Source organism: Ciconia boyciana, chromosome 2 (assembly GCF_034638445.1).
Source record: "Ciconia boyciana chromosome 2, ASM3463844v1, whole genome shotgun sequence".
In the NCBI taxonomy this organism is placed as follows: Eukaryota; Metazoa; Chordata; class Aves; order Ciconiiformes; family Ciconiidae; genus Ciconia; species Ciconia boyciana.
The window spans coordinates 48,944,488-49,016,576 of NC_132935.1; the positions used below are offsets into that span (position 1 = coordinate 48,944,488).

Consider the following 72,089-nt stretch of genomic DNA (forward strand, 5'->3'; position numbering starts at 1 on the left):
TGCAAGAAAACAGCTTTAACTTACTGTGATTCTTGTAACTATTCACCTGACACTGGAACAAACTTTCAAACTAAGAAGATAGTATGTACAAGCGTGTAATTATAGAATGTAGCTTCTTATTAGCCAATAAAAAGCATAATTTTTCACATTAGATCTTTTACATAAAGTCTTCACTCCTGCCCCTCAACAATAAACCCACAGACTACTGAAGAAATCTCAGTTCTCCAAAACTTTAATGAACTTATTTTATAGTTTATCAGAAAAAAACCCCATCCTCTTATAAGATTTTTTTCACTCTATGAAGTCTTTCAGGACATAAATATTAGCTAAAAATGTCTTGCAATGATAGATTCACTATGTAAACCTAGTTACTGTGCCCATTTCTTTCAAAAAAGGAATATATTAGAAATAGGGCTTTTGCTGACTACAGGAAAGATTTTCTAAAACTCCTTTGCAATTTCAGTTTATTTACATGACAATTTAAAAACCCAAATAAATAGGAAGAAAGCAGCAATCGATCTTTGATCGCAGACCCACTTAAATCAAGTACAGTCCCAGGCTGTTAGATTAAAACATGAATTATTACACTACATTTTCACTTTGTTTATTAAAAAAAGTTTTAGCAATTTAGGATATGACTCTCATTCAAAGGCATCAACCTATCACAGATTTTAAAGTCAGAAGGGACCATTATCTCATGAAGGTCAAGCTCTGTAATCTGCATCAAGCCCACAACTAGTATTTTAAATATGTTAGTGTTAAATAATCCGTAAATTAAAAGCAGAGAAGGTGCTGGCTATTAGGATTAGGGCACTCTGAGTGCTTTAACCACTAAGCTCCTTCTTGATTCCTTACATTGCCCATTCCTGCCCAAGTAGGGCTCAGCCTCAATAGGAAAGGTGGATCCACCCCAATTAACCTGATATTTAGGGCAGTTGCAGAGGAAATAAAAAAAATGTGGCCTTAATTCTGCTAAGGCTGAGCAAGGCATTGACTTAGGATCCCCTACTACTATTTTAGTTAAGTACATGCCTGCTTGCTTTGGTCTTCTGCTGTGGGGCTGGCGTGTGGTCAGCCCTGCTCAGATCTTCTACAGAGCAGTTAATGTGCCTGCTCCCAGGTTCAGCTTGGCATGGTGGGCTTGGGCACCTCTGGAAAAGAACAAGCTCAATGTTCATCTACCAAATTCAGACTACCAAAAATTGGTATTTTTGAAGTCCTTTGTCTTTAGATATGTTATAGGTCAACATGAATGGTTCAAACACTCCATGGCAAATTCTTTTAATATCTTTGATACAAGATGGAAACATTGCCTTGTAAAAATTGAAGTTGTATATCACCTTTGAAAGCTAGAGTGTGACTTCAGAAGGTGTATACTTCTTGAAATTTATTACATAGTCAGCAACCTTAGCCATGGCTTGTTATGAATGTTTTGAACTGGTGACTGAGTGTCCAATAATAATAATAATTCATCATTTTGTTTTCAGAAAATACTGAATATAAGAAACAGTATTCTTTTTTTTTTAATTATTTTATTCTCTATAAATTGAAAGCTCTCCTAAAGGGATGCAAAAGTAATAATTTAGTACTCATATAAATCATATTCAAGACACAAACATTTTCAGAATATTAAAGGTAAGTAACTTAATTTACAGACATAAACAAAAGGTATTTGGAGAAAGCTGATATTAAATTACCTATTAAGGTGATAAAAAATAAATTAGAAGTTTGCATTATATGTTGAAATAATACGGAGAAACTCATGTACTTTTTGTCATCACCCCCTTAATCATGAAATATTATAACACACAGATTTCTGTGCAGGTATAGTCCTTAGTACCATATTTACAACATAAACAATTTTAAAATTATGTAGATATCAATATAGACAATAGCAAGAATAATAATATTGACTTTTCTTTTTTGGGAAAAGACTTACCAAATGTGTTTGATCTGCTTTTCTGCTTAATTACTCTATAAACAGTGTAAATACACTCTTTTAATATTGAACACTTCCAAATGACTACATTTTTCTCACAAATAGTTATACTTGTGTAGAGTTATTTTTGGGGGAAAGTAAAGTTTATATATTTTGTCCGTTAGGAGAAATTTTTTTGAAACTTTTGTTGCAATGGAAAGCTATTCAGTGATGAAGAGTTGACAGGAAGGAAGCTGATGAGATGGTGGTTGAAAGGCAAGTGGTTGTGGTATATCTGATGTGAATATGTAATCAGTATATTTTCTATTCAATGTCAGATTTAAACTATTCCCTTTCTATACATATGCTAACATGGATACATAATTTTTCCTTTCACTGAAAGGTAATTTATAATTTAATAGAAGAAGAAACTTTCTATGTTTTCTGCCAAGAAGGACTTGGGGGTACTGATGGACGAAAAGCTGACATGAGCCGACAATGTGCGCTCGCAGCCCAGAAGGCCAACTGCATCCTGCGCTGCATCAAAGAAACATGGCCAGCAGGTCGAGGGAGGTGGTTCTGCCCCTCTGCTCCGCTCTGGTGAGAGCCCACCTGCAGTACTGCGTCCAGCTCTGGAGTCCTCAGCACAGGAAAGACATGGACCTGTTGGAGTGGGTCCAGAGGAGGGCCACGAAAATGATCAGAGGGATGGAACACCTCTCCTGCGAAGAAAGGCTGAAAGAGTTGGGGTTGTTCAGCCTGGAAAAGAGAAGGCTGTGGGGAGACCTTATTGCAGCCTTTCAGTACTTAAAGGGGGCTTATAAGAAAGATGGGGACAAACTTTTTAGCAGGGCCTGCTATAGGACAAGGGGTAATGGTTTTAAACTGAAAGAGGGTAGATTTAGACTAGATATAAGGAAGAAAGTTTTTACAATGAGGGTGGTGAAACACTGGGACAGGCTGCCCAGAGAGGTGGTAGATGCCCCATCCCTGGAAACATTCAAGGTCAGGTTGGACGGGGCTCTGAGCAGCCTGATCCAGTTGAAGATGTCCCTGCTCATTGCAGGGAGGTTGGACTAGATGACTTGTAAAGGTCCCTTGCAACCCAAACTATTTTATGGTGCTATGATTCTATGATTCTGTATTTAAGCAAAAGTATCAAAAGTTGCATGAATACTATAATGATACCTAATGGAACATATATACACGCTAAACATAGAAGACTTAATCCAAAAATCTGTACTGGGAAGTCTAGCTTTTGCACTGAAGCATATTACTGCCAAGTAATACTGCATAACAGCAGCACTTTAAAATAATGGCACTGGTGGAAAAAAGAAAGAAATAATGAAACAAAAAATTAGTTGTTTTCAAATGGGGCTTTTGTTATAATTCTGATCTTTAAGTATTTGCACTCACCTTCTTCCTGCAACTAAAACCGTGGAAATAGTCTCTTATTTTGAAGTGACATTTGAGATTTTTATGTATAACTGGAGTCTACCAGTTGTGATTTTATCTCATTTGAGATAATACTATGATAGTTGATAGTGCTCATGTTAGTAAGGCATTGAAATGAACCTACACTGAGCAGTTCCTCATTTCATAGGAATTCAATTTACTTTAAGTCTTAATGAATGTTTCTTATTACAAATATACAGAGTTTATTTTCAGACACAGTTTTTGACACAGAAAAGAAGAAAGAAAAGATGATGACCCAAAGATGTGAAAGATGACCCCAAAGAAGTGAAAGTTAGGAGAGTTTTGTAAATGAAGTATGCATTGAGCCAGGTTTTTTAATTCTGTCCACTCTTCATAACTATAGAAGTCAAAATCATAACTACTTTGCTCTTATTTTTCTTATTACCATTACTTGATTACTTTGTTGATGCTGACCCTTAAACATTTCTCTTATGAACCTACATAATTGCCCTGGCAGAGAGCCAAGTATATTACAGGTGTTTGGGAATTTCCCACAAATATTCTAGCTGCACCTTGAAGGAAGGACTTAACTGGTCGTGGTAGGTAATCACTCAATTGAAATCATTAATCACTGGAAATGTGGCAGCCCTCAAAGATCTGCTTTTGTCACATTACTCTGCATTTGGAGGAAGTCTCTTCTAAACGTTACTTCTAAGTGCTGTAAACACCAGCACTGGAAGTTTAATCTTTTTTCTGGAGGACTGCTTTACCACTGGACCGCATCAGAGTCAGCCTTGAAAACAGGGAAACTTGGTGGCTCTGCCTTCTTACTGCTTTTGTAGAAGGCTAGCTCTTAAAACTGTTAGTGGTGCAGACTGTGTTTACATGCAAGCAGGATCTCTTGAAAGCAGTCGGTGCTGTTCTTGCACCACAGTTGTGTTTGCCTCCGTCGCCGCAGGTTGTGCCGGCCCTCTGCTGCCTCCCCAGGCAGGGACAGCCAGGGTGGCTCTGAAGTGGGAGAGCAACCTCCATCCCTTCTTGTACACTCGTGCAAAGACTGGGCATGTTTCACATACACAGCAATTACTTGCTTGGGAGGGAAGAAAACCCCTTCAATCACAACATGTAAGCTAACTTTACGTAGATTGTTTTTCTCCCATACCAAGTATTTTGCTGTTTTAGCTATAATCATTGCCCACATTCAAACATAATTGCTCATGATGCTTTGAGGTTCCAGTGAAAAATCTCACAGCTGGGTGAGGTTCAGCTTTCTCACCAAACTGGCATGACTGAGCTTGCCTTGCTGAACTCATCAGAAACTATATCACTTGCTGCAACTTTCTTAAATTGGTTCAAAACATCTCTTGACCTATCAAATGTATTGGCACACAATATATCCTGGAGTTTTAAAATTATGTATTTCAGAATTCATTTGAATAAATGATACTGTACACTTATAAAGTTTTGTCAAGGTGTTCCGCTGTTAAAGAGCGGAATATTCAGATGTGGTATAGTGCATTCAAAAAGAAGGTAAACTTATGGGAACCACCAATATATATTTGCCCAGTTCTAGTAAGTGTGAGACAACAGTTTCACTTGCATCCATATGCCTGAGGTGCGTGGGGAGTTTGGCACTGTCATGTGACTAAACATGTTCACATGAAGATCAAGCAAAAAACATAAGAAAACCCAGCTAGTATCATGTCGTCTTTTTTTGTGTGTGGTTTTTTGTTTTGTTTTTTACCTAGCCAAACTCATAAGAAGATCTGCATGTACCAGATCAGGGTACAGACCCTTGAATTTGCCTTCTGTAGACAAGCTAACAAGTCTAACCCAAACTTTGTTTTCCTCAGGGTCTACTTACCTGCTTACAGACTGGAAACTACTTAAATCTAAATCAGTCGGACTGCTGAATAATGCACAACCACTGTGTTGGCCTGATTCAGTGGTGCCCTGTTAGCCAACAGAGGACTTCAACTCACTTGTAATTAACAGTGAGGCAAAAAGGCAGTCGCTGCCATGAGGCCAGTAGTTTTATACCAGCTGAAAACAGCACAGCTGATGAAGAAAACTGGGCCTACCCATTCCAGTTATAACAAAGCTCCAGGAGCCTACATGAAACACACACAGGAGAGAAGTGCTGAGAGCTTTTTGAGCTGTACCACCAACACTAAGACACCTTTTCTCTTCTTGTTTGGAAGAGGAAAGGGGCATGAGTTTTGGTATGGAGTTATCCACCCCTTCTCCTTGCTGGACACGCACTGGGATTCTCCCGGAGCCTCTTTCCAGCCTGTGAATACCACTCCCAAAATGGGGAGAGGTGCTGGCTACTGGGTGAGGTGAGGCACTCCTGTCTGCCTCGGGGCTGAGACTCCATTAGCCAAACACTCCCTGCTCAGGGACTGACAGCTCATTAGTAAGGAAAGGAGGTGAGAACAAACAATAAAAAGGCCTAAGCTACTCCTCCTCTACCTTCCATTTTACTTTTTTTTTTTGGGGGGGGATACCCTTTGCAACTTTCCTCCTTGTTTTCATATCTCTGTTTTTGTGAATCATGCTCCTAGCTTATGCTGTGACATTTCTCAAAGTAGTATTTATTTCTTCTCCAGCATTGAAAAGAAAACAATTTTTTTAAAAGCTGGCTTTTCAATGTAGCTTTATTTTTCTTTGGTTCGTTTTTCCTGCTTCCTAATTATTTTTATATTTCCATATTCTTTGCTATATTCTTTTTTTATTTCATTATTTTCTTTTACTTCTTGCCCAGTCTTCTTACCTTATTTCCTCTACTCATTCATTCCTTCTCTCTCCTTTCTGAATTTCTTTCCCACCTGTCCATTCAGTTCTTCCCTCACGTTCCTCTTTTACTCTTGTTATCCCTCCTCTAATTCCTCCGTAGTTATTTTTTTCATAATTTTCAGGCAATGTCCTGTATGGCTTACTCAGCCTTTCAAGCCCTGGGGATGGGAAGGGAGAGGACTGGGAGGAGAGAAAATGAGGACGGAGGCTGACTTGAACACACTGTTGTCCTACAGGGAAAAAAATGCTATCTTTGCAAAGTCCATAAACACAGTTTGACTGACTCACTGTACGCCATACTGAGTAGCAACCTCCTTTCCTAGGATAATGAGAGCCTCGGAGGGATGGTGGTTCCCTGAAGAATGAAAACATGAAAGAGGACTTCCCTAAAGCCATTGGGTGGAGCACAAAGGATGTGGAAAGACTGGAGGGCCGGAGAGTAAAGATGATGATAGATAAAGGCGAGGAATTCAAGCACCATGAATATCAACAATTGAATAAGTTGACATTATAAATGTTTTGGCCTCCATTGACCATCAGCTGGTGAGGCTGGTGGAGTCCACTGTTTTGTTTCTGAGAGTCTGAATAAGTCCAATGCTATGAATTCTATAATGAATGCCAGTTTCAAGGTATTTAATGACATTTTATTCATTAATTAATGTAACTGAGAGGATAGAAAGAATTTCTACTCTTTTTAGAGGTACTGACAATGAGATTTCAATTTCAGTGTCAGTACAGGTGCCTCAGCAGATTTCATTGAGGCTGCTTTCATATAGAATACCTAAATCAGTATGCAACAGCCAATCAAAATGTGTATATTAGAAACACAGTTCATGTAAGCTTAATTGGAAAAAGGACTTTTTTATTCTTAAATGTCTGAGATATAAACTTCTTTACTGCACATACAGGCTTAGTTTTTACAGGTGGATAAGTGATGAATTGTATTTTCTATATTCTGTGTAAAATACCTTAGTAATGCTGGTAAGTTGCTTCAGGGATCTCTACTTGCATGTTTGAACGCCACCATCTATGCCAATAATGTCTGACTTCTGTATTTGTCATTTTTCTTTCTTTTTCCCTTTTCTAATACCAGTTGTTTGGCTGGTTTAATTGATCCAACTGGATATTATTGATTACTCACCTATATTTTCTTTCCTTTCTTCCTCCATATGATTAGCATATTTTCACTGCAGTTCCCTATAATCTAAAATTATGAAAAACGTGTCTCTCTGTAAGCCATTTTTCTCATTTTATCATGAGAAAGAAACATGTGTGACAGGACTGTGCTCTTCTGCAACTGTCTTTGTGTTTTTACTTAGTCTTCTAAAAAGTGAGCACAAAGTCATAAAACAAGATCAAAGTCTAATTTGCATTTACTTTGCAAAGATTTAAATTTCTTTAAAAAGCTCAAAGCAGCAGAGTCAGGCCCATAAGCAGGACTGTCATGAGCACATTTCTGGTTCTGAGTTGCACCAAAAATGGTGTTTTATGATATAGCTTGAAATCTGAAGGACCAACTCTTTGCTCTAATGTATAGTTTAATTCTTCACACAAGAACTCCTGAACAAGTTTCAAGGTGGAGGAAAACCCAGAAAGGTTTGTCCTGTCATGGACAGCTCATGCCATCTATACAGTTGTGCACCCTCATAATGCAGGTCTCTGCTGGATCTGCCTATGTCAATGAGAGGTATATATGCTGGTAATATTAGAGAGAGTATATGATATTCCGATATAATGTGAACTCAGATCTGCTTAATCTTCACATAATTAGTGAAAGCTCTGTTTTATTCTGTGGTAGTCAACAATGCAATAATGTACCGAAGATAAAAGCTTCTTAATGTCATTTGCTCATAGCAACACAATGAAGAAGGAAATTAAAACTGTTTTATTTTATTTTTTAAATAAGATGTTCATTCTTTTGAATATCAGACAAAAGTAGAGATCAAATGAAAGAAAGAAAAGAAAAGATACATAAACCAAACTGATTACAAGAAAGGGTATAAATTAATTAGACTGGAAAGTATTTTGGTTTTGCAGCCATCTTCCTTTATAATCTCAAAAAACATCTAAACTAATAAATGTTAAACGGGTGCTGAAACTAACGTACGTGTATCAACTTGTCTATGCTTACAAATGGAATAATTTAAACAGAACATGGCAAGGGAATTAGAAAAATAAAGAAACAACCACACCTATCCTTGTAAAGCATGTAATACTGAATAACATGAAAGAGCATGAGTGAGTGAAAGAAAATTGTATGTGCGTGTGTATAAGCTACTTAAGGTGGTGATATTAAATGAATGTATCACTAACGCAGGGTGGATGAGGTGGACCTGGTCAGCTTCCTCTTCCCATGACAGAATAAGATCTGATCAACGCAATAATTAAACAAGCATTTCATCTGTTAATTGCTCTGTTATTGTAAGAGTTTTAACATTTCTTGTGAATGCAAGCCATAATGCTGAGATTTTACAGGAAAAATCCTTATGGCATTAAACTGCTAAAATTTCAAGATTTTAATGCGGGGTGCATCAGGACAAACACATTCTAAATGAATACTTCTGGGATTATAATTTTATCCAAAATGTACTCTACACATTGTATAAATCACGAAGGGTCTTCTTTTGTGGTTTCTGTAGCCACCGAGCCAGAACATCATAACAAAATTCTACGGAACTTGAAATTGATCTCAGCAGAAATACTGTGTCTTCACCAATGTAAAAACATCAAGTAGGGACTGAGATATCTAATTCCAAATTCAAAGTTTTGCCCTAGTAATGCAATGCAATTTTTAATTTTTTTTTTCAAGCTGGGCACATAATTTGCAGATTTTTTTTTGAGCATTATAAAGTAAATGGACAAAAAAATGGCCAAATATAAGCAATCTGGAAGTAATATGTACAGTGAAATATGTGAGATTATTTAAAATATCCTGCTACTCTATCAGTAAGTAAATCCTTATTTTGTAATTTGAAAACAGTTTTCAGTAGTATAACAATTCTATGTATATTCTAGCACATATAGTGAGACTTGGGAGTGCTCCAACATCAAGCAGAGAACCCCAACCACGTCCTGACAGAAATCAAAATTATCTCACCTTCCCACCATCTCTTCTCCTCTGTGTCTTGATTCCCCCTGGATGGGAACTTGTGCATGCGGACAGCCCTTTGTATGTCAATATGCTGCTACATATTTCTCTGTTTGGGCAAGCACAGGGCCAAGACTGCAGGAAGCACTGCGGACACCCAAGCTCACCAGTTAAATGCAGCCATAAGTGTTATCAATGCCTGCAGAATTGCATGAGGAGTTTTATTCAGCAACACAGGGAATGTGCTGTTATATATTACTAAAATTATGCCAAGCATAAAAATGTTTCTTCTTTCTTCAATTGCCATTAAAAGTTTCAGTTGGGGTTAGTTTCTTTTGTGTCATATGATATACAGAAAGTAACGGTCAATCTCCATGCAATATTCCAAGAACTTAAACAGGAAGTACTGTTACAGTATCTGATATTTTGACCTTTTTTTACACCATAGGTCAACTCCTCTACCAGTAGGCTCAGTAATTTGTGCTTGATTAATACTTAAGCAGCCTTTTGATCTTAAGAAATAAATATTCTGAAAAGTCTCTGGTCTTGGTTTAAGATCTTCAGGAGCATGAGTCTCCAAGTCCCCCACCCCTTTTTGTTAACATGCTGAGCTTTTAAAATCTCTCACAGTGTAGAGTATCTACCAATTTTCAAATAATAATTGCAGCTTTTTATCTGTTGCGTTTAAATTCTACCATAAGAATCAGTACTTTGTTCTAGTACTGTTCTCACCAGTATTGGATACAGATGTAAATCTTCTGTTTTTTTCCCCAATCTTTGTATATCTGAGGGTCATATTAACTCTGCTTTGTTGACTCCTTGCATTGGAAACTTGTGTTCACTTGCTGCTTCTTTTATAATTCCTCCATTACAACATGAAAAAGGCCAAGGTACTCAACACCTTCTTTGCCATCATCTTTATTGGTAAGACCTGCCTTCAGCAATCCCACATCCCTGAGACAGGAGGGAAAGTCTGGAGCCAGGAAGGCTTACCCTCAGTGGAGGAGGATCAGGTCAGGGAACATTTAAACACACTGAATATACACAGATCCATGGGACCGAGTGCTGAGGGCACTAGCTGATGAGATTGCAAAGCCACTCTTGATTATCTTTGAAAAGTTGTGGCTGTTGCGGGAGGTTCCTGAGGCTTGGAAGAAAGCAAACATCACTCCTATCTTCAAGAAGGCCAGGAAGGAAGATCCAGGGAACTACAGGCTGGTCAGACTCACCTCAGTCCCAGGGAAGGTGATTGGCCATGTAATCCTGGAAGCCGTTTCCAAACATATTAAGGATAAGAAGGTGACTGGGAGTAGTCATCATGGATTTATGAGAGACATCCTGTCTGACCAACCTGATGAAGTGACTAGCTTGCTGGACAAGGGAAAAAAAACAGTGGACATTGTTTGCTTTGACTTCAGCAAGGCTTTTGACACTGTTTCCTGTAACATCCCCAGGCAAAACATTGAAGTATGGGCTAGGTAAGTGGACAGTGAGGTGGACTGAAAACTGGCTCAGCTGCTGGGCTCAAAGGGTTGCAACCAGATGCGCAGAGTCCAGCTGGAGGCCAGGCACTACTGGAGTACCTCAGGGGTCGACACTGAGTCTGATACTGCTAGGCATCTTCATTACTGACGGAGCAGCTGATACATGAGAGGGTCGTGCTGCCATCCAGAGGGACCTTGGCAGGCTGGAGAAACGGGTCAAGGGGCAAAGAGTCCAGCAAAGGGCCACAAAGATGATTAATGGCTGGGAACACCTGCAATGCAATCAGAGAGGGAGAGAGCTGTGCTTTTGAGCCTGGAGAAGTCTCAGGTGGGATCCTGTCAATGTGTATAAATACCTGACGGCAGGAAGAAAGAAAGTGGAGCCAGGCTGTTCTCAGTGCTACGACAAGAGGCAGGGAGAAACTGAAACACAGGAATTTTCACTTAAAGGAAAGAAAACACTTTTTTAGTATGAGAGTAGTCAAGCACTGACACAGATTGCCCAAAGAGTCTGTGGAGTCTCCATCCTTGGAGATATTAAAAATCCAGCTGGACACAGTCCTGAGCAACCTGCTCCAGCTGACCCTGCTCTGAATAGAGGGGTTGGATAAAATGGTCTCCAGAGGTGCCTTCCAGCCTCAGTCATTCTGTGATTTTGTGATTCTGTAAATCATCACTTGACAGGATATAGTGTTACATTGTGAGGTGCAGCTTAGGCATGTTCTTTCAACAAATAGGCATCTCTTATTTTAATGTAATTTATTTTCTTATAATCAAGATACGGTACAAGTTGAAGAAAACTTTAAAAGTCTCCAGGGGTAATTTCCCTAGCCATTATTAATTGTCAATTTCCTTCAGATATCACAACTCATTTTATAATGGTATTCCAGCCTTGGAAGAAACTGTTACAGAAATGCACGGAACAGTGCAAAAAGATCAGATTAGGGCCAGAACAAATAATAGGACAGAAATAAAGACAAAAGTAGAAGTTTGAAAGAGCTTTAAAGCTGGGTACAAGATGCTTCCATGTAAAGTGACAGGGAAAGTAAGAGTGGTAAGTTACGAAAAAGCAAAAATAGAAGTCAAAATATCATTTTATGTACTGTTTTTCCCCCAAATAAGCGAAGACAGAATTGCCTGGTTTTATACCATCCAATATAGGACAATAAGCTTAGACCACTAGGCAAGGCCAGTAGTGACTGAGAGCAGAGAGGAGCATCTCCCAAAGCTGAATCCCCTCACCACCAAACCTTTTTCCAGGGGGCCCATCTCACCCTACAGAGTAGTGAGGGAACTTGGGAGACTCTGTTCACAACTTAATGTGACTTCAGTATCTAAAGTGCAGAAGAAAGACTCTTGGCCAGTCTTTCAAACCAACATGCATCAGAGTTAAAAGCTTTTGGTAACTTCAGGTGACTGAGAACAAAATGAATGATTGATAGCTCTATGAATGTTGCTTTGAGATAATGATTTATCTGAATTATGGTAGGATAAAGACTGAGTAGTAACATGTTTCAGGGCACGTATATCTCAAAACTAATCTCAGAACTGGCGTGAGGCACCTCGACAACGTAGGCAAAACTAGGTGGTGGCAAAGGGCATTTAACATGTGAGTCGGTTAGGACAGGGGAAACGGGGAGTTTGGTTGGACACTGGAGATCTGGTGGGGTAGGAAGGCTCAGAGACACCTGTGTGTGATGAGGTAGGGTTGAGATACATGGATTACTTGGGGACCTGTGTTGGAGGGAACAGGAAAAGCCTGTGTGGATTCTGGGGGCTGGAAGAGCTCAGCAACTTTCCAGGCTATGAAGCTGGGGAGAGGCCTGGGACAGGACATGCAGGTTTCAGGAGGCTGTAGAAAGTGTCAGAGAGGTCCAGGAACTTCTTTTTCTCTTCCCACTTTTGTCCTTGAAAAATCCCTCATTTACCAGCTGATTGGATTTAAAAATCTAGAACACCTGTCTCACAGACAGCAGCCAACTCAACCTCCCATATTGACTTATATGGGAGGGTTATATGCATTATCCTCCTATGGTGGGTGCTGTGGTGTGCACAGGATGGGGCGGCTCCTGCCATGGGAAAGAGGAAAGGGTGAGGCTGGGCTGGGGGTCAGGGGCAGAATGGGGCTGCTGACCTCCGAGCAAAGCCTGAGAGATGAGCAGAGCAAGATGCAACTGCTGTTACAAGAAGGAACCAAAAACAGCTGCTGATCACTGATTTGGAGCAGTTCTTTGGCGGCAACTGTATGGCCACCAAGTTCAGTGTGGGCACACAGGACTGTACAGTCATCCATTTCCTCTGCCTCTTACAAAGGCTGTTTTACACTGTCCCAGAAGTTTGCCACCCTATGTACCTGCTTATTTTGCTCTTTCCTAAAGCCAGTGGTGCAATAAGCATTTGTAAAACTTATGAATAGATGCAGTTTAAAAAGAAAATCAGTTGAATAAGAAATATCCTACATCTATTCCTGTGTGTAGCAAAATTTGGTAGGAGATCCACATGCCCTAAACACCAGTGAAGTCACCCATACAATTGTATGTATGTCAGTTAAGCTATTACATGGCCTTCAATGTAAGCTACACAACATAATACATATTTACATACCTCTCTAAGAATGTATGCAGGTTTCAAGACCCTGTTTTATCGACTCTGAATACCTATGTCAGCATTGGCTTAGCTTCTGAATTATTTCTACATTTCCTTAAATAATGTTTCAGATATATGCTTGAGAATAAAGAATTTCACATTTCAATACAATTCAACTAAACAACTTTCATCTCCCCTGTCTTCCTATAGGATGATTCTTTAACGGTCTTGATCAAGGTCATAGCTGGCCTTGCAGAATGGATGGTATATAGAAAGACTCCATCTTATATTTTCAGACTGCACCCCTTTTTGGACTAGTGTTGATCACATATATATGACTAGTAGCAATTCAGGCAAACCTTACTTTGTAGTGCTGAAGCCAACTAAAGAGTCAGATAAACATATAGAGAAATAAACTTAAAGACTTGTACTAGTTCTAAAAGTACAGATTTTACTAGTTATAGCCAACATCAAACCATTCAAGTCAAGATTAAGAACCCCAAAAGGATATATTATCTGCTTGCTTTTCTTAAATCAACAATGCAAACAGTTTCTTTTGCTTGAAATGAAGTAATCTCTCTAAATACTTTAATCACTTTTACTCTTTACTGGCCACAGAAAACTGAGAAGACTCCAAATGTAAACAATCTAAGTAGGAAGTTTTCATTTAGAAACATCAGCTGGTCAGGTATACAATTTCTGTGTATGTTATGGATAGCGTACTAGCCCTAGTGAGATCACAGAGAATAGACTTTCTCTTAAAATGTTCATTTCAGAACACTGAATGAAACTTTACACAGTACAGATTAAAGAAAGTATTTGTTTTTAATTTCATGGAAGTAAATCTAGAAGGTATAAAAATAAAAACTTTCTGAAACACTTTCCTCTAAAAATTGTCACACTGATACATAAGAGTTTCTTGGATCACGAATGTGTACTTTTGAATGAAGATAAAGAGAGTGCTCATCTCAGTCATCATCTAATCAATACTCTAAGAAAGCCCTACTCATTTCATTCCATATTTACTGAAACAGCAGCTCTTTTGCAAACCTCTTCCATATTTTTTTGGTAGCAATTCTAGATGCATACAGAATAGTAATACTAAGACAGCCAAAGTATTGGCAGTATTTCAAGCTGCCACCTGCATTGGTACCATTGTGTCATTTAATTGTACTCAAAGAAGCTCCAGTTGCCATTTGATTAAAACAAATTGGCCATTGGCATTTCACCTACATTCCTATTTACACTAACTGAATTGGCCTGATGATAGTAACACTAACACATTTACAGGAAGTTCATACAAGGTAAAAGAAAAAATGGTTAGAAAGCAAGGAACATTTTATAAAATGTCAAAACTGTATTTGTTGTATTTGTTGTATCTACAACCTTATTTTGGATTTCAGTACCACAACGTTGGAATTTGGGTTTCAAAATTTTCTGTTCTCTCCTTTTTCTTCCCTTTGAGATCAACAGTTACCTGTTTCCCCACTCACAAGAAATACTACTGCCCTTTCACAATTCCCAGTCCCCTGCACAGAGACCTTTCCAAATGTTGCACTTCTCAGAAATCCTTCGTATCTGCATATTTATCTACTCTTTCGGGAAAAAAAAAAGAAGTAAGCCCTTGGGGTTTATGCTCCCAACAGAAAGACATATTCAAGCACACTTTGGAGACATGTCCTAGGAAACTGTTTTAAATGGAAATATTTATGTGAGAGGACAATGAAGAAGTATAGACTTGTACAGATTTCCAAGTACCAGTCAAGAGAAGCCACAGGAACTTTGGGACTTACTCCTTTTCTTCTAACAAAAGAGGAAATGCTGTAAAACAGTTCACTGCCAATATCTCCATTTGCTACCTTCACCTATAGATGAGAAAGCAAGACTCAACAATGAATGAAATAGAATGAAAATGTCTATGCACAGCTGCCAAAGGAAAGGCCTTTTTTGGTTACCAATGCAAATGACTATTTTTAGATTCTCAAGGCTAGTTTAATGCATGTCATTTCATTAGCTGAAGCGTTACACTTCCGTAACACATTTTTCATTTTCTTTATACTATTTTCATACCGCTCTCTAACACACCTATAGATACCCTTCCCTAGGATATTTGGATCCAGCAGAGCAAGGAAACAGACTAGATGTAGCAGTACAAGATGTAGTAATAGAATTACAAAACAATATAGCTACAAAACTAGTACCAGATGTAGTAATATTTTCAAAACCTGTTTAGTCATTCTACTTTCTTCCTTGTGTCTGTAATACTATTTTATTTTTCTGACATGTCACAGTATATACACTGACAAATGACTATTTTCTCTACAGTCTTAAATATTTTTTCTTCTTGATTATAAGAAAATTAAGGATTGAAGACATACCTGCATTTGTTAAATTCATACTTCCATTTGTTAAATTAACTCTGTGATTTTGTTTAAACAATCAGATGACCTAAATAATCAATTTGCACATAAAAAGAAAGGAGAGAAAAACATTCTTGGGCAATTCCGTGTTTTCACATAGAATTCCAAATGGTTGTGACTCATTGCTGTTCTGGCTTTCATTCTCATTGGCAATTGCAGAGTTTTTCATGGTATTACTGACATATCTAAAAATACTGAAATTTCTTAGAGACTTCCCCTTCCAGGAAGGTTCAACTTCCAGAAAAAGTTTTCATCTGATGCTGTAGGAAAGAGAACAGGGGAACATGTCTACAGTTCAATGATATGCACATAAATTATAGCTCTGTTTTCAACAGAAACCAGTCTGAATGATAGACTAATGTATTAGGAACTTAGCCAAATCTTTTACCAGAAAAATAATAACATGCGACTTTGAACTAGAGTCCCTCATTTGCCTGAACAAATTGTGTTTGACTCATTAATTGGAGTTAAACAATAGTTGTTCTGGCAAGCTTTCAATGTCAGACTGCCACTTTTGCCTTTTGCTGTGTTTCAGCAAGCTTCCTTCATTACTTTTATAATAGTTGTCTCGCATATTCTGATCAGAACTCTGTATCATTAAAATAGACATTTAGATTTAGGTCCTTGATATTAAATCCTCTTACCCTTTGTTCTACCCTGTCCACATCACAATATTGCTATTCCATTATCTTCCTTTTATCACTACTGCATCAGTTAACTACCTTGCTACATAGAATATAACCAAAGCAAAAGCATTATTAAAAAAGTTTGTTAGTGAATCAGTATTTTCTGTTTAAAATGATGGCCTAATATTTACTGTTATGCTTCAACTGGAAATTATTCTATGGTAATCCACATTCTAAAAGCATCCTTAACAGCACACTGTTAATTATATATTCTATGTCTAAATATTTGCCCAATATTTGCTAAGCTTAAAGGAAAATTTTAATGTTCATATACAGGTGTGCATATAGATTAACTCCTAAAAAGTATTATCAACTTTAATTTTGCAGAGCAGAGAAAGCTTATGTCAGATTCCCTTCTTAAATTTCCTGAGTTTTCACCAGTGCAAAAATTAAGGTCTAGGAAATTGCACCAGGCTAAATGACAGAAGAATGCAGTCCTTATTTTTTATGCTGGGAAATTTAATGAAGTTTTAAGCAAAGTCCAGAATACATATAGTGTCATGAATGCAAGACAAAAAGCAAATCATAGCTTATTAGTGAGTTGAGAGGATACACTGCCTGATGTGGTACCATCAGCAAATCAGCAAGAATATGAAGGCAAAAGGGAAGGGGAGGGAGTCAGAGGGAAGGAAAGAAGAGAAGGCAGGAGTAAGACTTAGTCAGTATACAGTATTTGTAAGGATAATCAGCAGTATCATTTCACAGAATAGCATAGCAATACTTCTATCACAGCAGTAGTATTACATTCACAGTGTTCCAGTCTCCTGCTTCTGTTGTCTTCTAAATCTGTCCTGTTAGATCTTGACTTTCTGTGGCTGTGGGAGCTAAGGAAACTCTCAGAGTTGCTCCATCATATCACCGTGTTTTACCAAACGCATGCTACAGTTAAAGTCTGGGAGTGAAATCCTGGGCTTTTGCCAATGACTTCAGTAGGGACAGGTTTTCATACCTGAAGCTATGCAGAGTCCTAACCATCAAGACCTGCACAGCCGGACTTCAAAGTGCGGTGAGCTTAGGGAACCATCCCCTTGCCTTGTGTCACTGGGCACCACTGAAAAGAGCCTGGCTCTGTCCTCTTTGCACCTTCCCTTTAGGTGTTTATATACATTGATGAGGTCCCCCCTGAACCTTCTCTTCTCCAGGCTAACCAGTTCCAGCTCTCTCAGCCTTTCCTCATATGTGAGGTGCTGCAGTCTCTTCATCATCCTCGTGGCCCTTCACTGGACTCTTTCCTTTATGTCCATATCTCTCTTGTACTGGGGAACCCAGAACTGGACCCACTACTCCAGGTGTGGCCTCAGCAGTGCTGAGGGAAGGGAAGGATCACCTCCCTCGACCTGCTGGCAACCGTCTTCCTAATGCAGCCCAGGATACCATTCATCTTCTTTGCAGCAAGGGCACATTGCTGGCCCATGTTCAACCTGGCGTCCACCAGGACCCCCAGGTCCTTTTCTGCCAAGCTGCTTTCCAGCTGGGTGGCCCCCAGCATGTATTGGTGCATGGGGTTGTTCTTCCCCAGGTGCAGGACTTTGCACTCCTCCTTGTTGAACTTCATGAGGTTCCTGTCATCCCATTTCTCCAGCCTATCCTGCTGGATGGCAGCATGACCCTCTGGCATATCAGCTACTCCTCCGTGTGGATGACGACATTTCCAAGACCCTGAAACTTCAACAATAAATAGAAACAGGTATCTACACATTAAAGTGGAAAAATATCAGTATCAGATGTTACATGGATAAAATATTGTTACAATTATCTGACACACATAATACATACTTGGTCCATGCAATATGAAAGTAATCAAAGTTACGCAAAATCTCTCTTTAGTGTCCAAAGCAAAGATGTATATTCTTCAAAGTTGTTTTGTTCTCTGTATGTAACCCTTCAGACATTATTCATTTGCTGCTTCATGGCTGAGAGAAGCAGTTGGTGTCAATGAAGTCCTTTATTTTAATAGCAAGCTGGCTTTCCTTGCTACCACTGTTCTCATGCCAAAAAATTTCCGTAACAGACACCAGCAAGGTCAACATTTGCTGTTTGCTGTTTTTTCCTCTGCCCAGATGTGTTGGTTTCTTTCTCGCTTGACTTTGTTTGAAAGTTGCAGCACATTTATTTTGATCTTCGTTCAGCTACCAAAGAGGAAATCAGGTTTTTTTTTCATTATGAATGAAAATGTAACTACATGTTCTTAGATGCTACCACAGCAAAAACTGCTTAGCAGGTGTCTGGGCATCCCAAAATTACTTCTGCTAAAGTTAACAGGACTTTTAAAAACAGTATTCATGAGGAGGTTGCAGTATAGCATTGCAGGGACTCATTGTGTTGTAAACTCTAGCTAGCTCTCCAGTGGAGAATGGTATTACAGTCTGTAATCAATGTTAATTTCAGAAGAATCCATTAGAAACTGTAGTTCATCTACCCTTCCTTGCACATCCACTGGAGGACATCACAGAGACTTCCTGACATTTGTTATAAAAAGTTTAGGTTTTTAGTAAAAAGCTATGTCTTGGGGCATGCTCTCTACCTGGAGAGAGAAGAAATGTTGCTTTGGCCTCTGATACAAGAAAGATTCAGAGTATGAAATATTCTTAAATGATCCGATCCATAGAAATAAAATATCAGGCATCCTAGAAAAAGATGCAAAAATAAAGGAGGAATTCCAAAACAAGGGCTTATGATACTGGGATCTGAGGGAAAATTATTTTCTGATTCTAAGTCTAATGATTGATGATATCTTATCCCTATTGCCAGTCTTTGATACCTTCCAAACTTCGAAGTAAGGGAATATAAATTCCCCTGGAGTCTAAGCTGTCCATCAAAACTTGTAAAAATTCCCTCCTGTATCATGTACAAATTAAGTGAATCCATGATCCATGGGATAAACTGAATTCAATAAAAGACACTGCAACAAATATTGCCAGCATATTAAAAGCAAGTATGAGTCTCTAAAACCCTACATAGACTTCACGAGCATCCTATTTAAACAATGAAGGTTTATTGCCTATTTTACTTCATTTGAAAAGCACCTTCAGTTTCACTCTTTTAATAGTTACAGACCTTACACAGCCAATGCCTTTTGTAAGATTATTATGCCTAAAAATCTCTCCAGTTCTGATGATTATCCAGATGAATTTTAAAGAATAATCATATCTCCTCTAAAACTTCCACTTTGATAGCTTAAATAGACTTTTTAACTTTCTAAAATACCTTCTCCTATCATTATATTAGCCTTTCTCTATCTCTGTTCAAATGTATATTATTTTATAAGCATGGATGCTAAAAACTTGAAGTGACATTTTAAAGAACATCTTGCTACTACTATGCACTGTAATGCTAAAATTCCTCAGTCTTTACTGAAAATTATTTTTGTGATCTTAAAATGATTCCCTGTTATTCTAGACAGGATAGTCCTCCTGTGATCTGCCAGTAAATCCAGTTCCCTCTCTTGAAGTGACAACTCCAGTTGATAAGCCTTCAATTTAGAGTAAAAATTCTGGATTTAGTCCCTATGTACATTACTTTCTACTATGCTATTTTATCCTACTTCTGTAATTCCAGTTCACAATGTGTGACCCACCTGTTCCTATCAACACTGGCAGGATTTTTCAAGTGTTACATCATCCATACCATGGATTATTAATGCAAACATTAATTTAAATTTTTTAAAGCAGTATCATGAGTAGCAATATTAAGCAGAACTTGTTCAAAGTCTGGTTCTTGGAAATTATAATTTCTAGCCTCTATCCATCTGGACAACTCTCTTATCAATGTATCTCAGCATAGTCTTCCCTTCAGCTATCACGTTAATCATTCCATAGTCCTTGTTTTAATTTCCACTTCCATTTAATTTCCTTTGATATTCATTTTAATTCCTTTGAATCAATGCTTTACTTAAATCTATATTATTAAATTGACTGCACTGATCCCATCTAAAGGATATCAGAGAAAGATATACTATAACATGACACAATCTACTTTTGCCAAAATCATATTGAATTTATCTTATTTAAACTCTACATTCTTGGTTACTCTTCCTTTCAAAATCTGCTATAGCATATTGTACTAAGGATAAATTAAGAATTCTTCTGAATATCCCACTTTTCCTTTTCAGATACATCTATCACACTTACTATTCTCTAATGGGAATAAATAAAGTACCACTCCAAAAATTGCAGGTTCTTTTAAAATCACTGTTACTGGACATTATCCAGGCCATTCAGATTTCACACAATATGTGCTTATTTTTGTATCCACCATGGATGTGATCATTTCCATTTCCTGTCCTTGTTGGATAATCTTTCCTTACTTGTATACATAATTTCTTCTATTAAAACTGGGGCAAAGTATTAAGATCTGTGACATTTATGTCCCTTAATCTCCATCTAATCCTCAGGATATGTCCCCACTTGTCCCCTTCATATTACCTCTATAGTACTGTGGTTAGAAAACTTCTTGTAATTTCCTTTAGTTTCTTTGAAGGATCTAGCTCAGATAGATATTTTTCCATTCTCACTGTATTTTTGTACTTTCTGACCTATAGATAGATAACCTTCTCATTTCAGTAAATTCACTGATTACCTACAATGTCCTGTGTTAGGTGTTTAGTGGTCCAGGCAGGTCCATAGTTCTTCCCTATCTACATACTTCTTCTGCTTGAAACTGAAGCCCAGACTATTGAAATTTTATCTTCATGTGATTCCATGTCTCTTTCACATTCTAGTCCATGGGTGCCTCTCAGTTGCTTTACAGCCTCAAAATTTGGTCTCCTGAAATCTGAAGCTTTAATTATTACCAACCTGTTTGTCTACCCTGCACTTGAACCTACTGTGGCAGTTTTGAATCTATCTGTGCTCACTCATTCCAAGATTACTCTCAAAGAACTTTTCTCACTGGTCAGTCCCCGCTCTTAAATTAAGATTCATGGCTTTTAAATTAAATGTAACATGAAAGTTACATTATTTTACTTAGTAAAGAAATCTGTCCAGTATTGTCTCCAAGAATACTTGAGCTGCTATCATGGTATGATTGATTACTACTGTAACCTGTTGGCATTTTTTTGTCAAAACTGTGTCTAGGGAATCTAAAATTTCCCATAACTCAGACTACTATGTATTTTTCTCATAGTTTCAAAGAGTTTTCTAACCCATATTCAACTCTGTTTTGCAGATTATAAAAACTCTCCAATGTGTTAGGGGGGTGCTCTTATTCTTTTTAAAATAAACTCTTTGAGTGATTTCTACCTAATTGTTCTCTTACATGCAAGGAATATGGATATAGAAAGCTTCAGTTTTGATACTTGATGTGAGTAAAAAGGAGTCATAGGATTAGTAAAGATAGTACATGAAAAAAATGTTTGATGAATAATACTCAAGCAACTACCATATCACCCCCTCCTATGCAATTTTATTATGCAACTTTGATGTAAGAAAAAATACAGCTGTGCAAAACAAATACTTCCTGTTTAAAAATATTCAACAAGCTATTTTCATTCTGTTATAATTTATTTTTTTTCCATTTAGATATACTACTTTCTTAAATAATTTTCTTCCTATAACTAGGAAAATAGGAAAGAAAGCCACAGAATCATAGAATCATAGAATGGTTTGGGTTGGAAGGGACATTAAAGATCGTCTAGTTCCAACCCCCCTGCCATGGTCAGAGACACCTTCCACTAAACCAGGTTGCTCAAAGCCCTGTCCAGCCTGGCCTTGAACACTTCCAGGGATGGGGCATCCACAGCTTCTCTGGGCAACCTGTTCCAGTGCATCATCACCCTCATAGTGAAGAATTTCTTCCTAATATCTAATCTAAATCTACCCTCTTTCAGTTTAAAATCATTACCCCTTGTCCTATCACTACATGCCCTTGTAAAAAGTCCCTCTCCAGCTTTCTTGTAGGGCCCCTTTAAATACTGGAAGGTTGGTATAAGGTCTCCCTGCAGCCTTCTCTTCTCCAGGCTGAACAACCCCAACTCTCTCAGCCTTTCTTCACAGGAGAGGTGCTCCAGCCCTCTGATCATCTTCGTGGCCCTCCTCTGGACCCGCTCCAACAGGTCCATGTCCTTCTTATGTCGGGGGCCCCAGAGCTGAACGCAGTACTCCAGGTGGGGTCTCACCAGAGCAGATAAAGAACTAAATCCAGACTTTAAATGTGCCCTATGAGCTTTTTAAAAAGCAAGAAATCACATTTGTCTCATATCACTGTCGTGGTTTAGCCCCAGCCAGGAACTAAGCACCACGCAGCTGCTCGCTCACTCCCCCCTGGTGGGATGGGGGAGAGAATTGGAAGAGCAAAAGTAAGAAAACTCGAGGGTTGAGATAAAGACAGTTTAATAGGTAAAGCAAAAGCCACGCACACAAGCAAAGCAAAGCAAGGAATTCCTTCACCACTTCCCATGGGCAGGCAGGTGTTCAGCCATCTCCAGGAAAGCAGGGCTCCATCACGCGTAATGGTTACTTGGGAAGACAAACGCCATCACTCCAAATGTCCCCCCTTCCTTCTTCTTCCCCAGCTTTATATACTGAGCATGACGTCATGTGATATGGAATAGCCCTTTGGTCAGTTTGGATCGACTATCCTGGCTGCGTCCCCTCCCAGCTTCTTCTGCACCTGGCAGAGCATGGGAAGCCGAAACGTCCTTGACTAGTGCAGCAACAACTAAAACATCTCTGTATTATCAACACTGTTTTCAGCACAAATCCAAAACATAGCCCCATACCAGTCACTATAAAGAAAATTAACTCTGTCTCAGCTGAAACCAGGACAATCACTTAACACCCTCACCTCTGCTAGATCTCTAGGAAAATTCAACAGACAGATTTATGAGAGGAGAATAAAAATAAACTGCTTTACCACATCCTATTGAAGGTCCATTAAATTCATCCTATCTCTCACAGCAGATAGTAACTGATGTTTAGGGGGAAAGTATAAGAAGCAAAGCATGTGTGGCATGGTCTTTTCCCTGCATACTCTCCAACTCTGCCAATCAGTATTTAGGGACTTCCAAAGCCAAGAGTTCAGACCTGTGTGTCTAGCAACCACTGATGAGCACACCCTGTGTTATTTTTTTCTTATCCTTTTTCTGACCTGTTTATGCTTCTGTCCTCCATAACATGACAGCACTCAGTGGCACCGTTTGATTATTTACTGTACAAATAAAAGTGCCTGCTTTTATTTCTTTTATCTCTATTGCCTGATCATTTCCTTTGATACCTTCTAAATTCTCAGCTTGGAAGAAACTGTGACTAAACATTCCCTGTTTTTCTCTATATGTCACTTGTTACATTGCAAATCTCTGTCATAGTCCTTTTCCTCACACATCTGACCTTCCACTCACTGTCTTCCATTGCTGATACTACATTTAGTTTCATTATATGAAAACCACTCATTTTTATTTCCATTCTTGGTAGCTTCTCTGCCTCCCATAGCTGTTTTCTGAGATGACTGACCATCACGCAGTATTCAAAGTGTAAATCTGTGGATTTACACAGTGGCATGATTGCATTTTCTATTTTGCATCTTCTCTTCAAAGGAGATAATAATAATTTTTAATTTTTAAGATTCCACTTTCTTTTCAAATGCCCCTGAGTAATGCCTTCAGATTTTCTGAGAAACAACAGTAACCTTTACTGTGAGGGGTTTCTGCGTTGAAAACTCTTGATGCTTTTTCCTGTAATTCAGGACTGAGTGTGTACACTTCTAGAAAACAAATACTTATACTTTGGTAATAGCGAAGACTAGTTGGTTATAAATACCATTAGTTCTTATCATAGCTACCACTTGACTGTCTAGATCATATCACCTACGGTAGATCTTTCTCTGTCATTTCTCGTATCAAAAGAAAAGAGGAAGCAGCAGCATCTAGAGGAACTTGTTGAACACACAAAAAAGCTGCACTGAATTTCTTATTTACAAGATATATTTTGACTCCTACTTCTGAATTTTCTGCATTAGGTTAGTTTATGACACTTCAACACCAACCACCTCCTTTCAAATTCTTTTGGTTTGGACCAAGGTTTTGATCTAATTTTGAAGATGCTACTTTTAACGTGAGCTCTTTGCTTCCTTTTGTTCTTGGTTTTGGCCTGAACATGGCAAGAAAAACTTTAATACTTCCTTCATTGTCACTTAGAGGTAGAATATTCTGGTTCCTCACTCCCAAATAAACTGACCAAATAAACTAACATGGCAGCCACTATTTTCCTGGCATTTCACCTGAAGAGACTTTTAAAATCCAAGTGTTAAATATACCCATGCAATATTAAATAAATTATTTCAATTTAATTTAAACATTCATTATCTGTATTTAAACTGATTTTATTAAAAAACCCCTATTTAATAAAATGTATCAATTTCTAAAAAGATCTTTTTATATAAAAACCTGGAGGTATATATATTTAAGTGGCAAAGAAAGAAATTATCTAGCATTTGTTTGAAATAGCACAATGAAATATCTGATTATTTCCCAGTTCCAAAAAAACACATGAAAATCAAGATCTGCTGTGACAACAGGTACACTCAGATCATGAAAAGCGTACCTTTTGCTAGGCAAATAGTGGTTTTCATATAAGAATAATAATAATAATTACTAAGTGCAAACAAGAAAAGCTAGCTTAAGTACAGAAGGTGCACTTTATTATTCTGTGATTTAAAACTGATATAAAATAAAATTCAGACAAACATTTAAATGAAAGCAATTTAAAAACCAGAGATTTCATGTTAAATTTCAGAGTATGCTTGCGTTTTATTATGAGAAAAAGAGAAGTGCAAAAGCATGAGGCTATAGGCTCCAGAGTCTTATTCAATCCAACCCTCATGTGGGAATGAGTAATGTGTAAAGCTTCAGACCACTGATAATAAATATTCTCTAAATTAAAGATGAGCTTTATCCCATCTTCTTTGATGATTAAGAAAGCCAAATTTTCAAAGCTAATTAGTTTCTCAGTTAGGGTCCTTGTTGTTTATTGTTCAGGCACCCTTAAGGTAATTATTATGCCTGACCTAAATTAAGAACATTTAGCCCATTTTATTAACAATGCATGGTAACAGAAACCCCTGACCAAAATATGTGCTGGGTCTCTGTCTTCTGAGGTGGCCTACCAAGGAAGCAGATTTCACATCCAAAGATGCTTCCAACATAAACATCTGGCTGCATGTTCTTGGTTACTCGACTAGCAAAGGTTGCACCATCCCACTGCACGGGGAGAAGTGGACTCAATGTTTTCCCAATCCTTTGTCAGTGTTACATTGCTCCACATGTTGTGAGGAGTTGAGCACAGCCAGCCAGGAAAGTACTCTGAACTACCTAAGGAAGCAGTAGGAACTGCTTTGCTCTTCTAGCTCAATAGTCTGCTGCCCTCAGCAGTAGAAAGTAGATGAATTTTAGAGAAAAAGCGTAGAAATCAGAAAATATTGAATGTTCCTTCCTGTCATATACCCTGCCAGCTTCCAACAAGCATTTTACAACTTTCTGAACCAAAGGTGGCACTGCTTTCAATATCCGTGGTCTAATTATTCTGGTACTTGGATTACGAGAAACAGTAAGCAGTCCTTCACAACTCATCTTCTCTGTATCATTACCAATTGTGTAGAGCTCTACCATACCACTCCTTTTTTCCAAGCTCAAGAATGCTGCTCCACTTAGTCTTCATAACCACAATCTTTTCTGTTGCTTTTTTGTACTGTTTTTGCTTATGCTACTCCTTTTATGAAATGGGTTAATAGAATTGCAAACCGTTTTTAATATATGAAGGTACCTGTGGTTACAGAGAATATATAAAATTAAACATAAAGAGGTTTATGTTGTTTCTTTCCAAATAATTACTGCTGTTTTACTTCCCTTTGATTGACTTTGGTCACTGAGCTCACGATATTCCCAGAGAACTATCCCAAATCTATTCTCAGCGAGGTAACGGCAAGGCTAGAGCCTGTCATTCTGTTCTTATCACTTTAGTTAATCTTTCCATTATTATATTAATTTAAAATTTCAGTTATCAATTTATCACCTGTTCACTCAATATAGTAATATTCTTGTGTAACTTTGGGTAGTCAGCCTTAGATTTGGCTGTCATGAATATGACTAATTCTCCACTGTTATTGTGTTACTATTAATCTCCTTTCACACATCTTTTATGAATATATGGTCAGGTTCCAGCTGTCAACCTCGCCTACAGCAGAACTTCCATAATTCTTTTCCCCATTTTAAACCACCTATGATCACAGTAAAACCTCTCCTCCTATTGCAATTTTCACTAGGATTTTTTTGGTGATGGGCTTTGTCAAACTTTTTGAACTCTCCTGCACTGATTAGGTGAAACTTAGCAATATGCTTATTGAGTCCAGCATTACACTGCAGTTGATTTGTGAGATCTAACTTCTATCTACAAAAGTCACACTAGTTCTTCTCCAATATTTCATATGTATTCATGTGCTCACTGAGCGTACGCTTTAATAATCCCATGTACTAAGTGTGCTCCAAGCTGATCAAATTATAAGTAACTTTTTTTTTTTATTTCTTTTGCAAGTCTATGATGCATAATGCTATCAAAGTTTGACTTAACACTGTTGGAGGATTCATTCTGCAATAATGTGACTCTGTTGTGGACATTTGTAGGGTCTCTGTGTGCAAAGTAGCATGAAACAAAGGATTGCTTTTCCCCTCACATTCTTGTTCCTTGACTCTAGCCCTAAGAATGCACTCACGGGAACTTTTAATATAAGCATATCCATGCACACCCATGGTCAGAAGCACTGTAAAGGAAGAAAGTTAATTCAGAGCTCCAGCTATGAGCGATTCCTCACGTTCAAACAAAAGCCTTGAAATGTGACCATAAGCTCACGGATACATAGCAAATAGGGCAGGGATTTACTGCAGTTACACAACATAACTCTTCCGATGGGCAGGCCATCCCATTTTCAAATACCTGTCTGCTGCACAAATGCTTCCTGGTGATGAAGGCGGCGTGAATGACTCTAAAAAGTGCTGCAACGAAAAGGCATTTACTCACTCAGGTGGAATTTCCAACTGGATTTTTCAACAGCAGAGCAACTTTGACGCTACTGACACTAAGGAAGTCTCCAGATTTTCTGGGAGAAGCTCACGGAAACACAGGAGCACATGAGCGACCAGCCATGTTGTGTCAGACCCAACGGCCTATCCAGCCCAGCGTGCTTTCTCCAGCTGTGGCCGTAAGCCGATGTCCAGGAAAAGAAAGAACAAGGCCGCCAGCTATGGCACTTCCAACAGCCTTGGGCTGAGGGCACCATGACCCCATCCCATTGCTATTCCTGCCTTTATCTCTCCTGCCAGTATTTGCCCAGTCTCCCCTTGAACCCCTATAGACTTCTCACAACCACAGAAGGAGCTTCGTGTTCAGTGTATGGGTCTAGTGTGTTACTGCAAGTATTGAACGGCATGCAGGAGGAGGAAAACATGAGTGATACAAAGCCAGGCCAGAGTTTTAAGATTGTTAATTAGGGCTTTGGAATAGACAGTCTGGTGAACCGACTCTAGGCACCTATTCTGCCAGATGTGGGTTTGTCCCACACTGACACTAAACAAAGAATTAAAAAGCTCAAAAAATGAAGTTCTGACCACAAGGTTAGTCTTCTGGGTTATTATGTTTGGAAATGATTTCAGGTCCAGACAAATTCATTCCCTTTCTATGTCCACAATTACCTGAATTGAGCATAATGAATTAAAATATTGAGAAATTAGGCCCTGTGCTTTCTCACCTAGCTGCAGAACCCACTATGGAAAAGCGAAGGGCTGGGTACAGCTGCAGGGGACTGCAGGCTCTCACCGTGGGCTTACGTGAACACCTGAGGTGGGACACGCCAGGGGAAGCTAACTGAAGGCCAGGGGTATGAGGTTGCTTCTTAAGACAAATCGGGCCTTACTAGTTGAAACAAAAAAATGAAACATTGCAGCCATTTTTCCTCTGCTCCCACTGAGTCTGTTAGACGGAGCCTGGTGCAATGTTGTCTCTTTATGGTGCAACCATCAGCAGAGCCAGCCTGCAACACCACCGTGCCATGGCGTACTGCAGCACACAGTTGTGAATGTTATCTCAGTGCCCAATGACCAAGGAACTCTTGCAATCCACCTCTCGCTTTCCCAGCACACTGGGCCCAGGATGCACTTGTTTGTAGGCAATCCATGGGGCACACACTTATGTAGTGCGCGCCGTATGGACTGCCCATATGACTAGAGGGGGACACGTCCGTGGTTTCAGCCATTCCGGCACTTCTCATGCCTGTACAAACATGCAAGCATCCCACTGCAACTGTTTCATGGTTACGCTCCCTCTATCTTCTTACCACCCACAATATTGGTGACCTCAAGGAGTAAGTGAATGCCCTACGCTTCCAGGCACAACCAGGTCATTGATCCCTCTTCTTAGCCTGAAGAGTGAGAAACGGTAAGGTGCAAAGGCTGCGTAAGAGTTTTTAGAATTTTTGCTTCTTAACGCTGCATCTGAACGCTAACAAACATTGAAATGTATCTACCGATCCACTCCTTTTCACCGTGCTTTATGATTGGCAGATTAAAAAAAGTTACGCATCAGTAATAATTGTTTTTGACACAAAGAGTGAAAAAAATCCCTGTTACCTGCTAGCTTGCAAGAGAAACGCCATTCCCCGCTCAGGCTGAACGGCCTGCAATTGCAGGGTGCTTCCTTGGAAAGCCCACCTCCTCCTGCGTGTGCAACCACGTTGCCGGGTTGTATTAGTATTTCTGCTTTGCTTCATCCGAAGCCACTCTGAAACCCGCAAGGCGAGGAGACACAGGTGAGCACACGCGGCCTGAGACAAAACGGAACCAAACCCGCAAAAAAAAAACCCGGCCGAAAAGCCGAAGGTTTCGCTCCCGGTAACCACCCCCACTCCTCCACCCGCCCCGGCGCGCTCTCCCGTCTCGACCCGGCCGGGCGTGGGCGGTGGCGGCCGGGGGCTGAGACCGCCCCGCCGCGACGGGACCCGCGGCTGCGGACCCTGCGCGCGTTGCGCCCCGCGGAGCGCGGAACGGCGGGAGGCCGCGGCAGGGTGGGGCGGGGGCCGCGCCCGGACGCTGCAGGCCGGGGCAGGCCGGGCGCGGCCGCGGGGGGCTGAGCGTCCCCGGGCGCGTCTCCGCGCCGCTCCGCGCACAGCCAGCGCCGTGGCCGGACGGGGCGGGGCAGGGCAGCGAAGGGAGGGGAGGGAAGGAGAGGGGACGGGAGGGCCAGCGCCTCACCGCGAAGGTGGGCGGGCAGGGCCGGGCGAGGCGGGGCGGGGTGTCCCAGCGCCGTGCCCGGGACAGGCATTACTCAAAAGGGGAAGGGAAAAAAAAAAAAAAGTAATTAAAGTCGCCGCTGCTGCGCGCGGTCCCACCCTTCCCACCGGCCGGCTCCTCTGGCAGACAGGAGGGGACAGAGGTAGACGGCCTGCCGCGGAGACACGCCACCGCCGCCTCCTCCGCCACCGCGCACTCGCTCGCTCGTCGCGGCAGCACCGACGGCGGCGGCGGCTCCCCCCTTCCCGCGTACCCCCGCGCACCATGGCCCCCGCAGCCCCCCGCCTCGTCCTCGGCCTCCTGGTGAGTGAGTGAGTGGGGTGAGTGGGTGGGCGCGGGGGGCAGCGGAGCGGAGCGGGCCGGCGGCGGTGCGCGGCCGCGCAGCCCGCTCACCCACCTGGCCGTGTCCGCCGCGCTTTTCCTCCGCGCTGCTACGTGCTTCACCGCGGGTGCGCAGCGCAGAGGAGAAACTTGTGAGGGGTTGATCTCCGGCTCCTTATTCCCAATAAGCTTTCCCCTCCGCGGGGTCCTTGCGAGGGGCGCGCTCGGGTGCGGGCGCAGGAGCGGGCGGCAGCTCGCGCGCCGCGGAGGGGAGCGCGGTGGCTGCGCGGCCTCGGGGCGCTTCCCCGGGGTGCCGCAGCCGGGGGGGAGGGCTTCGGCGGAGGGAGAAAACCGGTTGGCTTTCGGTTGGCTTTCGGACCGGTGGTCGGGTGGCTTTTGGAGCGTGCCGTGAGGTTACGCGGTGGACGCATGCTCTGGTCGTTAATGCTGCTTCTGGTTGTTCATGGGAAAGATTAAACCGCGGTTCATTCTGTTTAAGTCTCTCCCCTCTGCCGCCCCGACGGGTGTCCCTTTTCCATGGGAAGGGCTGTGCGTGTGGTGCGGAGCGTGTTACGCTCCTCTGGAAGAGTTAGCTGTGCATTGAACGATTTCAGCGATTTCCTTTACCTTCAGTTTATGGTATTTGTACATAGTTATCACCTACAGAAAGGCCATTGTCGGGGAGAGCAGGGGAGGTCTCTTTTGTTTTTTCCCCCTTCTTTTTTCCCTTTTTTTTCTTTTTTTTTTGGTGGGGAGTGAAAGCGATTTGTCTTTTGTTTCTTACCCTCTTTCTTCCCTATTATCATTGCGTTCACAAAAAGAGGGCAGATGATCGTTTGAGCTTGAAAGAAAAATACTCGCTAGTGCTGAAGCACTGAATTTATTATTTTTGTATTCATTAGATATGTACATTTTAATGGCAGTGTTACTATTCGAGACATTATGTGTGTCTGCCTTTGCTAGGATATTCATAATAAAACCCAAAGAAACCCAAGCGAGTTTACTCATACATCTAATTAAAAAAAGAAATTCCTCTGTCAAATAGAAAAGAAGCAACACCTAAACTCAAGAAACTGCTGAAGTGTCTTCTTTGTGTAAAGTGGAAGGACATCACAGCTTATTTTTACCTGGTGTTTCCTTATATCTTGATATCCATGAATAACTACTGTATTTACATTTTTTTAACTCTTCAATAGTTCTTTGTGCTGACATCAGACTGGCTTGGCATTACTATTTGAAAATTAGATGTCGTTGATTCTTAAAATATCTTGGAACAATGTAGTAAGATGGTGTGATTTTAATAACTTAAAAACTAATACAATGTCTATCAGGAGAGTTATTAAGTATCTATTAATAAAGAAAGTGCCTACTAATACATAAGCAGGGATGTTTAAATAGTTTTATATATACATATTTTTATATCTCTGTATATATATATATAAGGAACAGTATGAAGAGCTTTTATGATGCAGACGCAGCATTTAAATGGCTTTAATGCAATGATTAAATTCCACATTTCAACTTTATTTTTTGTAGCTGATCATAGTTTTTCTAAAAGTTCCTACTGTCTTAAAGATTTTAAAGTATTTTTATTTAAATATTTTCTTAATAAGAATCACAAGTAATTTTCAGAATTTCCATTAGCTATTTACTGCTTTATACCTTTAATCCTAAAGGTATGTGCAAAATAAAGATGACTTTTTTTTTTGCTAGACTTTCATCCTGAAATAATAAATGTACTTAAAAGGGTGAATACATTTATTTACATTTCTCTATTTCTTTGTTTAATTGTCTGTGTGATTTTTGGATTACAATTTTAAACATCTGGATAGAAACTAGGTGAGAGAGAGGGAGATACACACACATATATATAATCTAAGGTCAGGGCTAAATTGCTTTGTGCTGAGAAAAATCTTTGTACCTCCATATGATTCTCTTTATAAAAAGGTCTGGTTATCTACTACTCATTTGAATTTTGAGGAGGACCCCATTTTGTAACTGGTTATATGGGAGTGGACTGCTGTGATACACAACGTTTTATTTATGTCATATCTAATTGCTGAAGCTAGATTTAATTAGTTTGTTGAGAATGTACTTTGAAGATGCAAAGTGATATGTAAGTGCAAGTGTCATCATGTGGTTTTAATAAGACACTTGTCCCTTTAATGTTAAGCATCACCACAGTTCTACTGAACTGAGTTTTGACGGCTTGAACCTTAATACTTAGAGGCCTTGGATGTAAATTGGCCAAGAGTGCTATTGGAGGGAGTGCACTGTGAAGCTGCATTTTGGCTTTCTACTACTAAAATAGTAGTGTAGGTGAAATCTTCTAGTCAAAGGGAACTCTTGCTGTTGATGTCAGTGCTGCCGTGTTTTTACAAAAAAACCCACAAGCCATGGACAGATCCAGGAGCAGCAGTCAGATCTTGTTTCCAGTTTGAAAGTTTACGTGCCGTGCTTGCATAGTACTTGCCTTTTTAGCTGAAGGGTGCTTTCTGTGCCTTTTCACTGGCTTGTCTTAAAACACAAACAAACCAAAGGCAGCTTCAGTAACTGTAGTTGTTACTCAAAATAGCATGTAATTATTTTTTTTCCCTGATTTCTTAATTTGTTTTCTAGGTACTGAGTTTGTGCTGTGAAGCTTGCAAGAAAGTCATTTTTCATGTTCCTTCTGAACTAGAGGCTGACACACTAGTTGGCAGAGGTGAGAAACTGCGAGATGCCCATCTTAATACAACATTGCACCTTTGCTGGAGATGCTGTTAATAGTGAAGGAGACTTTTTTTTTTTTTTTTTTTTAATGGCATGAATGGATGACTGGATGGCCAGTTAAACAGCTGGATCAGCCTTTTTACAAAGGATACGCCCTATGTTTGTTACGGATTTGAACACTGGCTCTGTGCATCCATTTGACTTTTGTGTAAACAGCTATTGTCAGCTTTCAGTATTTATTTTAAAACGAGAGTGACAGAGTTTAATGGTTTCAAGATTTGGAGTCTAGGGCTTAGTATTTAAATAAGTAGCTTAATATTCCAAACTGCACCCATAACCCACAGAGTCATCTGAAGAAGTCAGTAAGTCATTCGGATAATGGAAAAGAAAAAAAAGAAGACAAAACCCACACAAGCAAAGCACCCAGAAGCTGCTGCTCTGCGTAACACAGATGCGACTTCTCAGCGGTGCTGAGGCATTCAGGGCATGCAAGGAGAGGAGCTGCAAAGGTGTCCTGCGTGCACATTCGGTTGGGAGAGTGCTCCTGTCTGACTGGATGGTCTGTCTTGGTTTAGGGCAGTGTGCAGGTGACTGAGAGGAATAGGGGAGACTAGAAAACACCCCACTCCTTTTTTTAAGGCCAGTCTTTGAAAGGCAGCTTTTAAAGGTGTGGCGTAGGAGCTGCTACAGGGTTCTCTGCTGCCTGAGACTGATTTTGAGGGTTCAGAGGTGCTCTGTGTGAGTCCTAGGACAACAGAGGAGTATGCTCCAAATCTGCAATCCTAATCCACATTTCTACAGAAGGAACAAATGAAGTGGATTGGTAGTTCATCACAATACAAGTGCTCAGAAAATCTAGCTTTAAAAATGAAAGTTAATTGACCTTACTGTTAAATTTTAAAATGAAAAAAATTCTACAGCTGTTTAAGTATTTAGCGTGTTCTCAGAGACTTTAGCATTTCTCTGTGTAAATAAACTTGATTTATATAAAAACAAAACTTCATGTTATTACAGTGCTATGAAAGAAATTGCATAACATTGAACTTAAACTTTTTTTTCCCAAACATTTAACAAAACCTTTATAGCTTGAATGACATTATTTAAACATTTATTGAGAAAGCATAATATATTTTGCATTGATACAAGGACCATACCTTGACAATGAAATGGCTCAGGATTTTCCCAGTTGTTGTAACGTTTTTTTATTTCTGACTCATGCAATGTATGTGAGAGGCTGTAAAGAAAAAAGATCCCACAAAGCTATGGCTAACTGAGCATAATGTTGACTCACATAACCATCAGAAACAAAATCTCCAGTCTGATATTTTTGGAAATGCAGTGCTGTAATATGCAGCAGCATGAGACACCTTTAAGTGAGGCAATGATACTCTCTTCAGTACTAAATTCTCATTGTACAGGTTGACAAGGGAGAGGAGTCACTGCTGCAGTACTATAGATAGTCTAGGAAATGTTTAATTGGGCAGTTAAAAGAAAGACTTAAGAAGAGGAAGGAAGAAATCACGTCATATTTAAAATTCTTGCTTTCCATCTGTTCTTGCATTCTTGAAAGGGAAATGAAATTTAATTTATTGAAAATATCATCTACATATATGAGGTGAAATTCTGAATCTACTCTACTCAGGGAATTTTGCAATCAGCTTTCATAGAGCAAGGTCCCATCCACTATGATACCACTGAAGGAGTATTGAAAAGTTTTGATTTTGAGAACATGACAGTGACACCTCTTGTACTCTGCATGGGTCAATTTGTCTAGAATTTAGGTCTCTGGCCTTCATCTTTTTCAGGATGCTGAATCATTCTTGCTTAGTGCTGTGGTCCTACTGCAGTTCATTGTGATAATCCTGATTTTGCTTTTTCTCCAGCTGTAGTGCTGAATTACTCGCTGATGAACCAAGCTTATTGAAGTTCATTGAAGTTTATTTTAGCCACAAGTGATAGCAAATGCAATAAAAAAAATGCCTAAGAAGTATGCTGAGCTTACCTGGTACTTCCTATAAACTGCATGGGATTCTGTCATGTACATACTAAAAAATTGCCAATCGTTTGTTCTAGAGTTAGTCTTTATCTTTCCCATCTGTCTGCCTCATAATTTAAAGGCCTTTGTCCTCCCAAGACTATTAAATCACATAGTACCAGTCAGTGCTTTCATCCTGGGGGCAAAACTTTCAAGATGGGCATTTGCATTAATTAATCATCTCCACTGATTTTGTGGGGCATGGAGCACAAGGCAAATGTAGCAGCTACTGATCCCATAATGAGTGTGTCTACAATGTTTTTTGCACTTAAATGTATTAGTTCATCTCCGATGCTTCAATAATTTTACCAGTGTAATAGTATTTTGTTGAAAGATATCCATGAAGCACCCATGTCCTTTAGGAAACACTTATGAACACAAGAGTGGAAATTAATTTAAACTTGGTCAAATCTGAGTGCGTAAATGGGTTCTAGAATCTATATTTGTGATGCTTAAATACCGAATGACCAAATTTTTGAAGACTCCATGTGTCAGTAAATATAATTTTTACTTAGGGAACGTTTTTTTGTTTTGTGAGGGATGTTACTGTTTCGCTGTTTGAGTTATTGCCTGAATATTTTTTTCTTACAGTTGATTTGAAAGAATGCCTTCAGTCTGCAGAGTCTATCAGTTCCAGTGACGGGAACTTCAAAATTCTAGAGGATGGTTCTGTGTACACAACATCTGCTATTTCTTTGTCTGCTGAGAAAAAGACTTTTACCATATTACTTAAAGACATTCAAGAACATGTACAAAAGAAAATACATGTTAGCTTGGTGGAAGAAGAAAAAAGGGTGAGCTTCTAATTTCAAGATACCCTACTTATTTGAAATAACGTCTTACAGATTACAGCTTCATGCTAGGTAACTGTAGTTGAATTTTGGAATTCAAATAATCAGGCAAAGCACTCTGTTGTAGAGTGTATTTTTATTTAGCAGCTGTGATCACTGTGTTGCTTGTCAGCAGACTTCCTTTCTGAAATGGGAGATGCTAGCAAGGAGCTTAATCAGGAATGTCAAGAATCTTAAAAAACATATTTGAGGAATCAAAGCAGATTTTATTCATGGAAAGTATTACAATGAATGAAAATACTCTTGGAATACTATCACAGGTATAATCAGAAATTAAGACCTTGGAAAAACAAGTGGTCAGTGGGAAAATTGGAGCAGAGGGGAAAAAAGATGGAAGTGCAGGACAGTAGTGAAGCAAAAATATACACAGTTAAGAATATATGGATATATTTTTACCTGTCCTTTTATCTTCTAGACCCAGACACAGAAGACCAGGCATGCTAGAGATACAGTTCTGAAGCGAACCAAAAGAAGGTGGGGCCCTATTCCATCTGTTATGATAGAGAATGCACTGGGACCTTTTCCACTACAAATTCAGCAGGTATATTTTATATGGATTCTAATTTTATGACACAAGCTACTTTTGTATGTGACTTTTATGACAAAAGAAGAGCAAAAGTGAGCTCTCTTGTATTCCCTCCTGATGACATTTCTGCTGTTACTCCTCTGTGTTGTTCTGTCCCGTTCATTGTGTATCTTGTGATCTTGTAGCTGAAATAACTATGTGATCATAGTTGTTGGGATGAACTGGAAATGTGTAAAAGTTGTAAAAAGGAGAGAGGCATACTATCAGAAGAGAGCTCTTTGGCCTGGAGATCAGTGAAATGTGTAATAAAAAAACCCCAACAAACAAACCCCCACAAAACATTGCCTAGAAAAAGATTTTGTAGGCAAAGAGCGGGGGAATCTTACCTGCATGTCTATATCCTTTCTGGAGCTCGAGGTGTATACCCGTAGCATTGAAGACTGAGTATGGCCTATATTATTAGGAAAAGTACTTACTGTAAGAAAACAAGTAAGCGTGAAAGAGAAATGCAAGGACTAAAGTTATCATAGATCCATCTAGCCTTCACTAGATTACAGAGTGGCTGGTAGCAGATGTGTAGAGACAAGTGTAATAACAGAGTCTGTGCAGAGCAATCATTCTTCTACTAATCTTACCTTCCTAACTGCTGGCATTCAGTAGGTAAGGAAAGTATTTGGGGAGGAGAATGTTTATGAACTGCTAATGTTACCTCCTTGGTGCTTGTAATGAGATGCAGAGAGGCTATCTGAATTGGCATATCTCTGGACTATACGCTAGGTGGTCTTCTTCTCTCCTCCTTCTTCTCTCCTCCTTCTTCTCTCCTCCTTCTTCTCTCCTCCTTCTTCTCTCCTCCCTTCCTTTTTGTTTTTTCTTCTCTAGTTGCAAACATTCTCAATGAGTGCACTAAAACCAAAATCTCTTGAACAGGAACAGAAATCATAAGCCATCTGTATCTGAATGTGCCTTGGATGTTCAGTATTCTAGGGAGATTAGATTTCAAAATATTTTTTTTATGCACACTGTCATTTCTTTAATTGTTCGATAGTCCTAAACATTTCTGAGTTTGAATTAACTACCCCTTCTCATGTATACACATTATAAAGGAAGGCACTTACATGGCAAGCTGTTCTCCTATTCTGTGAATCTTAAGCTGCTAAAGAAGTAGAAGTAAATCAAGTTTTGTTTTTGTTTTTCTGAAGAGTTCCTGCTTGTGCTAAATATGATTATGAAAAGAGAGAAAAGGTACTAGAATGATGCTGCTGTTTTTCCTTGGGCTTAAAAACACATTCTTTATAGGTCCAGTCAGACACGGCTCAGAACTACACCATTTATTATTCTGCAAGTGGACCGGGAATTGATCAAGATCCAAAGGGTTTGTTTTACATAGAAAGAGAAACTGGAAATATCTTTGCTACTCGTGCAGTAGACCGTGAACAATATCCAAGCTTTCAGGTACAGGCCTAAATTGTGTAAATATAATTAAATCTTTTTTTTCTGTCATGCATATATTTTAAAGCTGGGTTACAGGGGAAGCTGGGAGTAGACAAGATCTGGAATCAGCTATCTGTTCTGAGTAATATCTTTTCATCTAGAGATGAAATCAGTGACAAATAAAGAAATAGCTGGTCATCTAGATCTTGAGAGTAATTTTGCTTTTCACTGCTTAGACTCTAATTACAGCATAAATGTAGTGATTGGATTTACATCACTTTTGGGAAGAGTTTGAAGTTATCCCAGAGTTTTTCAGGGAAGGTGGAAAAGGTCTGCATAAAAAAAAATCATTAGAAACTCTAGACGGCTGTAGTTTTTTGAGCCTCTCTTTCTCAAGCTGTTCCATTTTGGTATTTTGTTAACAAGGTACACTGCTCTCTCTACTGGCTAAGAAGTGTAAGAAGGCAGTTAGTAGAAGCAAACAGCTTCTAATTAGTTAGGTAGTTTGCAGTACGCATTACTGCATTTTATTAGTTTATATTGTAATGGGCAGATAGTTTTGCTGTTGTTCTTGATTTTGTTCTAAATAGCAATATTTACATCTAAATTTTTGGTAAGGCTGAGATTGCCTCATGGACACCTGGAAAAAATGTGTTCAAGAGACTTGAAAAAAGTGTTTGACAGACTTGGGAGGGGAGTGGGGGGAAGAAAGTGATTCAAATACTTGTAGTGCGAGGAATGGAAAGGGGAAAGACTGGAAAGCATTTAAAGGTTTTGTATTGCTGTCATCGTAAGATACCAGTCACTTCTCCTTCCATGTGGCTGAAGAGCCTGGTCTTGAGAAGGGTATGCTTGGCACACTGTATTTAATTTTATTGACTCCTCCATTGAACTAAAAGTGTAATAATACTTCATGTTGCTTAGGCATGAAGTGAATTACTGAATTTATGTTTTACAGATCATTTGCTTTGCAACCACTCCAGATGGTTATTCACCAGAGGTACCACTTGTGCATACAATCAGGATAGAGGACGATAATGATAATGCTCCATATTTTACACAGGACCTTTTTGAGTTTTGTGTCCCTGAAAATTCCAAACCTGGTAAGAATTGTTTTAAATCAGTGTACACAATTACCACTATTCAGCTCAGTTATGTACCAGTATGACTAGGTGTAATCCTGCCTTTTAATCAATTTCAGGGGGATTTCATAAGGAGTATTTCTTTACAGCAAAGGCTGAATTTGCAAAGAGCAGATCAAGATTTCTTAATGATTAGAAATTCCAAAATGCTATCTCAATCATAGTGAAAAGTATTGTGTAAAAAATAAGTTTTTAAAAACTGAGATGATTCAGTGTTCCTAAAATGGTGTAAGGAATTCAGAACATTGTTCTTTTCATTTTATCCAAAATCACCTGTTTCCATAAACTGTTTTGATTGACAGAACAGCAGTTTTTAACAGATTTGTGTCCTAAACAACTAAATTGGTTGTGTTCTAAGGTGTAAAATGCCTTTGATTAAGCTTACAGTGTTTGTCCAAGCTGATAAACTAAGGTAGGACTTTTCCCAGGGGGAAGGGAGGAGGAGAAGTCTTGCTTCTGCCCATACCTGTAAAAGGCAGGGATTTGCCCTGTTACTGACTTCACGTGTCTCTGTAAAAGAGGACAAAAGCAGGGAGAAAGGTGGACCCCAGAGAATAAGGAATGCAAAAGCTGTGGTTTGCCATGCCTCACTCATCTCCTAGGCTAGGGGTATAGAGTGGGGAAAGTCTGAAGTCTAACTTTCACAAAAAAGGAAGCAAAATGTCTTCCCCTTCACCCCAAAACATGCCAGTTGCATTTGATTCTCTGAGCTGTTCTACTTATTACTGGGTGACTTACTGATTTAGAGTGAAGTTCCAAAACCACTCGGACTACAGGGATGAAGTACAGCAGTGCTCCCCGAGAGGCAGTACTGCAGTTTGAACCATGGCAGAAAGCACCGAACCTCGCTCTCATCCCCCCGGCAACTCCTCTTCAGCAGTGTTTGGGATGCTCAATTAGAAGTCACTGTCAAAACCACTAACTGAAATCTAAACTTTTAGTATTTCTTTTGATTACACTTTGTGACAGCTGCAATAATTACAACTTTGTCTAAGAAGAAGAAAATATAGCCAGAGAATTAAAATAGGCAATTTTACACTGTTACTGTATTTTCACTACTATTTACTGTGTTTTCAATATTATTTTCATTTAGAGATAAATGACTGAATAGCTATTTTCATGTCTCTAAAATAGAAATACCTGTTCAAATAATTTCTGATTATTTACAGATTTTTCTGGAACTAAAATTGCGGTATTGTGTTCCCAGGTGTACTTGTTGGAAAAGTGACTGCAGAGGACAGAGATGAGCCTGATACTCTGCATACTAAGTTGAAATACCGCATTGTGTCACAAAATCCACCAGTAACCCCAGCATTTTCTTTACATGGTGACACAGGAGTCATTTCTGTATTATCACCGCAGCTGGATAGAGAGGTGATCTTTCTTGAAGCATCTTTAGCTGTCATCTAGAGCACTCAGATGGTTTCTTAACTCTGAATTGCTGGCACGGGAATCACCAGATAAATAATTTCTTTTACCCTTCTTTTGTTTCCCTGTCTAACGAGCTTCCAAAGCTTTCTGGAGGCCTGTAATTGGTCCAAAGAATTTCTGCATAGAACTACCATATTCTAGCTAATCTTGGCAGGAGACCTCCCGCTGCTCTCTTATTCGACCTCTGGATTGAAAATCCGATGGGTTTTTATTCTTTCTCTTTTCTTGAATCCTATGAGCCACTGTTTCCTCCTAATCAAGCTCCATTTGAGGTGCTTCTTGCTTCTTTACAGGGAAGATAAACCAACTTTTCTAGAAGTAGTCAGTCATCCTTTACTCAATAGAAATATCTTCAATATCTGAAACCTAAACAGTAATTTTCTACATTTTCTACAATTAAAGCACAAACCATTTATTCTTACCAGCTAACTTTCAAGTAAATAAGATAATAGGAGGTTTTATTTATTTTATTTGGGTTTTTTTTTTTTGATAAAAAGTCATGTGAGAGGGATTGCGTACACTAGAAAAACTGAAAGGCATGTGTATTTCAAAATAATATTTCTAGCCTAAGACAGTCATTCTAGAAAAAAACACTGCTATGGGCACATCTTTTTTGAGGATAAAAAGAGTCATATTCTGGCATACTTATGTCGCTTCGTGGCTGAAAATCCACCTTAGCAGTGTGTTGCAAAATTGTGCACTTGCAGGTACACTGCTCAACTTCTTTAGCAAGAGAAAAATGCAGCGTCTGTGGGCATCACCATGTCTACTAAAGAAACAATCACAGTGACTGCTGAGGGATGAAAAGCTTGAAAAATGAGTCTACTCCCTGTCTTTTAAAGATAAACTTATGAAGTTGAACAGGAGATTTTTCCTCCACGTGAGAAACCTAATGCTACTTCCAGGCATTCAGGACTGCAGTTACTGTCCTGATTTACAAACTCCCTTGTTTTGTGCCCAGTCCCCCCTGGTCCTCCTTCCCTGGGTTGTTCAGGTATTAATAAGGCTAAAAAAAGCCGCCTGCTGTTGTGACTCAAGTCAGGGATTTAAGTGGGCTGCTTATCAGTGATCCCCTTGGAACTGGTAAGGGCACTGACTCCTTCCCTGCCAGACTGTGCCAAATGGCAGACATTGCCTTGTCATGTATAGCCCAAACAAAAGCTGATTGCAGCACCATTTCTAGGCATCCTCACTGAAAAGAGACATACACTGAACCACTTTACCAGCTGGAAACCTAAGGGAATACTCTGCTGCTCCAAAGGGGAGACATAGATAGCAGATGAAAGTGCATCATTTGCATCTTGCAAAAGTTCAGGGATTGGACAATAAAGCTGACATTGTGAGAAGCTTTATTTGATATGGGATATAGCATACACATTACTAACAGATGCTGAACTCAGTGCTGCTTAGCCACTGAAAAATATTTTACTTGTTTTCCTTTTGGAACCAAAGGGAAAAAGCCCCAAAGTTAATTGCCTGATTTTGTAGGGAAGCACTGAATTTAGAGCAGAGATGGGGAATAGGAGTAAAATATTTAGTTCTACTCTTGTGTGTAACTATGTGATTAAAAAAATGAGTATGTCAAACTTCTGTATGCTTTTATTCATCTTTTCAGCTGGTATCCAGTTACACTTTGTTGATTGAAGTGAGAGATATGTCAGGTCAGCCTTTTGGTTTGTGCACTACAGGAACAACTGTCATTAAGATCGAAGATACAAATGACAATGCACCATCCTTTAAACAGTTACAAGTAAGTCTTCATAAATTAAATGTAAAAAGGTAAAAAAAAAAAAAAGACTGTTTTTATCCCATTTCTAATTTCCTGATGGGCAGTCCCTGAAATATGAAGCCTAATGCCCTGAGACAGTTAATGCCAATATAGACATTTGAGAATGCCCTGTTGGTTGTTGTGCTGTTTGGTAATTAGACCTATTGGTATATTAGTTGTTTTGAGTCATTTGCCTTATGTCCACTAGGAGAAAGCTGACATGACTCATTCATTCACTTCTGCTGCCATGCATAGTCTTAGAAATCCCTAATTTAACCATTTTCAGGGAGGGGACAGATTCACTCCTAAGCATTGTTGTTACCTTGTTACCATTTGACCAGCTTTTGGCTACTTCTGTGTTGCAAATGAAAATGTTAGTGTTAGTGAAGTAAATACAAGGATTTTCACCGAGGTTTTCTATGCTTTTCTAACTTTTTTTTTTCTTCTACAGAAGCATTAGTTAAACCACTTCTTGTTCACCAATAGCTATAATGCAGCCTTAAGTCTTTGCTTATTGCAGCCATCTGAATTTTTCAGGACAGAGAGTATGTCTCAATAACCATATATACAGCTCAAATACCACAGGAGATTTTGTAATACGAAATTTATGAAAAATAATTCATTATCCATGAGGAATACACGTAGCTTATCCTTTCCACTCACTACTGTAGAATATCATCAGTAATATTAATTCAGAATCACTCTTATCTGTGCTTCTTGAGCTTGTACAGAATAACACAGCTCTTTAAAAACATAAAAAAATGAGAAAAATCCTTTCATCCTTTGCCATCCAAGTAGAGATGTATTTCACCCTTCTTGGCTTTTCTTCAAGTTCTTGTGGTTTGTTTACATATATTTTTTTTAATTTACCCCAATGCCTTTTCTAATGCTCAGCTTGATCATGTTGTACACGAATTAGCATTTATAGCCAATGTAACTGGGGGAAACTGTGCTACTTTACCTTTCCTGGAAGGAAAATTCCAGACTTAATTAAGTCAGTGATAGTTTGAGTGTATGAAGCAGCTGAGATTTCAACTGTGCTGGCAGGAAATGTTTACTGCTTCACTTAGGGCGTAAGGGAGGAGTGGGGGAAATATGCTAATGCATGAAAACAAAATAAATCATTACAGCAGCTTGGTAAATTGACCCCTTGGGATTAAGTAGTCTTATTTAAATACAGTGTTCTTCAGTCCTGCGTCGTAGAACAGTACTCTCTGATTTAATTTTTTTTTTTTTTTTTTTTTTTGACACTCCAAGTATGAAACACGAGTGGAGGAAAACAGAGTGAACGTAGAAATACTCAGAATCTCTGTTGTTGATCTTGATGAACCTGGTTCGCCTGGCTCAGGAGCAGTGTATGAAATTATAAGAGGAAATGATGATCAGTCCTTTGAAATTACAACAGACAAAAACACAAATGAAGGAATACTGTGTGTTGTTAAGGTAAGTAAAAATGGAACTGATAGAGGAAAATTTGTGTGTCTTCAGGTGTTGCTTTTAAAACCAATCATCTAGAGCTCATTTTTATTCAAAGAATATCTGTAACTATCAGGCAAATCATGCTTTCTTCCTGATCTGAACACTCTTCTAGAGCAGATTGCGTAATGCACTTCAAATGAGGCTTGTGTGTGGTGCCTAACCTACAAAACTCATCTTCCAGACTACTCCTCAGTTTTGCGTGCACAAAATTCAAGGAATTCCTATCAGTTTGTCATTCCAGAAGAGCTTGGTGCTTTTGCCTGGTTCCACAGTTGGAGTTGTTTAGACTTAACGATGTAACTGAGGAATGCTTCGTGGCTGGGTTTTTAACAGAAAAGGGATTGTGGCAAAGGAGGGGAGGGATGACCATCTCCTTCAGTCTTGTTCTCTCTGGGAGTTGATTAAACTTACTAACTCAGCATAAAACTCTCCAGGTTTTATTTTGCAGGGTAGTGACATCAGGTTTGCTTCTGTGGGATGTGAGGGAGTCTGCATACGTGTAAGACTGTGTTAGTTTTGTTACTTGTTATACCCACTACTTTACAGATGTGAGGTAGAAGGACCACTGTACCTGTACTTCAGCATGTCCCTTTGCCTCTTCATGCCTCTTTTGTTATCTGTTAAAACTGCAATAACAAGTAACTTCTAAGGAGCAGAGAAGATTAATATTGAAATTTGAAGATGTACATCGTAAGGGTAGAGATGCCAGTTAAATTTGTTAGTTTTTTTTTTTAAATTATGTTTTTTGTTGCTGGTAATAATTAGAGCTTTCTCTAAAGCTATGTCCCTGGTATACTAACCCAGTTGAAATTTCTTATATTTAGTGTAATGTTGTAGTAGACTAGAGAGTATTATAACTTTAGGATATAAATAGCTCTATTAAAGGCATACGATGACCTTGGAGAAGGTGTCTGAAGAATAAATGGTAGATACTGATTAACCCCACAAGTTCAGATGTATTTGTAATGGGTGAAGTCTTACTAGGAAATAAATGTAGGTGCTAGCAAGAAGTGTGATTGACTTGGGCTGGAAAGGAAGTATACATAACCTAAAATAATGACCAACTAGATATGGGAGGAGAAAATCCCCCACCATGTTTAATTATCTCAGTTCTATTAGTAATTGACTGTCAGAGTATTAATCTAAAATTTTACAGTGCTGCTGCTTACCTTATTAGCCGTAGTTCCTCAGGTTCTTTTCTTTGACTAAGTTAGAACTTAATTTTTTTTTTTTTTTTTAAATCACATGCCTTTACTGTGTCTCAAGCTGGATATTCCAGAAGGATAGCTGACTTCTTTTATAAATAAATGTGGTACAGTTTTATCTATTTCATAATTGGGCAGTGAAAACAATATCAAGTTTTGTATTGGTTTGAAGGAAAAAAAACAACACCCCACCTTTGTTGCAGGGACTGGACTACGAAAGCTCCAAGCAAAGGGTCATTGTGATTGCAGTCAAAAACGAGGCACCCTACATGCTGGCACCACATTCACAACAACTTTCCCAGAGCACCAGCTCTGTTACAGTGCATGTCCTGGATGTGGATGAGGGGCCGGTGTTTAAACCCTGTCACTTACGCCTAGATGTTAAAGAATGCGAGGAGATTGGGACGAGTATTGGGAGATACCTAGCAGAAGATCCAGAAACTGGAAATAGCGAAGGCATATGGTATGAAACAATGTTATCTACCAGTTTATTTGGAGTACAGCATGGGCGGGATACAGGAAGTGGGGGAAATAGTTGTTGATGCTATATATATGTGTGTGTGTGCATATGAATACATGTATCTATGTATGTATGTGTGTGTATGTACATATACATGTGTGTGTATATTTGAGATCTTTAACTGAACAAACAAATTATTCTTCACAGCTACCGGATACCACCCGGCCAATGTAATTGGATCAGCATAGATGAAAAATCGGGTGAAGTCAGAACCATTAAAGTTTTGGACCGAGATGTAGGAGAAATGAGACGAGGTCAATGCAATATCACAGTCCTCGCAATAGACAGAAGTGAGTACTAAATGTTGTCAGTATTCTTTGTGGTCTGTAATAGATGTTTATGTGCAAATTTAGTGTGGGGACAGCTATACTGGTTCAGACCAGAGGCCCACCTAGTCCGTTGTCTTGTCTTTGCGATAGCTCTATCAAATGCTTAGGCAATATTATATGGCAGGGAAAGCATTTAAGAAATTGGGGCAAATTCTCAAGGTTTTCAAAAGTTATCTGCTCCCATTTAAAATCCTTTGTTAAGTTTAAATTGAGAGATTTTTCCTGTGGATTGTATTCCTTTTATTTCCTGACTATTTTTTTTAAGTGATAGCACCTGGCAGCTGTGAAGTTGACAACAGAGAAAGTAGAGAGAGAGAGAACTTTTTGGAAAAAAGTTGACCTTGCAACTCTTACTGTTTCCTCCTCTGTTTGACTTCTTGGGGTCTTTGCTTTTGGAAACCCTTAATTTAAAAGGACCTCTAAGAATAGCTGTATTCATTGCTGTATGTTATTACGCTCTTACTCTTATTCTCAGTCATCTAGGTTCTGTAACAGTGTTCACACTATGTGTTGCTCAGGTGACGACCTCTTACAGATTACTCTGAATGTAAAGGAAGGGTTGTACACTCAGATTCTCATTCTAAAACAAGTTTTGGTCCTGATTTAGTGTCAGTGATCATCTATTATTTACGATTAATTTGTGTATATGCATTTATTGTAGGAAAAGACCTACTGTTGCCTCAACATCATCTAGCCAAGAAGATTAAATACACCTTTCACTTCCCAAATGCTAAATGTAGCAAATGGATTAGCAAGGAGAAATGTTAGGCTTATAGGTCACACTTTTAATTCTCAAGTATGTATCTTACATTAAAAAGGAAAAATGGACTGCCTTCCTAAATCCAATGGCAGGATTTAGTTTGAGCCCTTATGTGCTTAAGCATCACTGGGAGTAAAGAGCAGACCTTTGGAAGTTGCTTTACAGCTAAAAATTCTAACTCTGTCCAAAGTTTGCATATTAAAATTAAATGTAAATAATATGAATTTAAATTGTTTAGAACTTCTGTTGCATATAAAGTAAACATGATATATGCATCTGCAATCAGGTATCTCTAGAGAAAGTTTTAAAAAGTAGACTTGATATAATTTCACTGGAATGCATATACAAGCATTGACCATTCCTGTATTAGAAAAAATGTAATTAGGAGGGAGGCTCATTCACTTCTTGCATGCAGACTTTGGTGACATAGTATGTGTCACTGCTGAATCCCGCTACTGCATGGTGACTCAGAGGGAAGAGGACAGAAAGAAGCCCACTGTTTCTGAAAGTGTTCGTGTTCCCAGGGGAAGTGAGAGTAGAGAAAGTGTAATTTATTTTCTCCTTCCTGAAGGAAAAAGGCTGTAGACCTTCACTTTCTGCTTTTGACTCTGTTTGGCTTAGCATCCTTTACCCCTGATTTACGGGCTCTTTCTCCTCTCGTCCTCCTGTTAGAACAGTATCTGTCCCCACACAGATACACACGCTCAACAAAATGTATTGCACATGCAGAATATGGAGCTTTGGGAGCTGTTGACCCATTCTACAACCAGCCAAGCAAAGAGAAGCAGCCAAGAGAGAGCTGTGAGAAGTCTCTCTCTCTTTTTGGCTAAATCAGCAGCTGCTTTCCACCTTACTTCTAAGCTTGGATATGCAGTTGATGATATTTCATTGTGAAAGTTTGGACCAGAAGTAAATATGTGAATGTTAGAAGTAAGTGCTAAAGGTAGTTATTTTTCTCTCATAGATGGCAAAACAGGCACTGGAACAATTCAGGTTGTCATCCAGCCTGGGAACAAGAATTACCCCCGAATCACTAAAACCGACTATATAATGTGCAGAGACAGAAAACCTATCTGCCTTACTGCAGAGGATGGTGATGAGTCTCCTTACAGCACACCGTTTGTATATCGCATAACTGACCATAGCTTGGCTTCCTCGTGGAAGATAACTCGACACAATGGTATGTTAAGACTTCCTCCTCCTTGCTTAGCTGTAGGTTGCCAGAGGAAGCTTTGCTGCCTCTCCCTTAGGTGGACTGTAAGAATAGATTGGATGAATGTATGTTTGGAATTGGTGTAGTCAGTGGGGCTAACAAGGTAGCCCTGATGATCTCTAGTGGTTCCTCAGTTTCATTTGCTGTACAGGAGATCAAGAGTATGCCAGAAATAAAGGGGAACAGCTAAAGTATTCTTTATCTTAACTGTCCTGAGTTTGAAACAGTTTGCAGAAGTTAAGAAGGTGGCACTGTTGGCACCACAAAGGCAAGGAGAAGGATATTATATTCTGCCTCTTCAGGCATAAAGAAGAATCTGTCCCCGACATCCTTGGGTTAGCAATCAGCTGCTGTCTGAAATTATGATGTAAAAAGATTAGGTGGGAGAACAAAAACCAATGTAATGCATTGCATCAACATCTCTGGAAAAGGAAGTATACATTCATGATTCATAAGGAATTTAAAAACGAAATGGCTAATACTCCAAAGAAAAATACAACTTTTCTTAGGCTGCTGTAACGGTGGAGAACAGGAAAACTGAAACTTTACCTAAAATTGATTAGAGGCTGACTAAAAAAATCCTGGCAGTTTTTTTTCTTAGTACTGCTGTCAACCAGCGTGTTTTTGGTAAAGCTGAGCTGGGTGAAAGAAAACATTACTATCCCCCTTAATATATTTATGTTAATTTTTATTATTTTGATAGAAGTAGATAAACAATTTATTACCAAAGCAATCACTGTTTCCTAAAATTTGCTGATATAAAAAGTTATAGCCGATGGTGGTTTCCTGGTGGGTACCAGATGATGGCAACAAGAGCAGCACATACATTTGCTACTATGTTGTCATGAATTAGCCTGAAAAGGGTCTGATTCTGACGTGTTCAGACAAACACTCACTAACGAAAGGCAAAAGACAGCAAAGTCTTAGAGCAAAGACATCTAAGAGTTTCAAGGTTTATATTAGGCAAACTGAAAAAACATTTTAGATGGTACATGTGGTTTCATATACCTCATCATAAAGCAACCATTATGTACATCAGTGTCGATCTTGTACATATTTTTTACAAATTGTTTTTTTTGCCCATTAAAACGTGGTCACTAATCATTGCCACTAAGCAGAGCAGCAGACTAAATGGATTTTACTTCCCACTGGATATAGGCATTCCCACTGAATATAGCAATAGAGTGGAAGAGGTATAAATTAAGTTTACGATTAATTATTCCAATCACATTACCAGAAATCCTTTTAATAAATGGCAGTTCAGTTGATGGTCTTTACTAGTAAGCCCAAATACTGTCATTTACTATAATGAACTGAATCAACTTCAGAGTTTCAAACCATATGTTGGCAGAAGGCTGTATAAGGTTTGCTTTTTCAATTCTAACATTTAAAAGGTGCTGAAAGTATAAATCCTTCCAAGATGTAGTTTTGTGTCAACTCATTTAAGCTAGCTTTAAACTAGCTAATGCAGATCTGGTAGCAGTATAGCTGTAACAGAAGAGAAGATTGTGATTACGGTTGCATTTGTGACAACAGAGTTTCAGGTATTGTTAACACTAGATCTGTTTTTGTCTTTTTTTACAGATAATTCTGTGTATCTTTCACCAAAGGGTGACATTCTATTTGGAACATACACTATTCCTATAAGTGTGATGGATAATGGAGGAAAGGTAGGAGAGAACCACATAAGAGTTAACTTCTGTGATTGTGTTACTCCAACTGAATGCAATACCATGCCCCGTGACAATACTAGAGGAAATGTTACTCTTGGTGTATGGGCCATCCTTGCAATGATCTTGGGATCACTTTTATTGCTACGTAAGTACACTTGTTTTTTTACCATGAAGTGCAAACCATTTAATTTTAAAATTAGCTGAGAGAACCTGATTCAAACTTGATTCAAAATTTTATTTTTTTATTTAGGCAGTTGTATAGCCCTCATCACTGACTTAATATACCTGCTCTATTTGTATTGGTATCACAGGCTTTTTGCTCTCATCTTGTCCTGTAGTTACTGTCTGAATTTCTGTTTATTCTTTTAAGTACCTTTTATGTAAGACGTCCTGTGTGTTCATGTTGGCAACGCCAAAAAAACTGTATTCAGCACTTGAACTGAAAGAAGATGGGATTTGTAGTGCTTATCAGATCTTGTCTTCAGGCGAGTATAGCGTAGTTTGTGAGTTTAGTGCTGGTTTTGGAATGCACATTTCTGTTTGTAGGAATGCTGAAATAAATTTCCTAGAGCTTTTTGTGACCTTTCTTGTATCATGGATTAAAACATGGAGTATCTGAGACATTGGATTTCACAAGGAATTTTACAAGAGCCAGTGTAGTGTTGAAGGGCAGATTGGATACTTCCACAACAGACCAAACCATTGAATACATGTTGTGTTCCTGGAGTTGCCCAAAGACTAACAGATTCTTAGCAGGTTGATATTGCTGTTAACCAGTGAGGTGGTGACAGTGATATGTAATAGCAAAGCCACGACATTTTTTTACCAGAATCAGACATAGTTTGACTAATAACATCTTTAAAAATCACCAGAGGACATGCTACAGTAACAAATACTTCAGCATTTGGTTTTTTTTTTCCCTGTCTTTTCTTCTTTCTCTTCCATTTTTTCTGGTAATGATCAACCTGTCTTGCCCCTGTTCAGTCTCAGCTACTTGTTCTTACTCAGGTAGATAGAACACCGAGACCTGCACGTGTTTTGAAGGTTAGATAGATCCATGTTTTATCTGAGCAGGGCAGGTACCCAAATTCCCAGAGATGGAACTTTCGGATGTGAGGACGCTCAGTAGGGGGACTCTGTGAAACATTAGCTAGCTTTTTGTTGCTACCCCTTGACTGCATTCCTCCCAGATAGACCCATTATTTTATTGTGGCTAGGTTTTACCCTATGTATCCTCTACTTGGTGCTGTCATGGATGTCTTCTTCCCATCTGTCAGCACTGGGAGGCGACCCACTGGAACCACTGATGCAGATTTCGCTGACCGCTGATAGCTGCAGAAGCTAAATGAGCTTGAAAGTGGCTCTTGGCCGGTTTCCACAGAAGTTTATTACGTTCAGAGATCAAATTGCTCAGTGGGCAGTTAGGCAGAACTGCTCTATTTCTCACGGGCTTCTTTATTTTTAAGCTATCAACTTGAAAAGAGAAGGAAAGAGTGGTTCCCTGAATGAAATGTTTAGTCCTTTGTTTAGGAGAAATATTAGTTGCTCATGATTCTTTTATGCAAAGTCATTTCTGGCTGAGTCTCCATGACAACAAAAAGTATTATTATATGAGGAATAAGCTGAATACAAGGAATTAAATAAGATTGTTCTGTAACATAATGCTTGAAGTCCTCCAGGGTTCTGATGACCTTTTCTGTGAAGCAGTTGTTTTTGGTACTGGGACCTTTAGCTTGCATATTAGTTCTTTATGACATAATTCAACATCTGCGTATTCATACATGAAAAATGTCTTATGCCTACAACAAAGTTGTATATAAGACATGATTTTTCACCTGGATTTGGTCTTAATGTTTTATTACTGTGAAATTTTGCAGTCACAGTGTTTTCATAAGGGATGCTTGCATTTATTTTGGGGAAACCAAGATGCGTTTTAGAAGAATGAAATAGTTCAACAGTGTAATGAAAACTCTGTACGCTGTTGGAATAAATGTATATATGCACAGTTTTGAGTGTGGGCATTTTTGGAAATAAATAATTTTTTTAAACCATACTTGATGTGTAGGTATTTAAAAAGGCTAATACAACAAAATTCATTATCAAACAGATACCATTATGAGGTAAAGTTCATAGTATCTTCCTCCCTTATTTCCTTTCCATAGTAATCCTGATCACAATTTGTGGCTGCTGTGGCTCTGGGGTAATGCACAGGCATGTGACTGATGATTGTGCCAATCACAACTTAATAATTTCAAATACAGAAGCTCCAGGAGAAGAGGTGATGGTAAGTTGTCTATTTACTTCAATGTGGAAATATGTAATTAAGGCATCCATAGCATTTCAGTTTGAGAACAGGACCACCTGCAAGTAAGCAATTTAGTAAAGGAAATAAGCAATAAACGCAGGGATTGTTAGATGTGCTTTGCTATGTAACAAGAATTTGAAAATTCTTATTTTAGGCAGAGTTGGTAGTACCATATATATTTAAACATATCCTGTGGTTGTTAGCCTGGCTGCTTATAATTCTTCCAGACTTTAACTGTTTGGTTGGAACTTGCGGGGAACATTTTAATCACTTCAGTCATTTTCAACAATGAGATTAGATGGAAATTTACTCTTTTGCCTATGTTGAATGTGTGTTTATGCCAAAACGTTACTGCTTTTCCTTGGAGAAGGACTTTAAATTTAGCAGGTACTCATTGTAGATCACAGGTGCAATTTCTGCCCTTCCCCTGAAAAGCGACCCCAAATACAGTTAATTTTTGAGCCAGTGTAAAAAATATAATTGAACAGTCCATGTTCATGAAATACGTTCTTGATTTTGACATCTAAACTTTTTAAAGATTCAGTCTACCATGAACATAGTCCAGCCCAGGACTGCATTCATATACAAGGACTTAGCTCTTCAGACTATTCCCCTTCTCCTCTGTCCCTCACCCACTTACTTTGCCCTCCTCAAGAAAAGCAGATTACTTTAAAAACCATTGAGTTTACTTCACCTTGAAAACCAAGAAATTCTAATGGTGACAAGTGTCAAATTTCTCGTTGCCTATGAAGCATAATGTAGTGCCATTATAAACTGATAATGTAGTTTTTAATTTGTGATCCCATACTAGTTTTTCCATATTTCACTCAGTATACAGACTTAATGTGTGAAGAAACAGAATGAAACTTATGCATATGACTGTATATCTGGCTTAATGGATTACAGGTTGTTGACTTTGAAAACCAAACGTTATTTTTACATGATAATTTAAGAAACTAGCATATGGATTATAGTACAGCTTTCATTGGGATAAAGATTCAGTTTTTGGATCTCATATCATATTTAAAAGCAGATTTCCCTCCCCCTTGTCATGGCATCCTTTCCGAAGACCACTTACTGAACTTTATACACTAAGTACTAAGGATAGCTTTTTGTTCAAAATATCACAGTGCAAAGCTGGAGACTTTTCAGTTTTCACTATTGACAGTTCCTGATTGCTGTTTCATCTTTTGAATTAAAAAAAAAAAAAAGTAAAAAAAAAAAGTAAAGGTATCCCCACTGCTGCATCTTTTTTTAGGATCACAATATAATTCCTCTACAAAGTACAAGTGATCAAGGAGGATATGGAATAAAAACAGGAGATCAACAAACATTTGAAATGGTAAAAGGAAGAGGGCATACCTTGGAATCAGTCAAGGGAGGCGGACATCAGACTCTGGGATCAGTCAAAGAAGGAGGAGGACAGCCTATGATGGATACGTGTAGATACTCCTACTCAGAATGGCATAATTTCACACATCCTCGTTTAGGTGAAGTAAGTATTCTGAAACTGGTTTTTTTTGGAGTGTCGGTTATGATGAATATATGCAGACTTTTCAAGGAAGACATGTATTTGTGCTAGAAAGGTGGCTTTCTGTTTTTGGTTTTGTTTCGTTTTTCCTCTCCTTTGCTCCTGTCTCTCCTTTGGAATATTGCCCTTTCAAGAAGTCATCCTTTACATATTTTAGACATAAGTGTAAATGACTTTATTTTCTTGGCTTAAACTATAGGCAGTATGCTATTTTTCATTTAGAATATTTACTCATTTAGAATAATTACTTTACTTGAGCTTTTGTGAGTTTTTCTGACAATGTCTGTTTGCTTTTATTGTAACTGCTTGCTTTGTACTGATTTAAACCTGATACTTGTCTTAGCAATGGTGCATGAATGAATGTACAGCATTAGAAATGTAGTTACTCCATGCTTTGGAGATCAAAAACTCTCACTACTTGCCTAACTAGTTATGTGTAAATCAGTCTTTTAATTTCAAGTGGATTTTAGTTGCTTGACAGGTTATTTAAACAGGTTCTTCCTCTTTTATTGTTACATACATGATTAGTAGAAATGATTTCTTTATTAAATACTTATATTTTGTAGTCTTAATGATATAGACCAATCATGTGCATTTTTTGTATGTAGGAATCCATTAGAGGACACACTCTGATTAAAAATTAATCAATGAAAGGTAAATCAAAAGAAATTATTTTTATGCAATATGTTTAGAATAACAATTTAAGAAAATAATAAGGTGTGTTCTCTTCCTATGCAGAAGGTGCACCTATGCAGACAGGATGAAGAACAGAAGCATTCTGAAGATTATCTCCTTTCATATAACTATGAAGGAAAAGGATCCTTGGCTGGCTCTGTAGGCTGCTGCAGTGATCAGCATGAAGAAGAGGCACTTGACTTCTTAGATCAGCTGGAACCCAAGTTTAGGACATTAGCAGAAACATGCATAAAAAGATAAATGTGCCTTTCACAGTGCTGAAAAAAACTGTAAATAAGTGGCTGTTATACTTTTGTGATATTAGGTATTTTGGAATTGAGGGGGGGAGAGGTTTATCAAAATTAATATAGACTGGTGAGAGTGTAAATAACTCTTACTTTAAATTTACAGCATTTTTTTTTAATCTCTGCTAGGCACATTCAATCAAAAATAAGGGATTAAAAATATTTTTTCTTTAGACTATGTTAATATAGTAATGCTAGTTTCTACTTAGATTACATTTCCTATTCTTTGTGGTTACTTAAAATGCAAAACTTAGTGTTGTCCTTTTAGTTAATTATTCAGCTTCAAAATTTTATTGTATTTGGCTTTGGAGAAGGAAAGCTTTTTAACTCACTGTTTCTTTGTTTTCTTTTAATTCTGCAGAAATAAAACAAAAAACATAGCTGGTGGATATCAAAAACCTTGTTAATTTTTAACTTATACAAACTGAGATACAAAACACTCTTTCATTTTTCACATTAAAAATACTGATGAATACATTAGAAAACTATATTTTGATTGAAAATTAAATATATATATTGTATATATGTAAAATAATATTCAAAAATATATTTTTCTCCTAATGGGTTACCACCCATCAAACTTGCTATCCTAAGGGATTTATGACATCACCACATAGGGTATCAGCATTGTATGCGAGTATATATTTTTCTTTTAAGGAAATAAAAGATTAAAAAAAAATAATCAGGAAATAGGGGTAACTATCATACTTCAAATGAATGCAAGACAAATCTCATGTTTACTTGATGTAAGTTTGTACCTCAGTTTCTTGTGAGTTTTAACATAGTATCGTTGCAGAAATGATGAACATTGCCAACAGTTTTGTCCCCTGTAGCTACCACTACCTTTTTTATTGCCTTTTTATGGACTTCATTAAACTGTTTCTTTCTGTAAGTAGAACTTGACAGAAGATACAACTCAAAGGGACTGAGCATGCACTGCATTAATAACGTGTTCTAAAGATAGCTTTATTTGAGATGCAAAATTACAATGGGATAAATGGTCTGTTTTGAGTGTATTATGTGGTGGTTGTAGAGGCAAGCATTTACACAGATCTCTGGCAGAAATCATCTGAATCCCACTTGTTATTTTACTAGATTAAGTATACATATACACTACATATATATATATATATATACAAAAGTCTGAAATACCTTTGGCAGATGGCAGTTGAATGCTGCCATAAGCTATTTCTGGAATTCAGCCTCTGGTTCCCAGGTTTTGTATGTTTTTAATATTTGCACTCCTGGTTAAGTAATCTTCCTCTGCCCTCTGGGAATTCTCTTATGCCTTAAAAGAACATCTTCCTGCCTATGAGAGAGAGAAACTTGTGCAATTACTTATTTCTTTTGCTATAATTCTGCTTTTAGGATTTTCTCTGTAAACATATTCCTTAGGGAGATATATTTTAAAATTTACTATAGCTAATGATCTTTAAAAGGAATTATTAGTAATAACTAAGAGTCACACTGCTCTAAATTTCAAGGCACAGTTGCTGCTGACTTCCAGTGGTTGCAGTTCATTCCACACAGCTTATGGTCAGTGAAAACCCATGGCAATATAAAAACTTACCAAAGTTATAAAATAGTACTTTTAAAACCTTCTGTTTCACACTGTAGATGGGCTTCAGAATATTTTTTGTAAGAACTAGCTGTGGCTAATAACATCATAGACCAATGTTAGATGTATTTTAGTCTATCATTTGAAAGTGGTCATGAATTCATCCTGAGCTAGATACACTGCCAGTGGTAAGAGTGACAGTCACCAGCAGCAAAATACTAGATGAGAAGGTGTTGCGAACTTACTTTATTTAAAAAATGCATGCTAACGCTACTGTTCCAAACACTACTCTTCTTTATCACTAACATTAATGAATTTTGCTGTACGTGGATAGGCAGATCTGTGGCTGATATAATTGAGGATAGCTCTGCTGATGCCAGTGGAGCTATGCTGACTTTATGCCAGGTGAAGATCTGTCCCCTAGTGATTTCCTTGCTTCTTTGTGTCTTGCATCTTTATCTTTAGTTATTGGCTATACACTTTTTAAGGTAATGTTAATGTCTTCCCCCCCCCCCCCCCCTTAATGTTTGGTGGTTTTTGTTTGTTTGTTTGTTTTTTTAAATTATATAAAAATCCTATAGTTCAGAAGGACCTCGGATAAATAACAGAATGCACTCTTTTGAAAATTACTTGGGGGGTGGTGTAGAGAAACTGCTGGAAATATGGTTTCTTTCCTCATGAAATGTAATAGTGGTACTGGTCTAAAAGAATAGACCAAATTTGGATGAGCTTTAATTGAATTGGCATTGGCTATTTTAAGTAGATAAAACCAACTTTCTGCTCTGGAGTTAAAATAATAACTTATTGAAATCAAAATAATGTTTTCTAGTCTAATTTACCTTAAAAATGTTTTAATTTTTTTCTTTTACATTTCAACAAACACAGATAATTATTTACTTGCATTTTTTGTCTGTTTTTAAACAAAGCAAATTTGGAATCACTTCTACTTATTTGTCTCTTTTAAAAATCAAAGTTCTGAACTGAACCAGCTATTTCTGTAAAACCAAGAGTAGAAAGGTAATTGAGATGCTTTAAAAAATGAACTGTAAAACATTATTTTAATTGTATCTTCTAATTATGTGAATGAAAATTTTGTATAAAGCGTTAAGGTTTACAAATACTAACTATCAGATAACATTTGTGTAAAGCTTACAAATGAAATATTTCAAAATGTGTAATTCACTCATTGTTACTGTCTTGAATCACCTTAAAAATTGTGAAGATTTGTTCTCTTCAACTAGGTAATTTGCAAACTATCTAGTTACGTCAACATTATCTTAACATCATGTTTTAGGTATATTTTGTACAACAGTGAGTAATAAATTTTTTGCAAAATAAAAGGAACTTCTACAAAAACTGTTCATTTCTTGTACATGAACTAGTTTATGAAGATAAGCATGCCTATTTCTGAAGGGGATTGGATTTTTAAATTTTAATTGAAGTGTTTTTGCGATGTTATACTGTACTTGTCCTTGCAGCATGAGCAGTGGTGAGTTCCAGCTGAAGTTTTATAGCACAAGCTGGCCAGTTGTCTGTGGGGCTTCCTTACTGCTTCTAAAATGATCACAGAACACTTGAATTAAAGATCTTAAAAGTATAAATCATTACTCTGTCATCTCATTGATAAATTGCAAAAAAATACACAGTGCCTATTTTCAAAACCCCTTAAGGAAAACCAATGGCAGCAGATAACCCAAACTTTCACGTTTGGCAGTCATAAAGCTGCAGGATATTAGTATGGTAGGAATTGTACGATCCCTATGATACTATGATCGAGGGACCAGTGGAATATCAGTTTTGGTTATCTGGCCTCAATGGAAGAGGTAAATTCACAGAATGGCTGAGGTTGGAAGAGACCTCTGGGAGTCATCTGGTCCAACCTCCCTGCTCAAGCAGGACGACCTACAGCTGGTTGTCCAGGACCAGATGGCTTCTGAGTATCTCCAAGGATGGAGACTCTACAACCTCTCTGGGAAACCTGTTCCAGTGCTCAGTCACCTTCGAGTAAAAATGTGTTTCCTGGTCTTCAGATGGTGTCTCCTGTGTTTCAGTTTGCGCCCATTGCCTTTTGTCCTGTCACTGGGCACCACTGAAAGGAGCCTGGCTCTGTCCTCTATGCACCCTCCCTTCAGGTATTTATATACATTAATAAGATCCCCCCTGAACCTTCTCTTGTCCAGGCTAACCAGTCGCATGTGCCTCAACCTTTCCTCACAGGAGAGATGCTCCAGTCTCTTCATCATTTTTGTGGCCCTTCATTGGACTCTCTCCAGTATGTCCATGTCTCTCTTGTACTGATGAGCCCAGAACTGGACACAGTACTCCAGGTGTGGCCTCCAGTGCTGAGTAGAAGGGAAGGATCACCTCCTTCGCCCTGCTGGCAACAGTCCTCCTAATGCAGTCCAGGATGCCCTTAGCCTCCTTTGCGGCAAAGGCACGTTGCCAGCTCATGTTCATCCTGGTGTCCACCAGGACCCCCAGGTCCTTTTCTGCCAAGCTGCTTTCCAGCTGGGTGGCCCCCAGCATGTATAGGTGCATGGGGTTGTTCTTCCCCAGGTGCAGGACTTTGCACTCCTGCTTGTTGAACTTCATGAGGTTCCTGTTGTCCCATTTCTCCAGCCTGTTGAGGTCCCTCTGGAGGGCAGCATGACCCTTTGGCATATCAGCTACTTATCCCCTCTGGCATATCAGCTACTTATCCCAGTTTTGTGTCATCAGCAGGCTTGCTGAGGGTATACTCTGCCCCATCATCCAGATCATTAATGAAGATATTAAACAGGGCTGGACCCAATATTGACCCCTGAGGTATACCACTAGTTACTGGCCTCCAACCAGACTTTGTGCTGCTGATCACCACTCTCCAGACCTGGCCTTTCAGCCAGTTTTCAATTCACCTCACTGTTTGCTCATCCAGCCCTACATCAACAGCTTGTCTATGGCAATCTTATGGGAGACAGTGTCAAAGGCCTTACTGAAGTCCAGGTAGACAATATCCACTGCTTTCTCCTCTCTTATCAGGCCAGTTATTTCATTGTAGAAGTTTATCAAGTTTGTCAAGCATGACTTCCCCTTGGTGAAGCTATGCTTGACTACTTCTGATCATTTTCTTGTTGTTCATGTACCTGAAAAATGGTTTCCATGATTAGCTGCTCCATCACTTTTCCAGGGATTGAGGTGAGGCTGACTGGCCTGTAGTTCCCTGGGTCCTCCTTCTTGCCCTTCTTGAAGATAGGAGTGACATTTGCTTTCCTGCAGTCCTTGGGCACTTCTCCCAGTTGCCGTGATCAATCAAAGATTGTTGAGAGTGGCCTTGCAATGACATCTGCCAGCTCCCTCAGCACTTGTGATGTATCCTATCAGGGCCCATGGACTTATGTAGGTCCGGTTTGCTTAAGTATTCCCTGATCTGATCATCTTCCACCAAGGGTACATCTTCCTTACTCCAGCCTTTCCCCCTGATCTCTGGCACCTGGGACCCCTGAAGGTTGGTTGTGCTAGTAAAGACTGAGGCAAAGGTGGCATTCAGTACTGCATCCTTTTCCATGTCCTGTGTAACCAGGTCCCCCATCTCATTGAGCAATGGGTCCACATTTTCCCTAGTCTTCTTTTTGTCACCTATGTACTTACAGAAACCCTTCTTGTTTTTGACATTCCTGGCCAGATTAATTTCCATTGGGGCTTTAGCTTTCCTAACTGCATCCCTGGATGCTTGGACAGTGTTTCTGTATTCCTCCCACATTACCTGCCCCTGCTTCCACCTTCTGTATGCTTTTTAGTATTTGATTTTTTTTCCAGGAGCTCCTTGTTCATCCATGCAGGCCTCCTGGCATTTTTGCCTGACTTCATATTCATTGGGATGGAACTCTTGAGCTTGGAGGACGTGGTCTTTGAATATTATCCATCTTTCTAGGACCCTCTTCCCTTCAGGTCCTTATCCCATGGGGCTCCACCGAGCAGATCTTTGAAGAGGCCAAAGTCTGCTCTCCTGAAGTCCAACACTGTGATCTTGCTTTTTGTCCTGCTCTGTCCATTCAGGTTCCTGAGCTCCACCATTTTAGGGTCACTGCAGCCAAGGCTGTCTTTGACCTTCACATCCCTGATAAGCCCCTCCTTGTTGGTGAGTATGAAGTCCAGCAGAGCACCTCCCTTGCTCTTCTGTCACTTGTGTCAGGAAGTTGTCATTGATGCTCTTCAGGAACCTCCTGGATTGCTTATGCTCTTCTCTGTTGCCCCTCCAGCAGATATCAGAGTGGTGAAAGTGCCTCACGAGGACCAGGGCCTGTAAATAGGAGGCTGCTTCTAGCTGTCCATAGAAGGCCTCATCCACTTGTTCTTCCTGGTCAGGGGGCTCATAGCAGGCCCTCACTACCTTGTCGCCCATATTGGTCTTCTCTTTAATCCTTACCCATAAGCTCTCAGCTGGCAAGCAGCAAACTTCTCTAGACAACAGGTCGGGTTGGCAGATGGGTGTCCGTCCCTTGCAGCAGGGTGTTGCCCACTGCTGTCACTGGCTGCTTCTTCCTGGTGCTTCTGCATGGCTCAGGATCAGTCAGCTGAGATGCTTCTCTTGACCCCACACTTGGTTCCTCCTCAGCTTTGAGGGCAGTGAACCTGCCTCAATATTCACCTGCTGTCAATATTCAGGCAATTGATGTGTTTCAGCTATAGCTCATACAGAGGGTGCCACTCCTTCCAGCCCTGTGTTATCTGATGCTCTGGGGCCTGTAAGGGAAGGAGGAGTGTGGGCACACAGGCAGTGTGGAGGGGGTCCCTGTGCCCCGGCACTCCATGCTGCCTCATCAAGCAGCAGGTGTCAGAGGGCTGAGCTCAGTGTTTGTGTGCTGGCCATATCCATGAGATGGAGGGCTGTTGCATCCACAGTGCTGAGTGCTGGGGCAACTGAGCTGGGAAGAAACTGGTGGGAAGGGAGAGGAAAAAGGCCTGAAAATGAGTTGAGTCACCTCAACCTCAGTCAACCTCAAGTTAAGGCTATACTTACGCATCACAATGAAAATGGGATTTGAAGTCTCCCGTTGATCTTGCTTTTTTCCTGGTTTTAAGTATTTTCCCAGGGGGAAGGTAAGGGGGCAAAGCATTCTTTTATCATAAGGCTATTACACAAGGAGCTGTTCTTGCTCTTTTAATCCCACTCAGTGTCTTCTGAATGCATCCAAGGCAAGCTTTTTAGATTAAAAGGATTGTGTTAGTAGAACAGAAATATACCTGAGATGAGAAGGGCACTGACTTGTCTAATAGAGTTACTTATACTGAAAATAAACTACCATGAAATCTATTGTTTGCCATGGCTTTTGTTTTGGCCTTACAGCATTAGCAGATTTATCTTTCTTAGAGGACAGTATGCGTTTTCCCATGAAGTATTGTTGATTTCCACCCAAATATTCATTGATTATTACCCTTCAGTATATATCCACTTCAAGTAGAACAATGCAAATATTCATTCAAACCGCTGTAATGTCTTCAGATAAATCTGTGACATGAAAAAAAAGGGTATGTATAAAAATGAGATTTGCTAGATTAAAAGTTGCCCAGCTAATACCGATGATCAGCAAACCTAAGCAAGGAGATCTACAGGAGTGATACATTGTTTTGCACAGTTTTCAAACATCTAGAGTCTTGTTTAGGCTGGAGCACATTGAAAACTCTGTATGCAATGCTTTCCATCAGCAAGTACCTTGAAGAAATCTGCAACCCCAAAGTACTAGCTTCATATGGTTTGGAGGAGCCTGGAGAACCAACATTGTTTATGTTCGAGCAACTCCCAAAGCAGTTTGTTCTGTTCTCTGAGCCCAGCCTCCTCATACTACTTTAGGACTTGCCTTCTTTAGCTCTAAGCCTCCAGATCCCTCTCTTACCTTAGTTTTTTCTTCCCCTTTGCTTTCTTTGTTCTCAGCCCTGGCCCCACGACATGTCTCTGGGTAAATGGTGGTATCATCTCTTACCTCCCAAATGGTCTATTTTTTTTTCATATGTCAAACATCTTTGTTGCAATTTACCCTCTCTTCTTCCAGTTCAGCTCCTGTGACATCCGCATCTGAGTGGGCTGTCTGCACACCAGGAGAGGCAGTACAGGGTATGAGAGGAAAAAGCAAATAACTTAGCATAAGCATCTAAAAATGTAGACATCTACAAATGAGGTAATCATCCTGCAGTGAATTTATAGTTAGCAGTGATTTAGAAAATGGAGTTTTGGGTCATAATTCATTTAATCTGAAGATAAAGGTGTCTATTTGGTCAAATGAATCTCACCTGTGTATCTAATTTCAGCTACGAGGCCCACAGTTACAGTGACAACTGATAGGAAAGCCTTGGTCAACCTCAAAGATTCTTAGATGAAACACACTTCAGAAAGGTCATTGTTTACATATGAGCCAACAGGCTCTAATGAGTTATCTGCAAAGTGCAAATCAGACTCACGATTTGATCAAGCATGACAGTTGTGACCACGTTTTTCCCAAGAATACCAATACACATATACCTGACAGTAGAGTAATCCCTGGGAAATAGTCAAGGTTTTATTTAAAAAGCTAGAGACATCGGAACTTTTGAACAGGTAGGTTGTGTGTGGGTGTGTGTGTTTTTTATTTTATTTTTTTCACTTTCTAAGAAAGCATTACACTTTTGAGCTAAAGGTAAATATGCTGTTGAGAAAAAAATCAGCCTCCACCTGATGCCCAACAACTTAGATTTTCAATGCAAACTACCTTTATTTGTTGAAATCATTATGAGTGACTGAAAGTAGTCTTGGGCAAACAAGGAAGCGTTGTGCAACTCTTTAAATACAGGTAGCTTTGCCGGATCAACCTATAATTAAGCCATCCCATAACTACAGCCAAACCACTACAGACTTATCACATAAACGTTTAAACAGATAAAATAGGCCCATAAAGACCCATCTCTTTCCTCCCACTTTAAGGAGGGTATAATTTAACCAGATCAAAGAGTATATGATGAGGTTTTATGCTCCACCTGTGCTCTAGAACACAAAAGCAGTTGGCACCTTTTCCTTGCCTTAAGATCACTTTATAACTTGGGTTTTGTTTTGTACACAGCTCAAGCAGTCACTACATCAGTAACAAAACTAAAGGGAAGAAATTAAGCATATAACACTAACATAAAGCAAATACAGGAAGCCTTTAGATAATAATCACAGGGTACATGATTTTCTCATGCTACTGCTGACTTCTGTAGTAACACAAAAGAGCCTTCGCTGATGATCAATGGCTGTACATGTTACTGAAAGTAAAATTTTATTGTTTTCTCGCAACTTGAATTAACCAGATGATAGCTAGAACTCCAGATTCACAGTGCTTTTAACAGCTGGCAAGCATTTACACAACATATAATCTTTTACACCTAAAAATTATGAAGGAAATAACAATATCACAATGAAAAAACAAGGATCATACCATTATGTGAGGTAGCACTACAGACAATCATAACCTCTGTGGTGTTAGCTTTATTAGTTTTCATCTATCTTACAGAAATTGTATGGGAGAAAAAAATTGTTTGACAAAATATTAAGCCTAGTGTGCAGTATAGATTCAGGACAAAAAAGCCAAAACTTTTTCTCTAACTAGTGATGTTTTAGATAATAAGATTGTTTCGTAGGATAGCTGTCTCATTTGTTTGTGTACTGCTGACAGTATACCATGGATCACACTAGTCTGTAATGTGATTATCAGGAAAAAAGAAAGCCTGGTTCACTCTTACCACAAAAATGGTGACAGGAAAATGTTAGAAATAGTTCTGTCCTCTTTGTTCACTGTAAGGCTCACTTATCTTTGAATGAAGTCAGGTGTAAACACTGACTGATGAAAGTCTATCTCCCTCACCATTCTTATGAAAATTATTTCATTTTGCCAAAGTCTATTCTGATTTCTCTTACATGTTTGCATTGACACCCTCTTTTGGTACTGTGTTTTCATGTATCAGAATAAGGTATAATACATGATGTGAAAGATCTCTGAGCCACTGCTTTTGGAAGAATATGCATTTCTTTCCAACTACCCCACTTAAAAAAAAAGGTGACTTCTGCTCTCAGTACTCCTTTTGTAGTATTCACCCCTTCAAAGAGGAAGCGTGTGAGAGGACAGGCCAACTGAAACTCTTACTTAAGTACGATCTGTTGGCAGGAATGAGAGTTTAATCTGCCTCAGTAATATCTGCCTCATTTCTTGCATCCTTCCCTGTACCAAGAGTGCAGGTCTCTACACCATTCTCAGCTCTGCGCCCTGGCAAGGCAGCCCTTGCTGCTGAGCCATGGGCAGGCGTCATGGGAGGTGCCAAGCCTGGGAGAACATGCCAGGCCTGCACTGCTCTGCATCATATTTCTGGAAATGGGTTTGCATTTCCATGGAGGAAAAGAGGAGGGTCCAGCCAGCAATGCAATACATGCTTGCCAGAAATGCAGCACTATAAATTTTCTGAAATTTGGTACAGTTACAGAAAGACTGGAAGTCACTCCTGAATACCATTTGATCCTAACATCTCCTGTGACAGTTTGCTGGAGTAAACTGCAGTGCCGCCCTTCTGACAAATACAAATTTTGGAACTCATTTTCTAGACCTTTAAATGCTTTCTATCTTTTTTGGGGAGATGTACATGCACATGATAATATATATGTAAAAGAAGAGGAAAATATGTAGATGGGATGAAGAATCTGCTTGTTGTGATTTTAACACGGAGGATGAACCTTGCAAGCTGTCGGATAGTTAAGCAGTTCCAAGGCAGTTACTTCTGCTTGAACAATAAGAGATGGTTTAATTGGTCAAAGCAGGGTAGGTGTTGTAATAAAATAAACTACGGTTTGATTAGTTGTTATTGCAGCTGAAAAGCATGGTTTGATTTAAGCAGGAGATAGCCTATGTAATCAGCTGATCCTGGAAGCAGCGGTTGTGTTTTTGACTGCAGACTTGTAGCAAGGTGTCAGATGGTGGCTATCAGTTTCACACACATTTATGTACATAAAGATCTGCAGGTACAGACACTGACAGACCTGACTGACAGAATACTCCCTTCCCTGCCATTTGTGCATGAAGCTATTGGTGCTGCACTGTTACTGTTATACAAGGACCACAGCTACAACTGAAAGTTGGTTTCATTAATGTTAGGAACACGAGTAAGATAGAAACAGAAACTGCAAAAGGCAGTTAACAAGAACGGGAACAGAACATTATTTAGCCATTGGTATAATGATAGAGTATAAATGTACAAGGATGCATGTAAATTCAGATAAAAAATGGAAGTATTAATTGACTCTTTTCGACATTAGAATAACAGACCGATAGTCAGCACATCCATCCCAGGCTATGGAGTACATATTTCCTCTCTATGGCCTGTGCCGTGATGGACATTGCAACAAAAAATGGGCAAATCATTCAACATTTGTGCCTTAATAAGCATCTACATACAACCTGTTTTACAGAGAATGAGTTAGAGAGAACATTGATCAACAAGTATCATGAGAACAGACCTAACTTTGAAACCATGGTTTACTCTTTTACTGAAAGTAAACTGAAACTTTTTTGCACACGTAAAATATGGAATAAGTTAATTACTGCAAGAAAAGACTGAACTGGAGCAAAAACCGAGTTTGGAAATGATTTGTCATCTGCATAGATCTGTTTGGTTACAATGGAGCAATCCCTCCCTTTTTAAATATCATTTAAAATCCAGCAGCTGGACCATTGCAAGATAGTGCTGGAAATTGCTAGCATGAGGTGGCTTTTCCAGAATCTCCCTGCACACTCCACAAGAAGGTGACCAGAGCCCCAAAGGCTAATCCAATGGGGGCTGTAGGAGTCTTGGGCTACTTTTACATTAGCAAACAGTCTGGCACACCAACGCTGGACTAGTAGGTTAAAGCACTTGGTGCCAAGGCCTCTGCTTATACACTGAAGATTGTTAGAGCAATTTCAGGTGGCCTCAGTGAAGATTTAGCCTGGTTCCCTGACCTGAATGTCCCCTCCCTGTGATTAGAGGCTATTCAAAGGGCTGCTCACTGTCTGAAGCTTTACATCTTCGTTAGGAGTGATGAGTGTGTTTGATGAACACACAGAGCAGAGCTTTTGATTGAGTTTCCTCCTAAATAAATCCAGTTTGCTGGTACCAAAACTGGTCTGAGAACTGCACCGGCATGCAGTAAGTGGGGATGACTGGGACATTCACTTCAGAATGCTCTAGAGCAAAATGTCAACGTAGACACTGCTCCAATGACTGGGGCACTCTTGCCCAATGCAGGGATTGTATGACCCAGCAGCTTGTCAAAGGAATGTGAGATCTGGGATCTGCTATAAACCTCTCTTCTGTCTGACACAGTAACAAGCCATCCCTAAATTAATACTGCACGAGGTTCTTCATGGACTTCTTATCAAATTTCACTAAATTTAGAGATACACGGGGATATAATGTTTTTCTAGTTGCCTTCAGCAACAGCTACCATATTTATCTGTGCCACTCCACATGGAAAGACAGGTTCATTGCAATAAAAGCAGAAAGGAGACAGGTTTAATATTATAAAAACGTCAAGTGACAAATTTGTTGATATTATTTAAGTCAAGGTCATATGCACCCCAGGCTGTGAAACTCAAATGCACAAGGAAAACAGGATTTGTTTGTCTGGATCAACTAGTAAGTCTATAGCTGTGCAGGAACTGGTGAACATCTTGCTAGTGAAGCATAGAAAAATTTTGATGACATAGTAGGTGCAGAATCTGGGACAACTGATAGCATCATACTAAGAATGAAGAGAATATTAAAAGTAGTTAAGATCAAGGCAGAAGGCACATATCAAAACTAGTTAGCTTAAATGTGGATAATGGCTGTGTGCATATGAGTTATTCAAAACAATTTTCAAGCCAAATTAAAAAAAAAAAAAGTTGAAGTATTGCACCAACCACATCTTTGAGCTTATATAAAAAATTGTTACAATTTTAATTCACTGAGAAAGTAATTCTTCACATTTACGGAAGAAATACCATCTTCATCTCCTGATGTTCTGACATGAACATTTTCCATTTCTCAAAATGGTATTTCTGATTTGTTTGTCTTTGAGATTTGCATCAAATTCTCCTTTCCCTTCCAGGCAAACACAGGAAAGGGAAAGGCTATGAGAGGAAATGAGCAGAGACAACATGTATTCCAGCAACCCCTTCAAAATGCTAAAATTCCTAGTTGCTCAATGAATAAAATTTCTGAAGAGGAGAAAAGAGAAAGAGGCGAGAAATGTATTTAAAAGTATTGCTTCCACCTATGCATCCACCAGCAGATGTACAAATATCCGATTTACATCAACTTGCTCCTTAGCCTCTATTTTGGTCATGCAACCTGCCTTAAAAAGCAAGCTGAAATTCATATATCTGTTTGTGAGGTTTGTTACTTGATGTGATTTGACACTGTTACTGAGTATTGTTCTGCTGCTACAAGGCAGTCTCCTCTTACTGTCCAAACATGTCTTACCAACATGATTTAATTGGCCTTCAACAAAATTACTATGATAATAAAAATTCTCAAAGAACAACGATTGCAAAATTTCCCACAACAATGACTCAGTCATGGGCAAGATCAAACATAAATGCAATAGAAGAAGAGAGATGTTGAGCAACTAAAGCTGAGTCCTGCCACATGAGACACTCAGTAAAGCTAATTTTGCCAAAAGACATAAGACTCTTTAGTTTACTCTCCTGGAAAGTAACATTAAAATACAATGCTCTGTGAGGCAACTGGGCCAACACAATTGTCAGAAAATCATGTTTGAGAGGAAGATTAGACTATAAGGAAGATTAAACTCTTCAAAGTGAATAACCTATTACAGAACACCAAACTACAAACGTGATCAGTGAACGCCCGGAAGCAGGAGTTCAGAAGCTGAGGGGTGGATTTTTATTTTAGCTTGCTTAGGTACACATCATCAACGTAATCTCTATTTCTTGCTTGTGAAAGTTCTTTATTCTTCCATTGTGTCTTCTTTTTCATTGTCCTGTTTTTGGCCCTCACCTTGAAGAGTGAAACACACAGGAACACACAGCCCATGGGATCAGAATAGCCATAAAGTCTCCTGAAACACATGCAATGTGAACACTGCTCCTCAACATCAACTGGTTGGCTCTACAGATCTGTTCCTATTCATCTGCACTGTGCTATGTAGATGGAACTGCTATATCACTTTTTTCCACTGCTGTTCGTATCAACTGCATTCCCAAATGCTTCATGATGTTCATATGTAAGATAATAATATTGTAGTATAGTAGCTGTCAGAGGAAATGCAGACTAGAAGCAAAAGAAACAGTGGCAAAAATGCCTCTTGGGGATAAGTAGTAACCCTTGAGGTTCACAGGAAAAGTGAACCAGAATGGAGTGCATATACCTCACTGCTATCTAAGATACAAATGCAGGCAAGAGCAAGCTGGCAATACTTCCTTAAGTCTTGTGCCCTTTCAGACTTGCAGCATTCATCTCTTGGGCTGATTCCCAATGAATCTTCATCAGTAAGAACAGCAGGGTAAAGCACCAGGAGCTACTTCAGTGGGTGCAGAGCACATATCCTGTCACAGACCCGGCAGGTGTCAGTTCTGCTCTTGGCTGTGGGTGAAGACCTTTTTGCAGGGACAAAACAATATGGGCTGTTTTGACCTAAAATTGCTGGAATGTCACCTGCTTCATAGATTTAATGGTAAGTGATGTTCAGTTTTACAGCTGCCAGTCACCTTTTTGCAGACACATGCTCATCCTAAACAACAAAACGACATGTGGCTGTGTAGTATGAGCACATAAAAAATGTGTCTCAGGAGCAGATACTTTACTGCGGTATGAACAGTTAAAGCTTCTGAAAGGAAGAAATGGAAACACTTTGCAAAGGCACAAAAACCATTTACACTGTGGAAAGCAAGTGAGATTTTAGCTGAAGTCAAAGACAGCTTTGTATTGGATGTCATTTCAGCCCAGTGCACTGACTGTCTCTATATAAAACACAATTAGTGTTGTAAATAGGAGTGCTACTATTGCAGTGCGGAATATACACATACTACACAGGTCTTATTGAAAGAGTTGCACTGCAAGACGTATCAGGTTCTGGATCTCTGTTGATACCCTCAATATTCAAATTCTCATTTCATTCTCAAGGATAAACCAGTTGGGAGCTTTTCTGTCCAGACAGAGAACTTACATAGGGAGAAACTCAGGGCCTCACAGTGGAGAAACAGTGTTATAGTCATCCTAGTATAATCAGTCAGTAGGACCTCTAGGCAGACTGTTCTCCTTGGATGGTTCGGGATTTTGGAGTTCATTTCTTATAATAATTTAGGTGACTCTTACATCCTGCTCCTTACTTTTAAGCCCATTTGCTTAGCTAGCAACAAATGCTGATTTAGTTATATATTCCTTCAGCCACCTAAGTTGCTCACCTTTAGCTAAATATGTGGCTGATAACACAGTGAAGTACTTAAGACAGACAGAAGGAGACCTTTGTCCAATTCCCCATTTCAACATAGCATAACTTTTCTACAATCTACTCAATAACTAGATTTATTTTTTTTTCTGGCTGAGATAACCTCTTTTGCTAAGGTATTAGTCTAAACTATTGCAGTTGCATGAAAAACATTAGGAAAGGAACTCACACCACTGAAATGAAGGTTGGGAGTAAAAAAGTGTAATGGTGCTACGTGCTGGAGAAACAGTGTTTATGCTCTTTAAATTGCAGCAGATATTTTTCTTTATCTTAATCCTTTATTCCTGTAAGAGGGTTGGTACCAGCCTTGTAGCTAAAGACTTCAGTGTCTTAAATTACACCAGTTAACAGTAAGACGCATAGGTCAGAGGTTCACTATGCCTAATCTGCAACAAGCAGATAGCGAACGAGAAGAGCCTACGCTACAGAGTGTATATTCTAAAGAAGTTGTCCTGGTTTTGGCTGCGGTATAGTAGCTTGTATGCTACTATGGTTTGGATTAGTGCTGAAAACAGTGTTGACGAGTTAGGGGTGTTTTAGTTATTGCTGAACAGACCTTACACAGTGTCAAGGCCTTTTCTCCTCACACTGCCAGTGAGCAGGCTGGGGGTGCACAAGAAGTTGGGAGGGGACACAGCTGGGACAGCTGACCCCAACTGACCAAAGGGTTATTCCACACCATATGATGTCATGCTCAGCATATAAAGCTGGGGAAGAAGAAGGAAGGGGGGATGTTTGGAGTGATGGCGTTTGTCTTCCCAAGTAACCATTATGCATGATGGAGCCCTGCTTTCCTTGAGATGGCTGAACACCTGCCTGCCCATGGGAAGGAGTGAATGAATTCCTTGCTTTGCTTGTGCGTGCAGCTTTTGCTTTCCCTATGAAACTGTCTTTATCTCAACCCATGAGTTTTCACACTTTCACCCTTCTGATTCTCTCCCCATCCTGCTGCAGGGGAGTAAGTGAGCAGCTGTGTTAGCTGCCTACCAGGGTTAAACTATGACAGAAGCAAACCAAAGCAGCATTTGATTGAAAGGTGAAGGACAGCATTAGCAGATGTACAACACTGTCTAACGCAGCTGGCTACTTCTCCAGCCAACAGATGTAACAGTACCGCAGTATTCCACCTGACTTTTATCATATAGTGATATTTTTTTTATGCTGTTTCTCTTGTGTACTCATAGCAGTATAAATATTTACATTCATCTTAGAATGGAAAACATGACTTTTTTCTCAAAATGATAATTATAGTTTTTGTAAAACACTTATTCACAAACTTCATGTTTCTTAATTTATTTCATGTTACTGTAAAGAGATGAAATTTTTCTGTATCTCAGTTGAGTTAATCTGTACTTCTCCTCTTTTCCTAATATTCATATATGATAACTGAGTGTCTTTACTGCATTGATTTTCATAATTATACAAGTTTCAACAAGCCATTAATGTTTTAATTATAATATTCTCACAAATCTGTTACAAGCTGTTTTTCTCCAAGCTCACTTCTCAATTGATTACCTAAGAAATCTTCAATAGGCAAGAATTAGATCAAATCACAAATTTTCTTTAAAGAAAAAAATTATTAATGCAAATCTAGCTGCATGTACTTACAGAGATTAGAAAGACTCGTACCACTTCATGCTTAAATAGGATGCAGTATTTCCAGAACTGACTTCCACTGGATCTAGCCCTTCAAGTTTTCCCAAAGAAACCCCTGCAGAAAACCATTAGAATTCCATATTTAATGTATTTGTAGAAGCACTAAAAAGGGCATCTAGCTACAGGCTGTATGTATTCTTGGTCTAACTTAAAATCACAGCATAAAGATACTGAATCAATTTTACAGCTCAATGTACTCCACAACAGTAAGTATGGAGAGCTTGCAAGTTTTCTTTCTCCTGTCCCACAACTTCCTACTCCTACATTTCCCTCTTGCCAGCTGTCAAACCCCTGGGAAGAAGTTTAGCTGAGCTTTTTCAGTGTTTCCTGAAGATCCTGAGAGCAGCTATTTCAGATTGATTGAAAGAGAGCCTGGGAAACTTGGATCGTCCTGCAGAAAGCGCATGTCCTGAAGCTCCATCCTGTGCTTCTTGCCTTATGCAATTAGTTCTAAAGCATTTAATGTTATACATAAAGAACAAAACACTGCAGTTACATTAGGGAGGATGGCAGAGACAACAGTTAAAGCTATCGTGTTTCAGACTATAAGACCAACACTACTTGAAAACAAGCAATTTCATTGCTAATAATAAGGAGTTTTATGCTTGATCATTTAAAATGTTTGCAGTTGATTTTAGAAACACAGTACAGGACTACATTAACTACTAGTCCAGCCTATAATATGACTTGGTTGACATTTCAACTCCCATTCTGCCTATCAGGCCAAAGCAGAGGAGCTCCCTGGCACACAAGAATCCACAGTTGAACAGAGGAGCAAATCTCCCGCACAGGAGTTGCTGTACACAGTAATCAGGACAAACAGAGAAGATAGATAAACTAATGTTGAATCTAACACCCAGTCTTTCACCAGTTCTGCTATGGTGGGTTGTGGAAGAAACTTGTGGGACTCTGTTTCTACCCAGGGAAATTCTTAATTGCCTTCCTTGAGAAACAGGGGGGGGGGGGGCGAGGGGGGGAAGGAGAGCAGATGCAAGAATGAGTACCTAGATGATAATTTCCATGAAAAAGATGTGACGAAATAGGTTCAGCACTCTCCATGATTCAATCAATGAAAGAAGAGGAGGAAGATACTGCATGTGGATTCACAAAGGAAAGAACCTACAAAGGTTCTTACTAGTTCAGTTAAACATTTAAGCTTTTTGAGTAATCATAAAAATATATCTTCCCAGTTTCCCTCCCTCCATATTTAATTGCTTAATTTTAATATTAAAGTTTCATTTCAGGGCTTTTTTCTTATGACAAAAGCATACATTAGAAATAGCGTGCAGCTATGAAGATAACATACTCATCCTTCCAATTCTAGGACAGCATTTAGTACTCAAATATAACAGGTACTCAATATAAGTTGAGTACTATATAATAGTACTCAAATATAGGTTATACACCATTTGGAGACAGATAATCTATGATCCACAAAAGGCAAAGAATGATTGTATCAGGCAGGATTATATGCATCTAGTGAAGGAGAACATCAAATTAGGCTTCAATCATAAAAATAGTAATTAGCACGATT

The 72,089-nt window shown here is 39.1% G+C and overlaps 1 protein-coding gene and 1 long non-coding RNA gene across 5 annotated transcripts; one reads left to right on the forward strand and one right to left on the reverse strand.

Moving 5' to 3' along the window:
* Positions 1–16,650: 16,650 nt before the first annotated feature.
* Positions 16,651–30,378, reverse strand: LOC140647689 (uncharacterized). 3 transcript variants are annotated; one of them, XR_012040915.1, is made up of 4 exons: positions 30,062–30,378; positions 29,005–29,155; positions 27,317–27,375; positions 22,872–23,003 (listed from the first exon to the last, which is right to left on the reverse strand). It is a non-coding gene; the product is annotated as an uncharacterized lncRNA (long non-coding RNA). The 3 variants fall into 3 exon arrangements; XR_012040914.1 differs by lacking the exons at positions 22,872–23,003; positions 30,062–30,378 and adding an exon at positions 16,651–18,059 and having other exon boundaries at positions 29,005–29,544; XR_012040913.1 differs by lacking the exon at positions 30,062–30,378 and having other exon boundaries at positions 29,005–29,544.
* Positions 29,674–56,963, forward strand: LOC140647688 (desmocollin-1-like). Of its 2 annotated transcripts, XM_072852576.1 has the most exons (17): positions 29,674–29,967; positions 32,605–32,689; positions 35,324–35,526; positions 35,999–36,124; positions 37,406–37,561; positions 38,499–38,643; positions 39,890–40,056; positions 41,729–41,863; positions 43,139–43,324; positions 44,769–45,028; positions 45,233–45,375; positions 47,139–47,354; positions 48,972–49,205; positions 51,223–51,344; positions 52,624–52,860; positions 53,505–53,550; positions 53,635–53,763. In XM_072852576.1, exons 1-16 carry the CDS (start codon positions 29,929–29,931, stop codon positions 53,538–53,540), a joined length of 2,490 nt encoding a protein of 829 aa, XP_072708677.1. In that variant the 5' UTR covers positions 29,674–29,928; the 3' UTR covers positions 53,541–53,550; positions 53,635–53,763. The 2 variants fall into 2 exon arrangements, with proteins under 2 accessions (XP_072708677.1, XP_072708676.1); XM_072852575.1 differs by lacking the exon at positions 53,505–53,550 and having other exon boundaries at positions 53,635–56,963.
* Positions 56,964–72,089: the final 15,126 nt, after the last annotated feature.

What these genes read in the sequence shown, in the direction of transcription:
- LOC140647688 (XM_072852575.1), top strand. Translation starts at nt 29,929, where the DNA reads ATGGCCCCCGCAGCCCCCCGCCTCGTCCTCGGCCTCCTG. An exon ending in CTCCAGGAGAAGAGGTGATG is followed by an intron (nt 51,345 to 52,623) that starts GTAAGTTGTCTA and finishes ATCTTTTTTTAG; the next exon opens with GATCACAATATAATTCCTCT. An exon ending in CACATCCTCGTTTAGGTGAA is followed by an intron (nt 52,861 to 53,634) that starts GTAAGTATTCTG and finishes CTTCCTATGCAG; the next exon opens with AAGGTGCACCTATGCAGACA.